Source organism: Eschrichtius robustus, chromosome 7, assembly GCF_028021215.1.
Source record: "Eschrichtius robustus isolate mEscRob2 chromosome 7, mEscRob2.pri, whole genome shotgun sequence".
Lineage (NCBI taxonomy): Eukaryota > Metazoa > Chordata > Mammalia > Artiodactyla > Eschrichtiidae > Eschrichtius > Eschrichtius robustus.
Genome location: NC_090830.1, coordinates 139,653,686 through 139,724,299, shown reverse-complemented (window position 1 = coordinate 139,724,299; position 70,614 = coordinate 139,653,686). Strand labels below are relative to the sequence as shown.

The window sequence follows — 70,614 nt, the reverse complement described above, 5'->3', positions numbered from 1 at the left end:
ATTATAGAGGCCAAGCCTTAACCAGATGCGGTTCACCTAAAGTGGTGACGCTCATCATTCTTGTAGGGTCCGCACTTTATTAAGAGGCCCGGTGGAAAGATTATATTCGGAGCCACTATGTCTTGGGTGCTGTGGATGACCTGGTTGTAGTAGAAACAGTGGGATATCTGAATTCTAGTTTTCCACATCAAACCACCAAAAAACTGTTAGAACTAATAAATGAATTCAGTAAAGCTGAAATCAATACACAGGGTACAAAATACAAAGGGTACAAAATCAATACACAAAAATCAGTTGTCTTTCTATACACTAATAATGTGCCATCAGAAAGAGAAATTAAAAAACAATCCCATTTACAATTGCATCCAAAAAAAAACCTAGGAATATATTTAACTGAGAAGGTGAAAGCACACCTGAAAACTGTAAGACACTGATGACAGAAACTGAACAAACACAAATAAATGGAAAGATATCCAGTGCTCATGTTTGCAAAGAATATTCTTAAAATGTCCATTCTACCCAAAGCAATGTTCAAATGCAAAGCAAGCCTAGTCAAAACTCGAACGGCGTTTTTCACAGAAACAGAACAAACATTCCTAACATTTGTGTGGAAACACAAAGGCCCCTGAATAGCCAAACGGATTCTGAGAAAGGAAAACAGGCTGGAGGCATCTCGCTCCCTGACTTCACACTACGTTACGAAGCTACAGTCACCAAAAAAGTGTGTAATTGGCACAAAAACACACTCACACGCCAGAGGAACAGAGCAGAGAGCCCAGAAATAAACCTACAGGTGTGTGATCAGCTGATTCACAACAAAAGAGCCAAGAACATACACCAGGGAAAGGACACTCCCCTCAATAAACGGTGCTGGGAAAACTGGACACCACATACCAAACAACACTGCACTCTGTCTACAACATACACAAAAACTGGCTAAAAGGCCAGTTGTCCACATCAAGCCCTTCCTCTCCTGGGTCCTCTAAAGACAGACACCCGCGGCGGTGAGCCACGCACAGGAACTTCTCCCCACTTTTCCTCACCTTCTCCCTCAGCGGCGTCACCTCCCGGCAGGTCCTGAGCAGACCAGGCTTCCATTACTGTGGCCTCGACGCCTGTCCTCCCGGAGCTGGGGCCGTCAGCATGGCCTCGGCCCCGCGTGTTCCAGAAGCCAAGGCTCCAGTGGGTGCTGAGGAGACCCAGCTCTTCTCAGCTGCCCGGGCAGAGCCAGATCCGCAGTCAGAGCGGGCGCTCCCGCGGAGAGTCAGGGAGGCAGGCTGCCGTCCCCGCCAGCCAATGGGCATGTGCCGACCAAGCCTCCCTCACAGTTCAGCGGAGGCCCCGCCCCCTGAGACCGGTTCTGCTGAATCCATTAAACTGCAGAAATTCAAACTGAAATACAGCCAGATATCCCATGACTTCTCCAAAATAGTTAAAGAACAATTAACTGGAAACCATATGAAATGAAATGACTGCAGACACAAACTTTAAAACTTACACCAAATTCATTCAAATTTATTCACAGACATTCAAAATGCAAAACTATTAAAATTACAGAGAAATATAGAAGAAAATCTACAAGACCTTGGATTTGGTCTGTACATCATGAACTTTGAGATTTAACACACAACACAAAAACCCAATCCACAACAGAAAATAAATAATATTGTGGACTTTATAAAATTAAAGATTTCTGCTCTGAAAGACCTTATTCAGAAAGTCAAAAGACAAGCCACAAACTGGGAGAAAAATATTTGCAAACCTCATATCCAATAAAGGATTTGGACTCAAAATAGACAAAGACCTCTGAAACAACCCTATAAAAAAGTGGGTAAGGATCTGAACACACACACAGCCAAAAAAGATATACAGATAGTAAAAATCAAACAAAAATATACTCAACGTTATATACCACTAGGGAATTACAAATTAAAATCATGAGATATCGCACCACACCTATTAGGAACGTTAAACTCCAAAAATATGACAATACCAATTGCTAGAGGGTGAGGAACAACAGGAACTCTCCCTCCTTGCTTTTGGGATGCCTGTACAGTCACTTTGTAAGACAGTTTGGCAGATTTCCTTTCCAAAGCTAAACAAGTCTCACCTTGGGATCCAAAATCATGCTTTGAAAATCTATGTCCAAATGCAAACAGGGATGCAATTATGCACAGCAGCACTATTCATAATATCTAAAAACGTGAAGAAATCAGGATATCCTTCAATAGATGAATGCATAAGCAAATTGGGGTACATCTATGTTAAGGTGACTAGAATATGCCACCCCAAAATATGTCTCTCTGACATAAGGATTATTTCAGTCTCCTTAAAAAAAAAAAAAAGGAATCTCGGAAAACTGAGTAGAGAATGCCCTTTCATGAAGGACGTTTACAATAGAGAAAACTCCATTTGTAAGGGTGTGTCCCTCTTTCCACCAAAAATAGAAGGATAATTAGATCTCAAGTAACTTTTATCAATGTAGAAGTCCTGACTTAAATCTGCAAACCACCACACCCTTGTTTACTGCGCTTTGCACGACAACCTGACATAAATGGCTTCCCCCTCCCCAACATCTTTCTTCTGTTTTTAGCTGAAGACGTTATTTAAGGTGATGGCTTTGGTCATTTCAGGGAGTGACTCAGTTTTCCTTGGTATCCCCGCTGTATACAGGAGGTATACAAGCTATTAAACTTCTGTTTTTCTCCTGGTAATCTGTCTTTTATTACAGCGTCGGTGGCGGGGGGGGGGGGGGGGTCTCAACCAAGGACCTAGAAGTGCAGAGTGAAAATTGTTTTTCCTTCCATACACATGCAATGGAATGCTACTCAGCACTAGAAAGGAATGAAGCATCAACCCATGGAAAGACATGGATAAATCTTCAGTATATATTCTTAAGTGAAAGAATCCAGTCTGAGGAGGCTGCACACAGTATGACCCCATTTATGACATTCTGTGAAAGACAAAACTTCATAAATGATAAGTAGATCATGGGGTGGGGGGTTTGAAGGGATACTTTCGGATGGATAACTCACTATGTGTTTGTCTACGACCATAGATATGTATAACCCAAGGGGTCAATCCAAATCTATTCAAATTTAGTTATTTAGGGTGTAGGAGTATTGCAGGATGGAATACTCAATGTGACAGAGTCTAACTGTATTAGAAATGCATGGAAAAAACTTACTAGAGGGGATGGGGTAAAAGGTGCTGTCCTAAGTTACCTTTGAAAATGAACAGAATCTGTAGACCACAGGCAAAATGGACCATACATAAACGGTGGGCTTTATTTTATAGAGTTCTTTCTAGGGCATTGCTAACAATTCTGAAACCTCTGCACATGTAATCTGGAAAGGAGCAATGCATACGTAAATGGCAGATGCTGGGCACCAGGCTCCTCATCGTGGGAGTGGAAGTTACAGATAAGCAAGCAGAGAGCCTCTGCCCTCATAATCCTGGATCTGAGCTTCCTGGGAGGATGGTGTGGGCAGTTGACTGGCCGGGAGAAACTCACAGATCTTCAAGCTGGGAAGACCCTGCAGACATAGGATCCTCACACCCCATCTTTTCACGCACACCTGCAGCACACACTCAGCCCTCCATAATCAGCCAGTTGCACCTTTTTAGACATTCTCCACCCCCAGGCAGGTAAAGTAGCATGAGGGTCTTGCAATACTACCCCTAAGCTGTCCCAGAATCCAGGCCCTGGGCTGTGGAGCCAGGATGGGGGTGCCTGGGCCTCTGACCAGCAGGTGAGAGGAAGGAGGAAGACCAGTCCTGGGGACAGAGGTTCCCTGAAGTCTGTGAGCCCCGGTGCCTGATGGGATTCATTCCCAGTGGGGACATGGGCGGGGCCTGCAGTGCTCCTGTTTTCCACCTGGGCCCCTTTGATGAAGCCACAGCAACAGTGGGCCCTGAAGTCTCCCAGAGGTGTTTCAAACTCTGAAACTGATTTTACACAGGAACAAGAGAATGTAGCTGAGCCCCTGATGGCCACTCCTTCTGGCTCTGAGTTCCTTTTATCAGGACCGCAGTCACCTGCACATAGTCTGCTGTAACCCACCTGCCCCCACCCAGCCTTTCCTCTTCCTCCCTGCAATGATTCCAGTGACATTTCCAGCCTGGACCCCTCTCCCAGGCCAGACGCCTCTGTCCAGCCACTGCACCGCCATCTCACCTTGGGGGCTAACAGGGCCCTCAGGGGACCGGGATCCTGCAGCTCCCCACACCCAGGAGCAGCCCCACCTTCCCAGGTTGCTAAGCCCAGACACCGGGTGTAACCAAGCAGGACCCTACGGGGCCTTCCCAGGACAGAGCCCTCCCCCTTATCCTCTGCTGTAGCTCCTCTCTGAAGTACCTGTATAACAGTATCTGATGCACACTTCCGGAGTTACTTTACAGATGCTAAAACCACCACCAAATGGAAGGCATTAATTACCTGATGATCGTGAGCCCCCAGACCTGCTGACACCTAAGGATTGATACTGTTCACCACCCTGTCACCTCACCATCAACCCGTCAGAGAATTGTGCACCAGCTGATCGCATACCCTGAGACCCCCTCCTCTGTCACCAGGCCTTTACAATTGCTTTGCTGAAACCCTTCAGGGAGTTTGGGGTTTTAGAGCACAGGCTACCTGTCCTCCTTGTATTGGTGCTTTTACAATTAATGCTGCACTTTCCTTCACCACGACCCGGGGTCAGTAGATTGGCTTTACTGCACTCGGGCATGCAGACCCAAGTTTGGTTCAATAATACTGGGGCCTCTGAGTCACCCAATTGCTAGAGGGTGCAGCAGTGCCCCCTTGTGCCCCAGTGACTGTCAGCTCCTCCTCCAGAGCCTATGGCCAGTCCCCACACTAATTCCCCTCTACACCCACAGCCCTGGCCCAAGCCCAATCTTGTGCCTCGTTCCTCCATCAGCCCCTGACAAACCTCCCCACCCCCATGGTACATCTCACATCCCAACCCAATGTGGGTCTTTCTGAAGCATAAGTGAGACTGACTCTCTCCCACCTATAATCCCCAAATCTTTCCCCACTTTCACTAGGGTACCTGCCGGGAGGGACATCTGCCAAGGCCCTAACAGTCCCCGGCATCCCCACTAGGCTGCTGGCTCCTGGGTTCCCTGACACTGAACACCTCAGCAGGCCAGGTGACACAACACAAAACCCCAAAACTGCTCACTTCAGGACGGGGCTGGCACTGCTGTTCCTTGATCAAAGAGAGCAGAGACGGGGTCCCCAGCTGGGACACAAACTCTGCACCAGTGGCCTCTCCCTGGGCCATCACATCACCTCGTGTGACTTGAGGGAAGGAAGGACCGAGGCACATGTTAGTTCCTAAGCAGGATGGTGTCGGCTCAGTTGTGTCACCCAAAATTCACATGCTGAATCCCTAACCCCCAGGACCCCAGGATGTGGCTGTATTTGGAGATGGAGTTTTTAAAGAGGTGATCGAGGTAAAATGAGGTCACTAGGGTAGGTCTTAATCCAATAAGACTGATGTCCTACAAGAAGAGATCAAGACACAGAAGACCATGTGAGGACATGGGGAGAAGATAGCTGTCTACATGCCAAGGAGAGAAGCCTCAGGAGAAACGAGCCTGTAGACACCTTGATCTCAGACAGGATCCAGGACTGGGAGATTGGTCTGTTGTTTAAGCTGCCCGGTCTGTGGTATTTGTTATGGCAGCCCCGAGCAGACTCACACACAGGGTAAATCAGATTTCAGACTGGACAGAGCCCACTCTCCATTTCCCTGTATGTGAGTTATAGGAGCCTCAGGAACTGAGCATGGGGTCCCTGAGGATAGGCACAAGATAAAAGATTATAGGCATAACATGACTGCATTCTTCTCTATTTTATTTTATTTATTTATTTTTGGCTGCACTGGGTTTTCGTTGCTGTGCACAGGCTTTCTCTAGTTGTGGTGAGCGGGGGCTACTCTTCGTTGCAGCGCATGGGCTTCTCACTGCAGTGGCTTCTCTTGTTGCAGAGCATGGGCTCTAGGCGCGCGGGGTTCAGTAATTGTGGCTCGTGGGCTCTAGAGTGCAGGCTCAGTAGTTGTGACGCATGGGCTTACTTGTTTCGCAGCATGTGGGATCTTCATGGACCAGGGCTCGAACCCGTGTCCCCTGCATTCGCAGGCGGATTCTTAACCACTGTGCCACCAGGGAAACCCGACTGCATTCTTCTTAAACAAGCCTGACCTACACTCACACGAGATGGTTTTCTCTTCTATGCACACTAACATAGGCACCTTCAGTCTGAACTGCAGACCTTTGGCTTCACCACCTCCACTCACAGCATTAGCGTCATCTGCTGTGAACCACCTCCTATACGATTTCCAGAACCAGAAAGCATCGAAGAGCTCATGCTCACGTGTAATCACGTTTCACAGGACCAGAGACTGTGCACTAGCGTCCGGGCAACTCTTGCTGTCCTCCCTTGATGGCAAGAAGCTCTTCCACTTACTAAAATAGCAACTGTGCTGTTGGTGGTAAACTCAAGGCTCTGGCTTTGGGCATGAGGTCCTCACATCAGAGACTGGCCCTGATTGCCCGTGTGCCTCAAAAGGCACACAGATTTCATTTGTGACCCTGGGAGGTGGGAGCCCTGGAGTCACACCTGGCCTCTGGCCACATTAATCACCCATCCTTGAAGAATAAAATTGCTCATTTTCCAGTCTTTTCTCTCTCCTTTACAAAGAGCAGAGACCGAACGCTGGGTGGTAAGGAAACTCTAGCTTAGTGAAGCAGTAGGAGCTTCAAGGGTTATTCCATGCCACACAATCCACAGCTGGCAAGCTTTCTGGAGGACACAGGGGTTGAGCCCTAAGCTCACATGGCTCACTGAGACCATGCGGCCCCAGTGAGAAACTGCCCGTTGGGAGACCCAGTGGCCCCCATATCCTTGAGTCTTAACGAGTATAAGTGTCAAAAGTTTATTACAACTGGAAGGCCAAAGAATTGCAGGGTAACAGTCTGCTGTTTGCATGCTGTGGCCAGGGCCACACTCAGTGTTTGGAGGGTTATTACTTCTCTTGGAAGGCTACGAGGCTGTGAAGGAAGAGACACTTCTCTCAATCACATGGATGTACAGAATTGAACCACCCAGGGGGCTGTCTATGCTGCCCAGGTAGCTATTCAATTGCACAGTCGCATGGTCAGCTCAGTGACTGGCAACAAGGGCTTGACAGGGCCCAGGCTGGCCTGAGCTAGAGGACTGCAAACGCCTGCCTGGATGGTTGAAGGGCAAGGGCTGTCCTGGCTAAGACCTAACTGTCTACTGCTGGCCACTTGAATGGGACAAAGGATCCATTCAGTCCCAGGAGGGCCCAACCAGCCTTCAAGTATGCAGCACGTGGGGGCTGGCAGGTCGCTACCCCCAGTCCTATATAAATCCACACATGTCTTCTGAGTGCTCTGTGTGTCAGGGCTGTGCTGGAACCTGGGGCTGCCCAGACAGAGTGGCCAGACAGAGGGTGGGAGGACAGAGGGACACCCTGTGGGACTTCTGGGGCCCTCCACAACACTTGACTGAGTAGAGTTAGATTTGAAACAATCAGTGATCAGAGTAGACATTTCATTCTTATAACAGAGCCCAGTACTGGGGTACAGAAAATCAACGGTTCAGCTTAACTTCCTAACTCATGTGTGACCCTGGGCCACTCCTACTCTTCCTGGAGGCCTCACAAAGATGGAGAGTGAGGAGGGGGAAGAGGACCAGTTATGCTTAAACCTAACTCTAACCCTAATCCTCTGATTCTAACACCCTAACCTATAACCCTAATCCCCTGATATATAACCCTAAACTGTAACAACCTTAGCCCCAGACCCCTAGACTGTGGACCCTGACCCCCTAAGCTCTAAATCTTAACCCTCCAAACCTGACTCTCTAATCCTGACCCATAACTCTAAACTCTGACCCTGACCCCAGCCCTATACCCTAGCCCAACACTGACCCTGATCCCCAACACTGACACTGACCCTGGATTTTGAGCCAGAGCCCAACCCTAACCCTAGGGGTTAGGGTCCTTAGCCCTGACCCTAACCCCTAACCCCAGGCAGTCTGTACAAGACGGGTTCTGGCTTCAAGGGTCATTTCAACCTTTGGTCTGTCCATATCTTGTATATGTCAGTTCATTCCCAAAGAAGTAGCCCCAGTAGCAAGGAGATCATGGTCCATTCTGCCATAGTTTGGGTCAGTAGTCCCTGACTTGAACCATGATCTTGGGCGGGAATGGCCATGGTCTCAAGTCTCTAATTCCTATCCCTGTCCCTGACCTTGATGCTGATCCTAACAATGAACAGTGACTCTGAATCTGGCCTCTGACATTGACTCTTGACCCTTTCCCTGACCCTGGTCCCCAGTCAGACTCTTGCTTGGACCCTGAATCCTAATTCTTACTCTGTGACTTTTCATAACCTTATCCATATCATGAGAGCTATGGATTTTTAGACAGCACATTCACATTGATGTGACAGTTCCAGCTTTGAAAACTTCAGAAGGGTGCATGTGGTAGCGGTGACAGCCTTTGTAAGGGCTTAAGGTGGGTTTCAGCCTATTTATCTTGAGGAAGGAGGCTGGTGGCTTGAGCAGAGTGAGCGAGGGGGAGCCCAGCCAGGTTGTCCTTTGACAAGATTATATGAAATAATCTCCTACCATGACGAGAATAAGAACTGTTCCGGCACAGGAAGCCCTCCTTACGTGTTAGTTCTTGTTTGCTATTACTATTCCCAGACTACAGATGAGGAAAACTGACGGCAGCTCTTAGAGCAAGGCTTTGCACAGATAGTGCTCAAAACTGCTCCTCACACTTCGTTGTTACTGTCGTGATTGGATCCCGGTCAACAGGTGAGGAAGACGAGGGGTGGGATGTCTCGGAACAGGATTTGTGCACAGTGAACACTCAGATGCCCAGACTTAGGCTGGTAACTGTCACCTGCACCGCCTGCAACCAGGTCCACCGGCCTCCCCCAAAACGTGAATTCTGCCTCATCCACCGCCGGCAGGGAGCCTGGCTGAACCTCCCCTCCACATGCAGCCCTGAGGTCCACCACGGTCCTTCCAGACCCACAGAGGAACGCGGCAGTTCTGCACCCCCAGCCCGCCCTACAAACCCGACATCGTCCACCCTTCGGCCCCGCCTCCCTTGAGAATGTGTCACGCGAGGCAGGACCAGCCTCGGGATCACGCTGGGAAGAATCAGGATCTCGCTGCACCCCTGCGCTCTCCTCCGCGTCCAGCCGAGAAGAGCGGCCAAGATGAGTCAGGTGGGGCCAACTCACGGCCTCGGTCCAGAACGCCCACGCGGAGGTTTCCGGTAAACCGGAAACCTCGCCTAAGCGTGCAGAGACGGAAATCAAACTCGTCTCCCCACCGCCAGGCTCGGGCTCACTCGCCGCAACGCGGGTGACGTCACGTGGGGCGGGCTCGCGGGAGGCCTCAACACTCTCGCAGGTCACCGGCTCCTCAACCGGCCAATCACAAGCCTGGAAGACCAGGCGCGGCCCTCGCCTGCTCCGCGCTGAATCTGCGCCGGGAGGCCTCAAGCATGCGCACTGGCGCTTGCCCAACTGTCTACTCCGCGGCCCGCTCCCGAAGGGATCCGGCGCGGGGCGCACTGCGCAGGCGTGCTGAGGCCGCCCCGCCCCCGGCACGGATTCCGTCCAATCCAAGCGGAGGCGCCAGACTGAGAGGAAATGGCGGGGCGCTCGGGGTCTGCGAACGCGGAGCAGGCGGGAGCCGTGGGCCGGGCTGACGAGGCCGGAGGTAGAGCCGACCCCGGCGACGGCCTCTCACGAGGCCTACGGCGGGAGCCGGGCGGTAGACGGCTGGGCGGGCAGGGAGCGCACGCGGGCTCTGCTTCGAGTCAGGGCGGACGTGGGGAAAAACGGCTTTCGTCCCTTGCGGAAGGGTCTCGGCGGCTCTGCCGGCAGCCGCGAGGACTCACCCACAGGCCCGCGTCCTACATTCACTCACCCCCCGCTGGCCTCGTTTGCCCCATCTGCTCCGCTTAAGTAGCTAAAAGTAGGCAGAGGACGTCCTTTCGACTTGATAGCACATTCAGATGATAGAAAGACTGATGGGCAAAGGCTTTGCAGTAGCCCATCTGACACAAATTTTAACATTTAAATTATTTTCCCCCCTTTTTGGTCATCCTCCTAGAGGATCACACAAAACATATAGATGCATGGACTGGATAGTAGCCTAGATGGTGGTACGAAAACGTGAGGAGGGAACAGCTAAATCCCATGCACGGTTCTTTACTGATGGGGGTTCACGTTTTTTTCCCACTTTTGACATAAATATTGCTTCAGTGTCATTTAACATACCTTTTGCATATTTAACCAAGCATATCTGATGGATACGTTCCTAGAAGTGGAATTTTGTCTTCAAAATGGTGATGTAGCCAGACTGTCCTCCAAAAGGTTGCATCACTTTCCACAGTCTGTCAGTGTTAGTGCCTGTTTCCCTACATCATCACAAACACTGGGCCTTATCAGACTTACTGATCTTTACCAACCTGCTAGATGCAACATGTTATTTTCATCTCTTTAATTATGACTGAAGTAGTACGTCTTTTCAAATATTATTAGCCATCTGTGTAGTTTTTGGTTAATTGTTCTCTCCATTTCTCCATTCTTAGGTAGAAATGATTATTTACCTTCTCTATATTGTTTGATTGGTTGGTTGCTTTATTTTTTTAAAACTTTTTATTATGGATAGATTTAAGCATATACAAAAAAATATACAAGCACATGAAAAGATACTCAAGATGGCTAATTATTAGAGAAATGCAAATCAAAACTACAATGAGGCATCACCTCACACTGGTCAAAATGGCCACCATCAAAATGTCTACAAATAATAAATGCTGGAGAGGGTGTGGAGAAAAGGGGACCCTCCTACACGGTTGGTGGGAATATAAACTGGTGCAGCCACTGTGGAGAACAGTATGGAGGTTCCTCAAAAAGAAAACTAAAAATAGAGTTACCATATTATCCAGCAGTCCCATTCCTGGGCATATATCTGGCAAAGATGAAAGCTCTAATTCAAAAAGATACGTGCACCCCAGTGTTATAGCAACACTGTTTACAGTAGCCAAGACGTGGAAGCAACTTAAATGTCTATTGACAGATGAATGGATAAAGAAGATGTGGTACATATATACAAAGGATTATTACTAAAGACAAAAAGTAATGAAATAATGCCATTTGTAGCAACATGGATGGCCCTAGAGATTATCATACTAAGTGAAGTAAGTCAGAGAAATATATGATATCACTTATATGTGGAATCTAAAACTGGTACAAATGAACTTATTTACAAAACAGAAATAGACTCACAGACACAGAAAAGAAATTTATGGTTGCCAAAGGGGAAAGGGGTGGGGGAGAGATAAGTTAGGATTGGGATTAACAGATACACACTACTAAAGAGAAACAAGGACCTACTCTATAGCACAGGGAACTATATTCAATATCTTGTAATCTATAATGGAAAAGAATCTGAAAAGTATATATATAATATAACCAAATCACTTTGCTGTACACCTGAAACTAAAACACCATTGTAAATCAACTATACTTCAATTAAAAAACATTTTTTTAAATATTTATTTATTTGGCTGTGCTGGGTCTTAGTTACAGCACGCGGGATCTTCATTGCAGCATGTGGGATCTTTAGTTGTGGCATATGGGATCAAGTTCCCTGACCAGGGATCAAACCCGGGTTCCCTGCATTTGGACTGCAGAGTCTTAACCACTGGACCACCAAGGAGGTCCTAAAAAAGTTTTTTTAAGTCAAGAACAAAGTATAATTACCCCATGAACTCATCTTTCAGTTTTAACAGTTATCAGCTCTTGGCCAATCTTGTTTCCTCGTTATCCTCACCCACTCACTACCACCTACTCCACTGTTTCATTTCGAAGTATCCCAGGCATCATAACATCTCATCCATAGATATTGTTTGGCCAAAAATTTCGTTCGGGTTTTTCCATAAGATGGTATGGGAAAACCCAAACAAACTTTTTGGCCAACCCAATATTTGCATATATCTCTCTAAAAAATAAGCACTCTTTGCAGAAAAGTAACCACAATAGCATTGTCACATCTGAATAATGGCTAAAATAATGCCTTTGTTTCATCAACTATCTAGTCAGTTTTCAAATTTCCTTGATTGTGTCATCACTGTTTTAAAAAGTGCTTTCAATTGAATCGAAATCCAAATATGGTCCATTTATTGAGCTTGGTTGATATGTTTCTTTAATCTCTTTTTGTCTGTAAGGATCTTCCTTTCTCCCTTTTCCCCCAAAATGTATTTAAATTAAAGAAACTGGGTTGTTTTTCCTGTGACGTTTCCCAGTGTGGATGTTACTAATTGCATGCCCATGTGTCACTTAAAATGTTCCTCTCTCCCTGTATTTCCTCTGAACTGGTTATTTAGATTGAGAGGCTTAACAAGTATTAGTGTCATTTTTTTACAAGAATCCTACATTGAATTTTTACATCACATATCTCATAATGTCCAGTTATTTTTATTGTGATGTTAATGCCATTAATAATAATTGCCGAGATCTACTAATTCATCAAGGAGTTAAAAATAAGTGCCTATATTGATTATAAGCAAGTTAATATGAAATATTTTGCTTGGAGCCTGCAGAATAACAATTGTATATAGGAAACCTATTTATATTTATATATATTTAAATGAGACATCTTATTAGATTTTCTCACTATTCCTTGTAAGGTTTTTTTAGGTAATCTCTAGAAATTTCTAGTTCATTATGCCACCTACTAGTTACAGTGATTTCTGACTCCTTGTTTCCAGTTTTTAATACCACTTCTTTTTTTTCCTTTCATTATTACATCCTGAGCTTTGGCCAGGACTTGAACAGTATCAGCAGTAAGAGTGTACCCCTTTCCTTGCCCTGAGTTTTATTAAGGGGAAATCTGTGGTGTCATTTCACCCTTTAGGAAAATCTGCCCATGAAGGGCCGGTTCATCCCTTGTACAGTGTCTCCCTCAGGGCAAGGAGCAGATGCACCACTCTGGCTGGAGATCTGCCCTCAGCGCACCTCAGTCCCAGCCCAGTGTTATCAGATCCTTCCTCTGGCTTCTTACTCCTACATAATTCTTTTTTTTTTTTTAATCTTTATTGGATCCTACATAATTCTTAAATGTTTGGTTTTCTCTCCACAGGGCAGGCCAAGTCCTCACAGAAAATTGAAGACTTGATGGAAATGGTGAACAAGTTGCAGAAAGGTCACATGTCTCCTCTGTAACTGAGGCTCAGCCTGAGATTTGGGGTCAGGCAGAAGTGGTATCAATTCCAAGGCCCAAAATTCACCACCTTGGAAAATTAACTCATTTGTTCTCTCTTACTTTTAAAACAATTTTTTGAAGTAAAAATATGAACCCATGATTCAGAATTCAAGTATAAGGGGATAAAGTACAAACGTTTTCCCAAAACTCAGCTGCAGTCCCCTTGCTGGCCATCGCATTTGGTTCCCATGCACTCTGCTGGATCCAGGGTTTCACCCTTCCCTCCGCCTCACCTCTGCTCCTCTCGCTTGCTCACCAGGCACCTTCCACCCATGTTTCCACCTTAGGGCAGGCCTTTGCACTGACTGTCTCCCACCCCCACCCAGGGAACAGCAAGGTCTGCCCCCCTCACTTCATTTGGGGCCCTCAAGGGGTCTTGCCATATCTGAAGAAGCACGTCCCACTCCACTTCTTAATCTATTGCCCCTCCTGTGTTTCTCTTGACTGCACTTAACCACAACCTGACTCAGGTTCTTTATCTGTTCCTGTCTCCCCTCCCTAGAATGTGAGCCCTTGGAGGGCATCCACCTCCCTTCACCTGCCCTGTCATCTTCACTCAACCTCCTTGTTTCCCTGCAGCCGGAAGCCTAGAGCCCAGGATTGACGTCCTGATTAACCGGATTAATGAGGTTCAGCAAGGTGAGCCCAGGACATTGGCTTGTCTGCCAGGTGTGGTTACATGAATTGCAGGGCTCAGTGCAAAATGAAAATACAGGGCCCCTCGTTCAAAATTACTGTGTTTTGAACCAGCAGAGCATTAAACCTAGCATGGGTTGGTCGGGCCCATCTAAATTCAAGTGCTATACTCACATGTTTATTAACCTGTCCTGCTGTCAACTGAGCCCAACAAGAAGGGCTTGGGCTCTGGAAGCCTTGTTTCCTGCTCTGTAAAATCTGGGCCCCTCTACATTTGCTTAAAGACAAATGTGAAATGTTTGCAAGGACAGACACTTACACAATGTCCTGCGGTTTGGCACAGCAAAAAAGAAAGCCAGTGAGGAGCTAGGAGAGGCCCGGACTGTCTGGGAGACCCTGCAGAAGGAACTGGACTCATGTAAGCTTGTGGGGGATGACCCAGAGGTCCCCACAATGTCATGCATCCTTGAACCCAATATTCCAATCAGCATCCTTGCCGTGGCCAAGGGCTCCTGCCCCCTCTCCAACCTCAGGTCCTACCAATCTCCCCCCTCCAACTCTGGGTGGGAGTGTTCCTGGAACACCCTTCAAGCATACTCTTACCTTAGGGGCTTTGCTAGGAGGTTCCCCCAGATAATACAGGTTCCTATTGCCTCACATCATCATTCAGTTCTCAGCTCAAATGTCCCCTTCTCAGAGAGGCCTTCCCCAGTTACCCCACCCAAAGACAGCACTCTGCCCACACCTAGTCACGTGCCCCTTACTGCTCGATGTGTTTCTTCACAGCCCTTACCCAACTTCATGCAATGTGTTTATTTTTCCTCTTCCCTCCACGTAAATGCCCTGCCATTCCACAGGGTCCTCACAGCCACCCTTTATCAACTTGAGGGCCCTTTGATGCTTACAGGGAGTATGGGCACAAGAGGGGAAGGGGCTCACCTCGAGGGGTCTACATTTGGGGTTGGGGGTAGGGCTGTACCAAACCACCCATGTGACCGTGGGCAAGCCCAGTCCCTGAAGGTTCAGTGTTGTGGACTCTGATGCCTGAACATGTTACTGCTTTTTCCAGTGAGTGGAGAGAAAGTACGCCTGAAAGAGATCTTGAGCAAAAAGCAAGGTAATTGCAGCTACTCTATCTCCAGATTTTTGCCTTTGCCACCCTGAAGAAGCCCACTGTCTCTGTAGCAGTAGAAGCCTTTTGAAACCTGAATCACGTTGCATCCCTCCTGTGGCTGCCACCAAACATGCAGTAAATGATAAAGTTCCATCAGCTCCAGGAGACCCCATATGATCTGGCACTTTTACCTCTGCCCAAACCTCATGCCTTGATGGGCTCTCACGGGGCCCTCACTTCCTCTCCCTGCAGAGACCCTGAGGATCCTCCGGCTCCACTGCCAGGAGAAGGAAAGTGAGACACAGAGGTAAGAGCTTCCACCTGGCCCCTGCTCAGTGCTGTCCCTTCATTCTGGTAGAGAGAGAAATCAGAGGAAATCGGTCTTAAACCCACAGCTCTCATCTCCCTAAAACGGGGAGGCCAAATGACTGTCTTCCCACCTTGACTCCAACAGTAGGCAGTAGTGTTAGGAGTACTCATTCACTGGGATAAGCATTCATTTGCTAGAATGTCAATTAAATTCCTTTGGCTGGTTTTTATTCTATACCTTCATACTTTCTGCAGGCTGTCTTGGCTGTCTACTCATCTGTCCCTTCATTTAGGCGTCAAGCCAACCATCTGTGCACCAGTCTCTCTCCATTCATCCATTATCCTTCCATCCACCCAACCACTTGTGCATCCATCTCTCTACCTCCTGAATCCTTATTTTGCTCATTTTGTGACCAGAGGCCCCAAGCCCCTAGCATACCAACTTTGAAACTGTTTGAGAAATTCACATGAGACTAATATGTGTGTGTGCCTGTACTTGTGACCATGCCCACATTGATCTCCCCAATCTTCACAATGACATTGCCAGAGGGCATGAGCTCATGCCCCCCTCCCACAAAGTTACAGAGAAGGACCTCAATCTAGAAGGTTAGAACAGACCTCAAGAGAAGGACGCAGAAGCCCCACCCCAGGCTCCTCCTAGGGAGACATTCAGAAAACATGACGGCTGCCTTGCCTCTTGCCAGGAAGCATACCATGCTGCAGGAGTGCAAGGAGAGAATTTCTGCCCTGAACTCCCAGATTGAGCAGGAAAAGAACAAACAGAGGCAGTTGAGGTAAAGCCCATTGCCCAAGGCCTGGGGGGCTGGATGCATTGTAAGTGGGGGGAATACTAAGAATGGGGGTTAGAAGAGGAGCTGGCTGAGCTGAAGCTTGGAGGGTCAAGGAGGCAGAGGTGCTCCCAGCAGAGTGAAGAGCACGGGCGAGCTCCCCCATGTCTCTGCATGAAGACCCCAGCCTGAGCCAGGTTGAGGAGGGGTGTCTCTCAGCCCACGGCCCCTCATCCTGTGTGCTTGGTCCCCAGGTTGGATTTTGAGGAGCAACTAGAGGATCTGATGGGCCAGCATAAGGACCTGTGGGAATTCCACGTGAGTCACTCAGAGCCACTCCTTCCACCTTCCACATCTTCTCTGGCAGCACCAGCCCAAAACTCAGGGTCATCCTCCAGGCCTCCTTCCTCTCAATTGCCGCACCCAGTTCCTGAGCAAGCCCTGGCAGCCGTATGTTAGAATCATGCTCAGTCCAGTTCCTCATCACCCTCACTGCCACCCGGTATTGTCCTCTTCACTGGCCCTGCCCACCCATCCCTGATGCCCTCCCAGGGGCCTTAAGTGGTCAGGAGGAACCCTGATGAACCAAGGAGGGGTTATCCATCAAGGAGACTCATGGGTGTGTTTGGGGCCATCACAGACACAGGGCAGATAGTGGGGAACCAAGCAGGCCAGTGTTTGCCACCTGGGGATCCCAAACAAGAAAACAGAATGAATGTCAGGACAGAAGGGCTCAGTGCGGTCACAGAGCGGGAAGAGGAGGAGCTGCAGTGCTGGGCTGGTAACTGACTCTCCAGAGAACAGCCTTGATTGGTGGTGTTTGCAGGATGCCCTGTAGCGAATACCCCAGGGCTGATTTCAAACCTTGCAGAATTCCTGAACACTAACCCTCATGAGCCTCTCCAGCGTAGCACCACAGGTATCTAGGGTGAAACAGCTCCAGGTGGACAGAATGGCCAATGGAAAGGCCCTGAGGCTGGACCATGCCTGGCATGCATGGAGGGCCAGAGTAGCAGGAAGTAAGGCATGCAGAGTAAAGACCAGATCCAGATCGGCTTCTCTGAGGCACATGGGAGGAAGCCAGGAGATGTGGACAGGCCACCTTTCTACCCCTCAGAAGCCAGAGCAGCTGGCCCTGGAGATTGGCGCCCTGGACAGCAGCAAGGGGCAGCTGCTCAAGGAAGGTGAGGCCTGGAGAATGGGGATGCCCTGCCCTGCCCTGCCCTGCCCTGCCCTGCCCTGCCATCTGTCCCTTCCTGCTGCAGAAAAGCTGGTGGAGGCAAAGCTGGAGGATGTGAAGCATCGCCTGTGCTCCCAGTTTGGAGCCAAGGGCTGCTCGGCAATCACTGAGGGGCTCTTCCTGCGCAGCGAGGAAGCAGCAGCTGTGGTGTAAGAGAGGGATGGGGAGGGGGCGACGGGGAGGGGGAGGAGCTGCCAGCACTGATGCCCACCCTCAGGCATCTGTTTGAGGAGGAGAACGAGAAGGCCCAGGAGTTCCTGGAGGCTGCTGCCCAGCGCCAGGAGCAGCTGCAGCAGAAGTGCCAGCAGCTGCAGCAGAAGAGGCAGAGGTGGGCACGGAGCCCTTCCCTTTCCCCCGGTCCCCAAGGGGAAGGTGGCTAAGGGAGTCTCTGCTCCCTCCTAGACTCTGTCACTTGGTCTCTTTACAATCCTACCCGTCTCCCTCCCCACCCTCCTACCCTACCCCCCTACCCCTTTTTGTCTAGGCTGAAGGAGGAGCTGGAAAAGCTTGGAGTGCAGGTCCCTGCTCAAGGCCAGAGCAAGCAAGAGGAAGGGGCTGGCCCAGGAGAAGCTGTGAGTCCTGGAATCCACTTCAGGGAGCAGAGACAGCTTATGAAAGGAGCTCTGGGTGGGAAGGCAAGGAGGGGGTCCGCAGAGTGCTCAGAAGATGGTCTTCAGGGAAGGGCATTCCCAAAGGGACACAGCCAAGGCGAAGGTGCAGAAGCTGGCAGCGGTGGGGTGAGGAAGGGCAGGACCCAGGGAGGGTGTGGGCATGGGGATGTGAGGAGACCCCCACGTCACACTCTGACCTCCCACAGGCCAATCCCAAGCCCCTTGGAGTCAGTGAGGAGAAAGACCCAGAGCCGCCCACTAAGCAGAGCCTGATGCCCTCCTAGGCAAGGAGGACCCACCCTGCACTAGAGCTTATGCCCTGCACTGGAGCTTATGGGCTTTAGGAAATAAAGGCACTATATCAACACAACTGCCTCAGCTGAGTCTGTGCTAGGTGGGGGGTTGTCCATCCCAAGACCCCTGGCACCTGAGACTGAGTGAAGCCTTGGCCACACTCTGCCTCTTGGCTTCAGCCAGAGTCCCACAGCAGGCACTCAATAAATGCATCCCTAACCTCGCAGTCTCTGGTCTGCTCATCTTTAGGACTTGACATGTTCTGGGTCCCCAGGCAGAGGGATGCAAGACTGAGACCCTCTCACAATAGGCCCAGGGGTTCTGCAAACCCACCCTGTGATTGTTTCTTCCATTCCTTATTCAGACCTAGACCACAGAGTCTCACAAATCCCAACAAGGACCAAGGGTCCTCAGCCAGTCAGTTCCATGCCCACAGTCCCCACTGATTAGCTGAGAAAAAGACATGTAATTGGAGCCTAAATGTAATTTGTGCCTGCATAGGCACAAAATCTGTACCTGAGACACTTGTCACAAGAACATGTTAGAAATCCTCTGTGTCCTGGAAGTCAATCACCTAGGATGGTTGGTGCTTAGGGCATGTTTCAAATCCACTGGAGTGCATCACCCAAGCCAGGGCAATGACGGGAGTCAAAGTCTGTGTTCTTGGGTCAAAAGACAGTGAATTCAGTACGTACAAAGAGATTCCTTCTCTTGAAAGGCTCCCCCATCCAGGTAGGACAGTGACACTGTTGGGTAGACAAAGCTCAACAATCCTGATTTCTGAATATATATATATATATATCTATATATATCTATCTCCATTTCTGTAACTGGTCATGGAATCACAGCTGGTATTTATAACTATCTTCACCTTCTTCCACCACCCATTCTGTTTCCCCTTTGCCTTCATCAAGCAACTCAGCTGTCTGTGCCTTTTTACCCGGTGGAGTCACCAAAACCTTTATTCCTGAAGGATCTGGGCCATCAGTACTCTTGCTGGATTGGATTGTTATAGTTTTTCATTGGCATTAATCACAGGGCATGGTAATACTAAAAGAAGCCCTAAGGTATCTCCTGTATCACAGACATGGTTTCCTTACCTCCACAGTAACTTCTTTGCCTGTTGATTCACAGGCATGAGAAGCCCAAAGTGGCTGAGCAGCAGTCTTAACTACCAGTTCAGTGGAATCATTATTGTATCTCCTAGTGGAAGCATTCCTCCCTCTGGGACTAAGACCTCTAGGCCAGTGGAATATACAGTTGTGGGAACAGGAAGCAAAAATTTTCCAGCTGATCACTAGGGACAACAGTGAGTGTTACCACTCCCATTTCCACCCCATGAGTTTTGGACCTTAGAGTGCTGGCCGTGGGAGACAGCACCATATATTAGACACTGATTCAGAACATATACAACCTTCTGGAGAACCCTGTCCCAGCCCTGCAAGGTATTGCCACCTAGCTGGCATTGTAACTGAGTCTTCAAAACACCATTCCACCGTTCTATCAAGCCAGCTGCTTCAGGATGGGGGGAGCATGGTAAGACCAGTGAATTCCATCACAACTTGGGCCCACTGCATAACTTTTTTTTGTTGTTAAGGGAACTCTTCAATCAGAAGTAATGCTGTGTATGAGACCATGATAGTGAATAGGAATTCTTAACCCTGCAGATGGCAGTTTTGGCCGAAGCATTGTGTACAGGGAAGGCAAATCCACATCCAGATTTATCACTACCCTCATCCCTTCTGGGGTTGCAGGCATTACTGATATTAACCAAGGCACATAGTTCACTTCTCAGAATACACAATGTTAGACTCTTCAAAAAGGCCTTCAATAGCACTTTTATCTTCCTGATAGGTTCTTGATAGCCGATTCAACTGAGAGACATAATGGTCTCCTCAGACAATTTTTCAAATTCCACTCCAGCAAGTGGACACCTTATATGGGTCTCTGTCTTGTCCCAGGCCTTAATCTCGTAATTCAAGGCCCCTTGTGAAACCATACCCTATAATTTACAAGGTCATTGTAGTAGAAACAAAATGATAATCCAAGAACACCAGGGAAACCACAGATACGGAAACGACTTGCTGATGCACACGCACACTGAGGGACTAGGGTGACTGATAGTGAACGTTAGATGTCACAGGCCAAAAATCCAACCCCTGTTACACACCAAACACCCTGAATTTGCACATATGACACATGAAGAGCAGAGCAGTAGTGCCTGGGCAGAGAACTCAATACTTCCATTGAACCTTACACTTACTTTCCACCAATCATTTCTGAACTCCCTGCCCCTCTTTCTCCCTCTTTCCAAGATAAATACACCACTTTGCCTCCTGTCTCCTTGCTTGGCCACCCTGCAATAAAGCCTTTTTTTTTTTTTCTGCAAAAGACTTGTCTCAATAGTTTGTCTTTTCTATTGTGTAGCAGGAAACGAGACCACACGCTTGGTTACAGATTTGCTGACATCTCCATGTACTCCAGGACCGTTCTCACAGGCAGTGGGGACTACAGAAAAGATAAATAGAAAACTCCACTTAGTAAATGAAATTCACATTTGGAGATAATAATAAAATCAAAACCATATCCCATAAGGATAAAACCAGAAAACCTCTACCTGTTACTGATACATGCTGGAGGAAAATCAACATGAAATGACAAAAGCCAGTCAAGTGAGCTGTACACCACTCTGTTGAATGTTGGTCTCCTTACTGTTAGTCTGGGTGTTTTCATTGGTTTGCAAACCAGAGTCCCAGACCTTCCAAGGAAGCCATGGTTTAAACCAACATGGTGAATGCAGGCCCACATGCCATCACTTTTGACTAATACAAGTTTTACAACCCAAAGACTCTGCAGGCTTGCCTGTCACCATCCAAACCAACAGCTGAGGCAAGGGACCTAGCAATTGGCCAAATTAGAGGGCCTGTCTAGAGGGTAATGCCAAAGCGCCACAGCCACAGATATTTTAATTGTCAAACAACCAGACACCCTGTTAACAACATACATCCAAATCAGGCCATATAATTTAAACCTATTTGCAACAGAACCCAACTCATAACCCATCTGGGAAAAACCTTGGAGAGTTAAAAACTCAGATTTGGCCATCTTTAATGGAGCCTTTAACTGTGCCAGTTGAGTGCTGGCACTTTGGTTCATGATGACAGTATCACAGGTGCCAACATCACCTTGGCTAGCTGTGCACCCACAGCCTCCTAACTTAAAAGATATTTGCAAGTCAAGCTCCCAGGCCCAACGTTGCCTTCAAATTAGACAAGTTGTTCAGCATCTTTATAATGCCAAAGAGTCAGAAAAATAAGACTCATACCACTCCAAGTGGGTGCCCACTTGAAAAGGATACCCCAGTCTCACATTCTAGATAATATCGCTCCATCCACGAGCTCAATGTTGGAGATGACATCGCCCCCTGAGGTGGAGACAACTCTGTCCTGGACACTAAAACCTCTGCTCCAGGGATGCCCAAGACTTGCCCCACCCAAGGTGCTGGCAAACTAGGTTCAGGACATTCATTGCTTTTCTTCCTTTGACATTAGGGATTCTATTGTGTTTCTTGAGCTCCCTGTCTGCTTATCCCATGATCCAAGTATACTCTTGCTCTCTGCAAAAACATACATCCCTACACTTCTATGCCTAAAGGGAAATCTGGTAGAGATTATTACTGTCTGTACCGTTCTACAGATTAATGGAGACTGTTGCCTTTCCCAGGAGACAACTGCCACATATCAGTCAGTTCCTCAACCTGCTGGGGAAAGGACAACACACTCCCCAGTGCCTCTCCTACTCCCTGCCCCAGCTTTCCACCACGAATTCCCACCTGGAGTCTCCCACCATGAGCACCACGACCACCGCTTTCTACTAGTTAACACACAAATACAACGAATCTTTACACTGACTTCACTAACAATCCATACTCTCCAACAACATAGTGGCCAGACCTGCCACACTGACCTGAGAAATTGACCCTATGCTGTTTAGGGCAATGTATGTCCTACACTCTAGAAGTCTCCTCATTTATTCAGGCCGCTCAAATACCCCAAATAATTGAGCTCAGTATTGACTCAATTTTGTGGCCCTAGCTAGGTGAGTTTACCCTCTTAAACAGCCAATTAAGTCCACACTCCCAAGCACCTGCTGAGTTGTACCCTCACACTCTGCACTACTGTACACACCTGCCCAAATTGCCCTAGGGCCAGGTAGCAGAACAGTCAGGGACAGCCTCAATGCCCCAAAGTCCACTGAAAATATTCACATTAGCCAATCCTAAGCCTGCTTGCAATGCCTATCCCCTTCCTTCTTGCTGAATCCACAGTACAGGCACTGGATCCACAGTTCCCCCTCTCCTCTGTCTACCTCTGAGTGGCCCTGCACGGTGTGCCATTTCTTCCCAGGAAATTGTAACTAAACTGTAAAACTCTTTCTGGATTCTCTCTCTTGTTCTGCAACCTCATGCAAGACAATAGGATTAAAACAGGGCCAGAGTGATAACGGCCAATTGTTAAGCCACACACACACACACACACACACACACACACACACACACACAAAGTGTCAGCTTCCCATGCCTAGTGGGTCAGTTGAGACGTACATGACCCAGCTCCTTACGGAGTACCCAACACGATGGATGTCAGCTTGTTCACGGTGGTCACCAGCTCAGTAGCATACACCTTGTTGGCTTTTCCTCCTCTCCTCTGTCATTTCCCCCACTACCTCATTCCTGCTTTTTGCAATCACTTCCCAAATAAACTGCTTACACAAGCTCATGTCTCACCTGTGTTTTGGAGTACAAAACGAAGACAACAGGAAAACCAAGCAAAGCAACCCAGCCCCTACTCTGATCAAGTCAAAGACAAATATAGGGACTCCATCCAAAAATAAATTGATACCCACCTTAACACTCCCACCAACAATTAAGGAGTGGACAGGTCCCCAAGCTAGCAATCCCAACACAATCACCCAGCAGAATCAATTATCACCATCAGGAGAGTCAGTAGTACTTCTGTTGTGTTCTTCAGAACATCTGATTTGTCCATTGACAGCTACCACTTAATGCTGGGAACATCTGCTTGATGGAACCTGAGTCAGATACAGGATTTTAGCTGCAAGGGATTCTGGTTTCCATTGCTGTGTAAGAAATTACTGCAAACGTAACAGTTTAATTAAAAGAAATGCACTCCCTCACATCTGGAAAACAAAAGTTCAAGATCAGTGTCACAGGGCTGAAACCAAAGTGTCAGCAGGGCCAATCTCCAGAGATTCTAGGGGATAATCTATTCCTTCCAGCCTCTGCTGGCTGCTGGCATTCTTGTGGCCACATCACTCTATAATCTATCCCTTGGTGGTTTCAGGAATTTCTTCTCTGAGTGTCAAATCTTCTTCTCTCATTTGTAAGAACACTTGTGATTGCATTTAGAGTGCACCTGGACAACCCAAGATAATCTCATCAAAAAATCTTTAATCTGTACAGCTCTTTCCATATAAGGTAACACACACAGATACCAGAGATTGAGATCTGATATCCCTGGGGGCCATTATGCAGCCTTCCATATCTGGGAAAGAGCTTTTACCTTTCAAGCTTATTTAATGAGCAAAGGCCTGCTGCCACAGTGTTGGACTGGTTGCATGTTAAGTGAGCCATTATACATTATCTACTATACTCCCCCAACAGCAAAATTAGGCATCTGAGAAACCTCATCCACAGACCCAGAAGAAAAAAAAAGGTATGGCAAGCCAGGAAGGGGCTCAGCCCTGACTTGGAAGAAACAAGAAGTTTACCAACTCTTGGGACAAACACAAGGTAAGCTGAGAAGGAGGCTAAAACTGAGGGAAAGGAGGTGAAAGGTGGTGGGGGGAGAAGATATCAGAGAAATAAAAGAAGGAAAATAGGAGGAAGAAGATTCCAAAGTTTTCCAATGTGACAAGAGCTCCTGGGAAACCAAGGGCTGAGTGTTTGGGAGAAGTGGTTGAGGTGGAGGCAAGGGATCAGGACTGGGAAGAGAGATAGCTACCTGTAAGATGTGAGCATCTGCTTCAGTTCAAGGTGGAGGAAGGAAATGTGGTCCAGAGGAAATGTGGGTGTGGCTTTCATCTAATGGAATGGATCACAATTTGACATATCGTGAATCCCAAAACTTTTTTTTAAAGATTTCAATCAATTTGAAATAAAAAGTTTAAAAACAGTTCAAATGAAAAGAGCCCTCTGGGAATTCCCTGGCTGTCCAGTAGTTAGAACTTGGCACTGTAACTGCCAGGGGCCGGGGTTCGATCCCTGGTCGGGGAACTAAGATCCCACAAGCTGTGCGGCATGGCCAAAAAAAAAAAAAGGGAAAAAAAATTTTTTTAATTAAAAAAATATATTTTTCTAAGAAGAGGAAAAAACAAAGAAAAGAGCCCTCTGGGCAGGAAGTAGGACTGAACCAACTAGTTAGTTACAAAATCAGGCTTTGTCTCATGGAAAAGGGAAGACGACTTCACTCAGTACAGAGCCTTGGAAATCATCCCCTGTAACACTGTACCCTAATCAAGGAACTGATGGTGTGTCCTGCTGGACTTAGCCAGTGATGGCTAAGTGCCTCCCCATCCCACTGCCCCTTGAGTGGACTTGCTGTTGGTATCCCATCTCTGTGTTACCTTTGCCTGTTCAGTGTTTGCAGGGCAGGTGACTGGTGACTTCATGTCACACATCTTCAGATTAACCATGAACATGGAACTGTGCCCAAAGAGCCTATGTGTACCTAGACCTGACACAGATGACAAGATCCTAGATTTTTGAGCCAACGGCTTTATAAAATGAGATTTGGGGGAGACTTAGTATAGTATGAGTATTTTTTGTATGTGGAATCTATGTGAACTCTGTGGCCATACAGTGGACAGTGTCATACTATATTTTCCAAAGATGGTCGCATTAACATGTCCCATCCTGCACACTCTTCTGCAATGTGCCCTTGCAACATTTCCATCAAAGACGGAGAGTCTATTTCTCCACTCCTCAGAACTTTCATGGGCCTTGCAACTTCTCTGAATATGAAAAGGCAGAAGTGGCACTGTGCTGGTACCAGGAGTAGCACTGCCAAATGTCCCTTTGGAGGCAAAATCATCCCCATTAGAGGACGACTGGTCTACAGTCTTAAATTTTTTTTTCAATACATTATTTAATATTTCTATCTGGAAAACTTCATTCACATTACCTAAGCTGATAGTTTTCTTTTCATTAGAAATTCTCTGATGTACATAAAGTTGTTTTATTGAAAACTCTGATACAGTAAAGATATTTATAAGGCTTTACTTTATTCTCAGTGTTCAATGAGCTGTCTCTGCCTGATAAAGGCATTCCTACATTTCTTGCATTCTTTGTCTCTTCATATGACTTGATTTTTCCATCAATTGACTGGGGATGAAAGATGACACCACAAGGAATTGTGTTGAATTTTCTACACAATTTGTGTGAATTTTTTACACAAGGACTGGTAACTTCTCACAGAAGTCTGTCTCAAATTCATAAAATGAACTGGCCACAATGGACTGGTAGTGTTGTAAATGGATTACACATGGGAGGGCCCAACAGTGAATATTTATTTCTCACTCAGGTAAAGCACAAATGGACATTTTTTTTTTTGGTAGAGTTGGGAAAATTTCTGCTCTCCATAATCATAATCAATTTTTTCTGTCTTAAGTCATGGTTGCCATCTCCACCCAGTGGCTCCCAAGGCAAACCGGGGTGGGGGTGTGGGGAGCAGATTTGCGCTTCAGAACCACAGGGCATAAAATGTCAGCAGGAATGCATGGAAGGTTTTTTTTTTTTTTTCTTGTGGCCTGGCCTGGAATTAATGTTTATTGCTTGTGTTCAAATTCTCCTGGCCACAGCTCAGTTATATGGTCCCACCCACAGTAAAGGAAGGCTGAGAAATGCAGGCTAACTGTGTGCCCCAAAGAAAAAGAAAGTGAGTTTGGGTGTACATACAGCCAGTCTCTGCCATACATGATTTCTCCTCTGTGTGAGTCCTCTGATGTTTGCTGAGGTGTGATTTCTGGCAAAAGGTTTTTCCACATTCATTACATTCATAGGGCTTCTCTCCTGTGTGAGTTCTTTGATGTACAGTGAGGGCTGACTTCTGGAAGAAAGTTTTCCTACATTCTTTACATCCATAGGGCTTCTCTCCTGTGTGTGTTCTCTGATGTCTACTGAGGGTTGACTTTTCACAAAAGGTTTTCTGACATTCGTCACATTTATAAGGTTTCTCACCTGTGTGAGTTCTCTGGTGTACAGTGAGTTTTGACTTCTGGTAGAAAGTTTTACCACATTCTTTACATTCATAGGGTTTCTCACCTGTGTGAAGTCTCAGATGTACAGTGAGTTTTGGCTTCACACAGAAGGATTTCCCACATTCATTACATTTATAAGGTTTGTCTCTTGTGTGAGTTCTCTGATGTACAGTGAGGGCTGGCCGGTGGCCAAAGGATTTCCCACATTGTTTACATGCATAAGGTCTCTCTCCTGTGTGAGTTCTCTGATGTGCAGTGAGTACTGACTTCTTATGGAAGGTTTTACCACAATCATTGCATTCATGAGGTGTCTCCCTATTGTGAATCCTTTGATGAACAGTGAGGGCTGACTTCTGGCAGAAGGATTTCCCACATTCATTACATTCATAGGGCTTTCCCCCAGTGTGGATTCTCTGATGAATAGTACGGTCTGATTTATGGCAGAAGGATTTCTCACATTCATCACGTGCATAGGGTTTCTCTCCTGTGTGTATTTTCTGATGTTTAGTGAGATTAGACTTTTTATAGAAAGTTTTACCGCATACATCACATTCAAACGTTTTCTCTCCTAACTGAATTCTCTGAAGCTGAGGGGGATGTAATTTCTGGCAGAAATTATTCCCACTTTGATTACATTTATGCTGTTGCTCCTGGAGATCAGCTCTGTGAAGATTCAACTGTGTTGGTTTCTTACAAAAGGTATTCCCCCATTTGTTACATCTATAGTGATTCTCCCCTATGTGAGTTCTCTCTTGGGCAATGAGAGCTGACTGATCACAGGCCTTCCAATATTTCTTATATTTGTAAGCCATCTCACCCATACGAACCCTCCTATGTGTAAAGAATATTGCTTCCTTGATGAAGTCTCTCCCTTGTCCGTTACGTTCAAAAGGTTGCTGCAGAGTTTGATTCTTCTTCTGATGACTAGGGTACTCAGCATATCTGAGGGATTTCCGAGTTCTATTACTGTCCTCCGGTTTCTCTCCAGCATGCATCTCATCAGGCTCACTAGGGAGAAACGTGTTCTTACACATATTCAACATTTCTGACTTCATTTCTGAATAGTTACCATCATTTATCATCAGTTTTGAAATATGAATTGGGCTCAGATTAAATGTTTTTCCTAAGTCAGTTGTCCCCTTAGTTGATGTTTCGTTGCTGGTGATTACAACTTGCCACAAACGTCTACCATGATTTTCCTGGCTGGTCTCAATCAGGTCATCCACAATCTGGACATCTAAAAGGAGATAAAAATAATTACAGGTCATACCTTTGAATCACATATAAGTATTTCCTATGGAATGGTTTGTAAAGGTAAAGAAGTTTCTTTTCATCCTAGCGGGATATGATTCTTTAAAGAATCAGTGACGGGGGACTTCCCTGGTGGTACAATGGTTAAGAATCAGCCTGCCAATGCAGGGTATACGGATTCAAGCCCTGGTCCTGGAAGATCCCACATGCCACAGAGCAACTAAGATCCCACGTGTTGTGCACCCCAACTACTGAGCCTGTGTTCTAGAGCCTGTGAGCTGCAACTACTGAGCCTGCGTGCCACAGCTATGAAGCCCACATGCCTAGAGCCCGTGCTCTATAACAAAGAGAAGCCACCACAGTGAGAAGCCCACGCACCGCAACGAAGAGTAGCCCCCGCTCACCACAACTAGAGAAAGCCCGCGCTCAGCAACAAAGACCCAACGCAGCCAAAAATAAATAAATAAATATTTTTAAAAATCAATAATGGGTACTGATTTTATAAGTATGTGATTTTTCTCCCTAATGAATTAATGTAAGAAACTTCATTGATAGATTTTCTAATGTCAAATCATTGGGTTTTTTGTTTTTGTTTGGTTTTGCTTAAGTTTTTTTCTTTTCTTTTAAATTCTTTTCAATGAGGAAGTATTAGGTCAAAATACTTACTTACTGTCTAAATGTAGATTTCAGCTGACAGCTTTTCATCTACCATTGGTTTTCCATTCATTATCTCTACCTTTCTTCTTATAATTGTGGGTAACTTGGGCTAGCCCTTTTCTGATCGCTCAGCTTTGAAGATGGCATGATTTTCCTGGATAAGCTACTTACAGGATATGGGAGAGGGCCACTTGTGTCACCTAAATAAGAATACTGCTTAAAGACAAGAACTTTACACCTATGTTTGTTTAGTTTTTACTTCTCCCTGGGGAACAGCTATAGGCACCTATGGGTTTTTCAAAGGCTTAATCTTTTTTTCCATGCTGGACAAGGGAGCTTTCTGCAAATTCCTAACTTAACACTATACCCTTGGCTTCTCAGAACCCTTACAAGTTCACGAAACTCTAATTCACCACTTTGTGCAACTCCTCCCTGCTGGTCTGAAGGATTTAGGTTCTGCAACCCAGCCTGTGCCCACCATCTTCGAAAAGCTTTTTCTGGGTGCTTCTGAGACCAACAGCCTAGGCATTTTCACCTCACTTCATGGTGCAAGTGACTCTACTTGATAATTCACTGCTTCTGCAGATATTAACTTTACTGTACTTTACAGTTTCAGCTGTCCCTTAGTTATATTGAAACTGGAGTCCCACGTACACTTCTCATTCTTTTTTTATTTTTTTAAAACAATGATCTTCACAAGAGAAAGTTAAAAATGTTAATTTCAAACTCCACTCCCAAAGTACGAAATTCTTGGTTTCACTGGCCTTAGACCCACAGTCTCTAGTTTCTCCTCCCATGTCACAGGCCACCACTTTCCACGGTGAACAGTTTTCTGGGTCCTTCTCAGCCTCATGGTTTCTGATGTCATGATTTATGAGACCTGTACCTGGACCACTTCTCTCATGGTCTTAATAGGTCCGTAGGCCACCTCCTCTACTCCTACCAGTCTTGAGTTAATGATTTCCTAATTTGCATCTCCAGCAGTGATGTCCATCTTCTACTCCAGATTTTACATGCACACATATGTTCCATGTCAAAATGGAATGCAGTCATCTCAAACGTAAGCTCTACCAACATAAACACTTAATCTCCCCTAAATGTGCCTTCTTAACACCCTTCTGGAAACACTATACTCTTATTTTCCTCTCTCTCATCCTTGTTTAACACTTTTGTGGCTCTGATTTCACTACTAAACATGTATATTTGTTTCATTTTTCTCTTTCAACAAAATATAAGCTCTATATAAAAAGGACATTTCGAGACTTCCCTGGTGGCACAGTGGTTAGGAATCCGCCTGCCAATGCAGGGGACACGGGTTCGATCCCTGGTCCAGGAAGATCCCACATGCCGCGGAGCAACTAAGCCCATGTGCTACAGCTACTGAGCCTGCACTCTAGAGCCCGTGAGCCACAACTACTGAAGCCTGCGTGCCTAGAGCCTGTGCTCTGCAACAAGAGAAGCCATCGCAATGAGAAGCCCATGCACCACAACGAAGAGTAGGCCCTGCTCACCACAGCTAGAGAAAGCCCGCATGCAGCAACAAAGACCCAATGCAGCCAGAAATAAAAATTAATTAATTAATTAATTTTAAAAAAGACATTTCTTTGATTACTGCTGTAATCCACACATTTACAAAATTTACCAGTGTGTAAAACTTCCCAATTAACATGTTAAAAGAATAAATGAATGTATGACTAAATGCCCAAAAGAAAACAGTCTCTGAGAATGAACAAAAAGAGGCCTACTGGGGGCTTCCCTGGTGGCGCAGTGGTTGAGAATCTGCCTGCCAATGCAGGGGACATGGGTTCGAGCCCTGGTCTGGGAAGATCCCACATGCCGCGGAGCAACTAGGCCCGTGAGCCACAATTACTGAGCCTGAGTGTCTGGAGCCTGTGCTCCGCAACAAGAGAGGCTGCGATAATGAGAGGCCCGCGCACCGCGATGAAGAGTGGCCCCCGCTCGCCGCAACTAGAGAAAGACCTCGCACAGAAACGAAGACCCAACACAGCCATAAATAAATAAATAAATAAATAAATAAAAATTTAAAAAAAAAAAAAGAGGCCTACTGGGACTTCCCTGGTGGTCCAGTGGTTAAGAATCCTTCTTGCAATGCAGGGGCATTGCAATGCAGTTGCTGTGGGGCAACTAAGCCTGTGCGCCTCACCTAGAGAGAAGCCCGTGCACTACAACAAATCGAAGATCCCACGTGCTGCAACTAAGATCCAACGCAGCCAATAAATAAATAAATAAATATTTTTAAAAAAACAAAAAAGACGGCCTACTGAGAATCTAGGGACAGTGACTAACCAAGAAAAAATTCCAAGAGGAGGCAGGTGGGCACCAGTTTTTGGTAAGTCTAAGAAAATATTCAGCAATTAACAAAAAGGGGGAGGTTTACATGTGAGAGCCATATTTGGAGACTGAATAATGCATGAGTCTGATACATGCAGACTAAAGTCTGTCCCAAGGTATGAACTTGGAGAAAACCACTGGTGAAAAATAGCTCAGCATGGCCAACATCTGCTGTGCTCTCCTCTTCCCAGCCTCCCTGCTCATATGCACTGACTGACCTGGGAAACCCTGGTCTGGGGTTTCTTTTACAGTCCATGGTGCTGCTCCTTGCTCCAACTTGATGATCACCTCAGGTTTGGTAATGCAATGCCCTGTTGATGAGAAATAATGTAGGACTTCTGCCAAACTGTTTAAGTTTCATGGGCTCTTGAAAAATGCCAACAGCACAGCTTCAAGAGTCGTGCAATGAAGGGCCAGTCTGAACCTCTGACTGGAGGGGTGAACACACGTTCTTCCTGGCCCGGAATCTTAAACCTAAGTAGCATTTCATTTCACAAACAACTGTACATTTACCAATGAAGAAAAAAGTGCTTGCACTTGGCAGTTACTAGGGGAGTTTTGCTCACCCAGTGACACCAGGCTACTGTAGGTCTCCAGCATGACATCTCTGTATAGGGTCCTCTGAGCATCATCCAGGTCCTGCCACTCCTCCCAGGTGAAGTTCACAGCCACATCCTCAAATGACACCAACCCCTGTAATGGTACATTTTTCCTCAATTCAAGGCATCAGCCTGGGTCAAAAGAACAGGAAGTCTAGGAATTCATTCTTATGTGTGTGTTTTATCTTACACAGGATATACCATACCACGCTTTGTACTCTATATTGTGGGATAAGGAGAAATCATAGTAGAAATACCCTACATCTGTGTTAATTTAGTAGTTCTTCAAAGTACTATCATAGTTTCCCTTATAAATCTGGAATGGTCCTCATTGCCAAGGATACAAGGAGCATATGAGCTGGTATGGAGACATAAGTACAAACACTTACCTGGAATAATGTGTTAGATGAACCAGGTTACACACATGTTTAAGGTAGCCTGGGGTATCAAGGGAGAAAAAGAACAGTTGTACTCTGTACTGTCAGGTTGCACTTCACTGAATAGCTAAACATGTCGGCTGTTCAGTGTGAACCACATGTTCTCACGAATATGAGGCAAGAGCAGAGGTCAAGCTGAGAGGGCATAAAGAACAGATGCCACTTTAATGGAAGTACAAGCAGCACCACATCCAGGTGGGTGCTCCTGGGCTGAGATAAGAGATAAAGATAGTAAAGGTATTCAAGGAACTGATTATAAAGTTACCCTGCATTTAAATATATGACCTAACTCCATCAATAAAAAACCTTACGTGCTCACCATTTTTTAAAAAAAGTATGTACACATGCATCCTAGAATTTTCTTCTTATTACCTAAGGAATTGCTTATGTCTACCCGAGAGTGAACATGACCCACTTCCTAAACAACAGGGAGTGAATAATGAGGGGCTGATAATGAGAGGTAAGCTACATAGCCAGATGTGCCCTTTAACACTCATTGTCCAGTAGGAGAATGGAGAAGGGCTTAAGGGAGAATCAGAGGAGAATAAACAGAGGGAGAAATGACCAGCTATACTGAGGTAACAGAGGAAGATGAATACAGAACAGAGGACTAATTCCAAAACAGAAAAAAAAAGAAAAAGAAAAAGAATTTGGTACTCATTTGCTCTGAGAAGGTGAAGGGAAAGTTTTACTACCAGGCTGTCTGCACTACAAGCTGGTAGATACTAGCACTATAAACTGATATTGGGGTAAGGACAAAGAATAGGATTTGCAAAACAGACACAGATCTTGGACATAGCATGTTTGAAGTTTGAAATTTCTGTGGTCAAATATGTGAAGATGTGCAACTGGCAAATGGATATATGCTCTTGAGCTCAGGAGAGAGATACAAGATGAAGAAAAGGATTTAGGAAACAGCAATATTTTAGTGGTAGCTGAAGCCATCGGAGTGAATAAAATTGCTCAAAGACAACCTAAGAGATTGAAAGGAGAAAATGAACAAGTATGGCGTTTTAGGAAACACTGATATTTACTGACAGAGAAAGAAAAACAGACCGTGACAATGGAGAAGAAATTTTTAATTATTCTAGGAATAGAGAAAGCCTCAATATTAAGAAATCTATTAATACAGTCCATCGTATTTGGAGTTCGGTGGAGAAAATTCTAGATCATCCACACAGATGCTAAGTAGACATCTATAAAAATACCTTCTCATTTGTAATAAAAAAAACTTAAAAGAGGATTCACGGGATTTTTCCTTAACATGATAAATGTGTATGTCTTAGCCACAAGTGAAAGCCAGCATCACACTTATGGGGAAACATGCAGAGCAAGGATGCTTCATCACCATAGTTATTAACACTGTACTAGTAGTGTCAGTCAACACAATTAAAGAGAGAAAACAGCAGTGAAAATGATGATGGTTTCCATATAATTCATACTGAAGAGACTCACATGACATCCAAGTACATCCAAGTACTCCACATAGGAAGATTTAATAAATTAGTAGCTTATATAACTAATATAAGGCTTTTATATAAACTTTCATATACATGAGGATACTCACACAACCACAATAACAAGACGACAAAACACCTAGCAATACATTTAACAAAATAATGTACAGAATTTATGAGGGGGTGGGGGGGAACCCTGAAGGATACAAAAAAGAACTAAACAAATGAAAAGACATACCATGTTCACCGATGGGAATGAGTAGTACACATCATGGCAAGCTGATTTAAAAGTTCATGTGGAAAATTAAGAATAAACATGCGGTAGGTTATATTTCTGTCCAGCTAAATTCAGTGCCATAGACTGGGTGGCTTAAACAACAGAAAACTCTTTTCTTACAATTCTACAGGCAGGGAAGTCTAAGATCAAGGTGCCAGCCAATTCATTTCCTGGTAAGGGCTCCATTCCTAGCTTGCAGATGGCTGCGTTTCTGCTGAGTCCATATATGGCAGGGAGGGAGGGAGAAGGAAGGAAGAGATCTCTCTCTTCCTTTTCTTATAGGGCCACTAATTCTATTGGAGTAATGGCCCCACCCTACGACCTCATTTAAACTTGATTAAATGCATTGGGAGTTAAGGCTACAGCATATATATTTGGGGGGAATATAATTCAGTTCATAGCACTCCTTGCAGTGCCTTTCTCTGTAAAAGGATGTATATATCCCCTTGCGCTGGAACTCACATAAACAGATTTGTAATTCTCCACCTGTCTTGCTTTGACCAATGACATGTGAATGGAAGCATCACTCCTAAACAGAATCTATTTAAGAGTCACACAATGATCACCGTATTTCCCCTTTACCATGTTCATCCTCAGCAATATTACAGAAAGAAATACTCCTCTGTCCGGGATGCTGCATGATGCTGAAAGGAACAAAACTAAAGCTGACCCATGAAGGACAGGTAATAGCACTGAGAAAGAAACCTTTCTTCCTGACCGAACTGGTAACTGAACTGGCACCAAACCAAACAAAAAAACACCACCAACAATGGCAACAAGTAGTGCAGAGAAACTGTGAGGATGGTGTTATAATGGACCATGGTGTTACTTAAGATAACTGGTAGTTATATACTTACTGTTACTTAAGCCACATGAGTCATACTTCTTAAATCAAATAATGTTTACCTGATGGACTTAAAATCTTAGAAAAAGAGGCAGGAAATCAAAATGTTAATATAGGAAAATGATGAGCTAAGGGGAGGAAAAAAAAAAAAAAGATTCCAAGGAGGGATGAAAGAAAATAAGCAGAAGCTAGAAATTTGGGGTCTTGTAGAGTAGGAAAACTCTCAAAACATTTCTTTTGCTTTTATTGTGTTAAGGCAGAAAAAGTTACCTCTTTCAGTTCTTACAGAAAAAAATACAATGAGAAACACTTTAGGAATCAAAAGTAATTATACTCAAGTGCATGGCAAGTAACAAATGAAGAATATAACTATGATAGTCACTGTTAAAACTTAAGAATGGCTTGAGCTGGCCCACAATAAATCCCTTCTGTTGCCCAAAATGGCACAGACTAAGGATGAAATACTTAAGAAAAAACAAAAACTTACAGTCTAAAAAATATATAGATACATGAATACCAAAAAGAAAAAAAAAAAAAACATAGAAAGGTATGTCTCACAAAGCTCAAGCTAGCTGAAATAAAGATATAAATCCAACTACATTTTTTAGGGTTGTACTGTCAAAAACCAACCAAACTGAACTAAAAAGTACTGACAGTTTAAGATTTAAAGAGGCTGCTTGAGACTATCGACAAGAAGCATATCAAAAAAAGAAGCCCAGCCACTGAGGAAGGCATATTTATTATTTTATTAGTTTTTAATTTTATACCTAATCTTACATTATTCCATTTTTATTGAAGTATAATTGACAAATAAAATTATATATATTTAAAGTGTATAACCTGCTGATTTGATAAATGTATGCATTATGACCTGATTACTACAATCAAGTTACTTAACACACCCATCACCTCACAGTTACCCTCTTTGTGTGTATGTATGAGAACACTTAAGATCAATTCTCGTGGCAAATTGCAACTAAACAATAAAGTATTATAAACTATTGTCTCATAGTCACCATACTGTACATTAGTTCCTCATAATTTATTCATCTTATAATTAGAAGTTTGTACCCTTTCACCAACCTTTACCATTTCCCCCATACCGACAACCACCATTCTACTGTTTTCATGAACTCAACTTTTTTTATTTTTCCTTCCACAGTTAAGTGATACCATAAAGTAGCCTTTCACTGTTCGGCTTATTTCACTTAGCATAATGCCCTCAGGTTCATCTATGTTGTTGCAAATGGCAGAATATCTTTCTTTTTAATGGATAAATAACATTCCCCTAGATATATATACCACATTTGCTTTATCCATTCATCTGATTACCGATACTTAGGTTATTTCTGTGTCTTGGCTGTTGTAATACTGCAAGGAACACGGGTGTTAAGATATTTCTTTGAGACACTGATTTCATTTCCGTCAGAAATATTCCCAGAAGCAGATTTCCTGGATCACAGAGTAGTTCTATTTTTAAGGTTTCTTATTGTTTCTTTCTTCCTATCTATCTATCTATCATCTATTTGGCTGTGCCGGGTCTTAGTTGCAGCACACGGGATCTTTGTTGCCGTGTGCGGGATCTTTACTGTGGCATGCGGGATCTTTAGTTGTGGCATGTGGGATCTAGTTCCCTGACCAGGGATTGAACCTGGGCCCGCTGCATTGAGAGCACGGAGTCCGAGCCATTGGACCACTAGGGAAGTCCCTATTTGAGAAAATCTCATATTGTCTTCTAAAATGGCTGTATAAATTAATTCCCACCCTAGCATAAAAGGTTTCCTTTTAACTACATCCTCAGCAACACTTGTGATCTCTTGTCTTTTTGATACTAGCATTAAACAGGGGTGAGGTGATATCGCATTGTGGTTTTGATTTGCATTTTCCCAATGATTAGTGACATTGAGCACCTTTTCGTGTACATGTTGGCTATCTGTATGTTTTCATTGGAAAAATGTTTATTCAGGTCCTTTGCCCATTTTTGACTTGGTTTTTTATTTTTTCCTATGAGTTGTAATAAATTCCTTATATTTTGGATATTAACCTCTTATCATATATGACTTTCAAATTTTTCTCATCCCACGGGTTCCCTTCTCGTTTGGTCAAGTGCTTTCTTTGCTTTTTAGTATGATGTAGTCCTACTTGTTTATTTTTGCTTTTGTTTCTTGTGCATCTGGTGCCATATCCAAAAAAATATTGCCAAGTCTAATGTAGAAGCTTTTTTCTGTTAGGAGTTTTATGGTTTTAGGTCTTACATATAAGCCCTGAAGTGTCTTGCCTGATACAAATATCTTTGTTTAACCTGATAGCTTTGGGTCACACAGATATCCTATGCTAAAAATGTGATTAATGGTGGGAGGCCTTGTTATCAGCACATTTTATGAGCCCAGTCTATGGAGGGACTAGAGATTAAGGTCAGCCACACAGACGGTTAACCATGTCCACATGACAGAGCCCCAATACAAGCTGGATATCAAGGCTCAAGTAAGCTTCCCTACTTCTCAACATTCCATGCACACCGTCAAACCTTGTTGCTGGGAGAAAAAGGCACTGTCCACGTGGCTCCACTGGCAGGTTTTTGGAACCTTGCACATGAAGACTCCTGGACCCTGCTTCATGTGCCTGATCCCTTAACTGATTTTAATCTGCATCCTTTCACTGTACAAAACCATAAACATGAGTGCAACAGCTTTTTTAAAAAATTTATTTATTTACTCATTTATTTAATCTTTGGCTGCATTGGGTCTTCGCTGCTGCATGGGAGTTTTCTCTAGTTGCTGAGAGCGGGGGCTACTCTTTGTCGCAGTAGGCAGGCTTCTCATTGCAGTGGCTTCTCTTGTTGCGGAGCACAGGCTTCCGTAGTTGTAGCTCGTGGGCTCTAGAGCGCAGGCTCAGTAGTTGTGGCGCATGGGCTTAGTTGCTCGGCGGTATGTGGGATCTTCCCGGGCCAGGGCTCGAAGCTGCGTCCCCTGCATTGGCAGGTGGACTCTTAACCACTGCACCACCAGGGAAGCCCACAACAGCTTTTCTAAGTTCTGTTGAGTCCTGCTAGTGAATTACTGAATCTGAGGGTGATCATGAGGACTCCCAAAATTGCAGCTGGTAAAGGGCATGAGGGCACTCTGGGGACCACCAAAGTTTGTACAAGCAAGAAACATCAGGTAACTAACTATAACAAGGACCACTGTAATCAAATTGCCTAAAATCCGAAGAAAAATGATATCAGATAGAAATCTGGGTATATATAAAGGAATAAAGAACACTCGAAATGGTAAATATATTAATAAATATATAATATATATCGTAATATGTAATATATATTGTATAATATAATATGAAATAATATAATATATATTGTTTTTATGTTCAAACTCCTTTAAAAGGTAATTGACCATATGAAGCAAAATAAGAATGCATGTGGGGGACTTCCCTAGTGGCGCAGTACTTAAAAATCTGCCTGCCAATCAGGGGACACAGGTTCGATCCCTGGTCCAGGAAGATCCCACATGCCATGGAACAACTAAGCCCGTGCACCACAACTACTGAGCCTGCGCTCTAGAGCCCGCAAGCCACAATTACTGAGCCCGTGGGCCACAACTACTAAAGCCCGCATGCCCTAGGGCCTGCGTGCTGCAACTACTGAGCCCGTGTGCGGCAACTACTGAAGCCCGTGCGCCTAGAGCCCAGGCTCTGCAACAGGAGAAGCCACTGTAATGAGAAGACTGTGCACTGCAATGAAGAGTAGACACCGCTCACTGCAACTAGAGAAAGCCGGTGCACAGCAACGAAGTCCTAACGCAGCCAAAACAAAAGAATGCATGTGGGAGTAAAAGGTATGCCAACGGTATCACAGAAGCTGGGAGGAGAAAACTTTTGAAGTATACTGTTTTAAGGTTCTTATATAAATGGTATCTTATTTTAAAGTAGACTATGATAAATTAAAGATGAATAGCACAAACCTTAAAGTAACTGCTAAAAAGAAGTGTAATAAGCCAAAAAACAAGCTCATAGGTCACACAAAAATAGGTAATAGCCACATCTGACCTGTATGCCATAATTTACTGACCCTTATCTTGGATGAATTATTCCCATGGAAGAAAGAACTGAGTTGGGATAGTAGTAAGATTGGGAGACTTAAGAGAGCTGAACAATAGTCCAGTGGAGAGAAAATGACCCTATGATAAAGACAGGCCAGATAAACTAGTGAAGATAGATTTAAAAATATAAACATCATAAATGTAGCATGGCTTGTATGTTAATGGCAAAGTAGCTTGACCAGACTAACAATGTGCAGGAAACTATTATAAAAGCTGGACAGGGGCTTCCCTGGTGGCACAGTGGTTGGGAGTCTGCCTGCCAATGCACGGGACCCGGGTTCGAGCCCTGGTCTGGGAGGATCCCACATGCCACGGAGCAACTAGGCCCGTGAGCCACAGTTGCTGAGCCTGCGCATCTGGAGCCTGTGCTCCGAAACAGGAGAGGCCGCGATAGTGAGAGGCCCGCGCACCGCGGTGAGGGGTGGCCCCCGCTTGCCGCGGCTGGAGGGGGCCCTCGCATGGAGGCGATGACCCAACACAGCCATACATAAATAAATAAGTAAATAAATAAATAAAGACTTTCTATTTCACTGTCTTAAAAAAAAAAAAAAAAGCTGGACAAAATTTATAACACAATCACCTAAAGGCACTGGAGAACAACTAAAAGTAGGCAGAAACTAGATTTGAATAATCCATTGAAGGACAAACTACTTTGCAAGTTTATGGCATTTTACCAGAGGGCAATCTTCAATCTGCAAATAGATCAAGAAACTGAAAGCTGAAGCTTTACTGGCTTAGGTGTCAGAGGGCATAGTTTAGGGCTGCCAACAAAACTGGAAAACTCAGTGGGGGTGGGGGGGGTAGCTCTGGGAGAGAAGCAGCAAAAGAACATAATGTACCAAATTTCCACACAAAACCAACCACAGTTGTTGGCTGACTGCTAAACTACACATATGTGGAAGACCTCAGAGGGCTCAACAAGAAAGCAGCCTCTCAAAGCTGAAGGAAATGAATGAAGAGTCAGCTGCCGGTCACTATAAGAAATGAAGTTTAGAATTTGAATCCAGCCAAGTTAACTGCCTTGTAGAACAAAATCACTCTTTAGAGAAATATAACAGGATCCCAAATCTCTTGTAACATATGATTTACAATGTTTAGTACATAATTCAGAATCTCAACATATGTAAAGTAACAGGAAAATGTGACACATACTCAAGAAGAAAAACAAAAAATGACAAAAAATAATCACTAGAAACTAATCCCAAGGTATCCCAGATGCTGCACGTAGCAGAAACATTGTTAACCCATCCATAAATACGTTCAAGTACTTAAAGGAATATAAAAAATAATGTATTGGGGGGGGGGCAATATCAGTACAGAAAAACAAACTAGAAAAACAATTAAATGGAAATTGCAGAGCTACAAACTACAGTAACAAAAATGAAAAACTTTCTGATGAGCTGAACATTGGATTGGAAACAGCAAAAGAAAGCCAATGAACTTCAAGATAGATCAATAGATATTTTATCTTTTTAAGAGAGAAAAAAAATGAAGAAAAATGAAAAGAGGCTAAGAAGCAATTTAGAAAACAGTCTAACATATATGTAATTGTAGCACCAGACAGAAAGGAGAGAGAAAGAATGGAACATAATATGTATTTTTAGAAACAGTGGCTAAAACCTTCCCAAATTTTGTGAAAGACATGAATTTACAGATTAAAGCAGCTCAATGACCCACGATCAGCTTAGATTCAAAGAAAACTACTCTAGGGACTTCCCTTGTGGCACAGTGCTTAAGAATCTGCCTGCCAATGCAGGGGACACGGGTTCAAGCCCTGGTCCAGGAAGATCCCACATGCCGCAGAGCAGCTAAGCCCGTGCGCCACAACTACTGAGCCCATGTGCCACAACTACTGAAGTCCACGTGCCTAGAGCCCATGCTCCATAACAAGAGAAGCCGCTGCAATGAGATGCCCACGCACAACGAAGAGCAGCCCCCACTTGCCGCAACTAGAGAAAGCCCATGCGCAGCAACAAAGACCCAACGCAGCTAAAAATAAATAAATTTATAAAAAAAGAAAACTACTCTAGGCACACCAGTCACACTGCCAGTATCCAAAGGTAAAGAGAAGATCTCGAAAGCAGCCAAAGGAAAAGATCACATTCAGGTACATCTGCACATGAATGATAGATGACTTCTCATCAGAAACCGTGGGAAACATCTTTAATATGCTGAACAGAAACATCCTTCAAGCCGTAATTCTATCCAGTGAAACTATGCTAAAAATAAAGATGAAATAAAGACATTTTCAGATAAAGAAAAACTAAGCTAATTCATCATCAGAAGATAGCACTAAAAATGCTACAGGACATTCTCCAGGATGAAAGAAAAAGATACCAGATGTTAACCTGAATCCATAGGAAAGAATCAGGATCATTGGAAATGGTAAATGTGTGGGTAAATATAAAGGATTATATATATATAGATTTCTTCTCTTAATTCCTTTAAGATAGATATGATTGTTTAAAGAAAAATTATAATAACATACAGGAGACTCATAATGTATGTAGACTCAATATGTACATACACATGTATAAAAACAAAAGTACAAATGATAGGGGTTGCAAATGGAATACTACTACTCAAAGGTCTCTACATTTTATGTGAAGTAATGCACTGCTCCTCTAGTATATTCTGATAAAGACTCATATTGTAAGCCTTATAGTAACCAATAAAAAAGCAGTGGAATGAAGTAGTGTATTAATTTGATAGGGCTGCCATAACAAAGTACCAAAATGGTAGAGCCACTCTAGAAGACAGTTTGGTACTGTCTTCAAAATTAAACACACACTTTTAACACATGATCCAGCAACTGCGCTTCTGGTATTTATCCAAAGGAACTGAAAACATATGTCCACATAAAACCAGTACACGGATGTTTGTAATAGCTTTACTCATCAATTGCCAAACTTGGAAGCAACCAAAATGTCCTTCAGTAGACGAGTGGATAAACTGCGGTACATCCAGGAAATGTAATATTATTCAGTGCTAAAAATAAATGAGCTATCAAGCCATGAAAAGACACAGAGGAAACTTAAAAGCATGTTAACAAGTGAAAGCAGCCAATCTAAAAAACCTACATAACATGATTCTAACTATATGACATTCTATAATAGGCAAAACTATGCAGATAGTAAAAATACCAGTGGTTGCCAAGGGCTATGGATTACAGAAGGATGAACAGAAAGAGCACAGAGGATTCTTAGGGCAATAAAACCACTCTGTATGACTATAATGGTGAATACATATCATTACACATTTGTCCAAACCCATGAAAAGTACAGTACCAAGAGTGAATTATAATGTAAACCAAGGACTTTGGGTAATAAGGATATGTCTGTGTAGCTTCGTGAATGGTAACAAATGAATGCCCGATCCTGACAATGGGGAGGCAGCGTGCGCGGGCAGAGAGTACACTGGAAATCACTGCACCTGCTGCTCAATTTTGCTGGGAACCTAACACTGCTATAAAAAATAAAGGTCTATTTAAAAAATGTGCAAAGAGGATATACAAATGGCCCATACACACATAAAAACATGCTCAACATCGCCAGTCATTAGAGAAAAGCAAATCAAAAGCACAATGAGATATCATCTTATGCCCGTTAGGGTGGCTATTATTTTAAAAACAGAACAAAACAGGAAAGAACAAGTGTTGGCAAGAATATGAAGAACCTGGAAACCTTGTGCACTGCTGGTGGGAATGTAAAATAGTGCAGCCACCATGGAAGACAACATGGTGATTCCTGAAAAAATTAAATACATAATTACAATGTGATCCTACAACTTTACTTCTGGGTGTATAAGAAACAAAGTTAAAGTGGGAACTAGAAAAGATAATGTCTACACACACGGTCATAACAGCATTATCCTTTACAGCCTAAAAGGTTAAAGTAACCCATGAAACCATTGATGGATTAATGGATAAATAAAACGTGGACATACATATAATGGTAATATTATTGAGACTTTATAAGGAAGTGAATTTTGACCTGCTACAATATGGATAAACCTTGAGGACACTACACTAGGTGAAATAAGTCAGTCATTTAAGGACAGATACTGCATGATTCCACTTATATGAGGTTCTTAGAGTCGTCAACTTCATAGAGACAGAGATTACAGTGGTTGCTGCCAGGGGCTGGGAGAGGGGAGAAGAGGGACTTAGGGTTTAATGAGTAAAGTTTTTTTGGTTTTTTTTTTTGTTTTTGGCTGCGTTGGGTCTTCAGTGCTGCGTGCGGGCTTTCTCTAGTTGCGGTGAGTGGTGGCTACTCTCTGTTGCAGTGCACGGGCTTCTCACTGCAGTGGCTTCTCCTGTTGCAGAGCACACGAGAAGGTGCTCAGGCTTCAGTAGTTGCAGCATGCGGGCTTCAGTAGTTATGGCGCATGGGCTTAGTTGCTCCGTGGCATGTGGGATCTTCCTGGACCAGGGATTGAACCTGTGTCTCCTGCATTGGCAGGCAGATTCTTAACCACTGTGCCACCAGGGAAGTCCCGAGTAAAGTTTTATCTGGGGAGGATGAATCTGGATATTCTTAGTGGTGATGATTACACAACAGTGTGAATAAACTAAATGTACTACGAGTACTGAATTGTACTCTTAAAAATGGTGAAATTGCCAATATTAGCTTATGTGTATTTTATCACAATAAAAAAAAATTAACCAACAATTAGGAGAGTTCTGCTCCATAGTCATAGTTATGAATAATGCACACATTCACTTCTCCCTACTCATTTTTAAGTGATTAACTGAAATAGCAGAAGAATTAAATAGTCTTTAACAGGGTTTGGAAAAAGGTCGTTTTTGAACTAGCAATACACAATTATATCATAATAAAAGCGATAGAATCACTGACAAATTTATATAAATGAAAGTTAAAAATTACAAAAATCTGTAACCCTTGTTTTTAGACTTTGTGTAACTTTGTCCTGACCCTTGTTCAAATATGTCTGAATAACTCCTGAATTCTTTCTCCCACTGGACTCCTAAGGCTGTCACCACACATGCTGGCCAGCAGCACAGCTCGAGGGGAATCTAACCAGATCACGGCAAACACATCCTTCAGGTTTTGCCAAGGATGACAATTCCAACGTATAAAAGAAAGTTACTGCGTTTGTTAGTGAGCAACAATGCAGACATCAGATGAAATTAAAGGAACAAATAGAAGTAGCAGGACTTTACCTTAGATGAGATTAAAGCTGAGAGAGAGGGAGGGGTCCAGGAGAAATCTCATTTCGGTGGTTTGAGTCACTGGCTGGATGAAAGTAGTATCATATGTAACGGAAGAAAGAAGAATGTGGTTTTCATTTTGGATTTGTTGAGCTTGAGGTACCTTCTGCATAGCTACAAGAAAGCATTCAACAAGGAGCTGAACCTATGGTCTAAAGGTCGGGAAGAGGTCCAAGCTGGAGAGAAACAGGACTGTCAAATCACAGAGGGCCAAACAGGTCAAGGAGAACTGCAGAGTGTGAAGAACGGGGCCCAGGTTTGAACACTTGGATGAGCAACGTTCAGGAGCAAAAGAAAAAGACAGAAGAATTCGGGAATAAACCATCAGAGAGGGCACAATAGAAGCTAATGGACAAGAATTTCCATGAGATCATGGACAGTAGCTTCAATATGGCAGAAGGTTCAAGTAAGGCAAAGACTACAACATATTCATTGAACCTAACTATAATTTAGGTTATTGGTGAGCGTGAGAAGAAATGAATTAAGACCATGTTGAGTAGGTTAAGCTGCAAGAGAGCAGTGGAAACATTTGCCAGAAAATATAACCTTGAACAGTCTGCTATACAACCTGCATACATAGACTAGCTGAGAGAAATGAGTTATTTAAAAGACCTGCAGTCAGTTCAATCCTCCAGACATTCCACATTTTATCCATGCATCAAGTAGGGCCTTCCAAAAGCTGTCTGGGACCACACTATTTTAGCAACTCCAGAAAAACCGTATTAAGCAAGTTCTGCTTCAGCACTAGGTAAGTGTCACCACTGCAGAATGCATGAAGTGTTTATTTCCAGACTGGCAGTGAAACACTGTCCACTCCATCATCTATGTGACCAATTAAGACACTGTTCAGACTTCTGTGCGTGCAAGTTCTCATGTCTCAAGGGAATGTAGCATGCTTTCTTCTAAGGGTCCATTCTGATCAGGGAACAGCTGTATCTGTGTTTTTGCCATTGCACTCACCTTGGACAACTCTAAGGTCATATTACCTGACTATATCCACATGCCACCTTTATCTTGTTTATGTGTATTGCCCTGAAGCTGAATCTTACTTATTTTTACTTTTCCATTTTACTTTAAGGACCCTCATAAAGCTCATACAGTAAAATATAAAACAAGTTGAGGAAAAAAAAACAACTCACCAGAGATGTATTCATTTCCTGCTGTTCTTAGAAACACACAGAGGACTCTGGAAAGAGAGCTGGGAGAGAAGGTGAATGGAGGGGCATCAATTTAAATTTTTAAAAATGCTTACTTAAATAATGGTTGTTGCTTTATTTACACAATGGCTGCTTCTCCGTATTTATTTCCCTGTGACGTTCCCTACAACTGATGTGGGCTCTGCCATTCGACTTGCTTTGGTTAAAAGGACATAGGATACAGCAGAAACTAACACAACATTGTAAAGCAATTATACTCCGAAAAAGATATTAAAAAAAAAAAAAGGACATATGATGCAAACACAGATGAAAAGCACTTTTCCACTACAGCTTGCCTTCTGGGGCTAGCCTGTTAGGGACACGTGGTTTAGCCAACAGCCAGCACAAACCACCAAAAAAGTAAATGAAGTCATCTGAAATCACACAACTTCAGTCAGGGCACCAGATGACTACAGCTTCATTTGCGAACCAGACAACACTAACACAGGAACTGACCAACTAAACCTAGCCCCAAAATGCTGAACCACAGACCTAGAGATTGTCATACTGAGTGAAGTAAGTCAAAGACAAATATCATATGATACTGCTTATATGTAGAATCTAAAAAAATGATACAAATGAACCTATTTACAATACAGAAATAGAGTCATAGATGTAGAAAACAAACTTACAGTTATCAAGGGGAAAAGGAGTGGGGGAGGAATAAATTGGGAGACTGGGATTGACATATACATACTACTATATATAAAAGAGACAGCTAATAAGAACCTACTGAAAGCACAGGGAACTCTACTCAATACTCTGTAATGACCTATACAGGAATAGAATCTAAAAAAGAGTGGATATATGTATATGTATAAACTGATTCACTTTGCTGTACAGCAGAAACTAACACAACATTGTAAATCAACTATGTGCCAATAAAATTTTAAAAAGTAAAAACAAAACAAAAATTTAAAAAAAACCCAAGATGCTAAACTTTGAGCAAATCTTTTTTTAATATATTTATTTATTTATTTATTTTTGGCCACATTGGGTCTTTGTTGCTGTGCGCGGGCTTTCTCTAGTTGCGGTGAGCGGGGGCTACGCTTCGTTGCAGTGCGCAGGCTTCTCATTGTGGTGGCTTCTCTTTGTTGCAGAGCACAAGCTCTAGGCGCACGGGCTTCAGTAGTTGTGACACGTGGGCTCAGTAGTTGTGGCACACGGGCTTAGCTGCTCCACGGCATGTGGGATCTTCCCGGACCAGGGCTCGAATCTGTGTCCCCTGCATTGGCAGGCAGATTCTCAACCACTGCGCCACCAGGGAAGCCCCCAATGTGTTTTTGTTGTTGTTGTTGTTTTTTAAGTCAGTAAATTTGGGTTGGTTCATTACTGAGCAAATGCTAAATGATATGTCTAAGTCCCCAAACTCAATGTTTTTAACAAAATTACCTGGGGAAAAAAGTCTTACATTACATGCTGAAATACAATCAATAGAACTTCACAACCACATGTAGAACTTCTGAAAGGAAAACAAATGTCACCTGGATGGACCTCAGTAAGGTTGTTGCAACTAAGAGACCGCGTGAATTTTAGAAAGCAATTGTGTGCAGACCAGAAAACTATGTTTTAACTTTTTTACATCATAACACGAGTCTGTTAATTTTATGGAGGCATACGCTGTGTTTTATTTACATTTTTTAAAACTCAGTTTGGAGCCAATTAGAGTGAAGTGTGATTCACTCTAATTTTCCTAGTTTAAACAGTGGGAAATAGGCTTCTGTTATTGTGCTGTGGAATTTATGATTATCAAGAACAGATTTCTGATGTTAAGTGGGAAACACTTGTATTATTAGTCCCCGGAGCTCACTTAGTCCACAGAAAGAATTAGGGAAAATAAGATAGGCATGTTTAAGTCAAGGTCTTCTAAAAATTATTTAAGTTGACTGCATTTCTCAAAAATGGTGTCAAAAGTAAACGTGTTTGACTTCATGGTGGCAGAGTGGATAATATTATCCAAAAGTCAAGATGCCTGATGTATACAAAAAATCACGTGAGCCTGGCACATCACTCATGTCCTCAAATCCTTTTTCCTCTCCACACCCCGCTCACTCCCCAGTCTTTCTCGTAAGACAGACATACCCTGACAAACCCTTCCTGAACTAACAGAAAGAACTGCTAGGAAGAGCGAGCATCAGCATACCTCCAGATACCAAACTTGACGGTATAATAGGCTTGAGAGAGTTGAGATAACAGAAACAGTGGGGGTAGAATGAAGGAATGGGAATATTTAGGGAGCACCATAGACAGATTCTCTCAGCTGTGACAGGTTATCCCTCCACCCCAGACCACACCCTCGGGACCTCTCCAATAAGTAACATTTCTTTTGGCCTCTGCCTACCCCTCTCAGCCTAGCTCAGGTCTCCTTCTGAAAGTTGACTGAGACCTTCCATTATCACCCAGTCTTTGACAACTTCGGGAGGAAGCAGTGTCACCCATATCTCGTTCAGTCTGGGCAGAAGCATCAATAATTGCTTGGCCATGCAAAGCTAGAATCTTCTCCTTTCTGTGGCTCTTCTGCCTCTTCTCTGAAGCGCTAATAAGCGGGTTCAGGTTTCAGGGGTTGTCTTTCGTTCATACGGCGCCTCCCCTTCATGCTACCTTGTTCCAAACTACCTTGTTCCAAAGAAAAGGGGTCAGTCATTCAGAGCCCAGTGATCCCCCCTGGCACTCACGGTCTCTAGAAACTAGCTCTTGTGTAAACTGTAAACGAAACCTGGAGTGCTCAGCAGGCTACACAGCGCAGGAGGGGACCTGACACTTCACCTGCTGAAAAGACGCCGAGAGACCCCACTAACAACTACCACAAAGTAAGACTCCTCATGCATTTCACACTGATTTCTCCGGGAATCGGGGGCAACTCGCTAGTCCTTAAGGCGCTCGCGTCACAGGCGAGCAAACCCAATGTCACAGAGGTTAATGACATCGCCCAGAAGGCTTGCTTCGGCGGCACAGCTGGACAGTGCACGCAGCCCGCAGCCCTCCCACGCTCGCTCGCGTGGTCTGCAGACCCGCCCCGGCCTCACAGTCACCTTGGACTCCACCCCCAGGTCGCGAAGCCTCCGGAGGCGGGCGCCCGGCTGTCCGCAGTGCACCGTCTTCTGACCAAGCAACACTCGAAGCACGGCCCGAGCCGGCCCTTTCCAGCCCCGGACCAGCGGGTCCTGAGGCCACAATCGCCTCCCGGCCCCTGCCCAGGCCGCGGCTCGCACCTGCGCCTCAGGCCGCGCCGCTCACACCCGCCAACCTTTACTCTCCCACCGAGTGGCGCAGCACCCCCGCCCCGCCCTGCGTCCCCGCGCCGCGGCCGCCTTCCACCCTTGCACCCACCTTCGGGTACCCAGAATCCTAGCCAGCGCGCGGGCGCAGCTGCCGTAGCGCAGTGGGGTCCGGAAGTTCCGGGTGGGCGGGGCCGCACACGCGCAGGAGAAACCCGGAAGACTCCCTCCAAGTGGCTCCTGCGGGAACGCGTCCTTGCGTGGCGAGAGTGCGTGTCCCACACGCGTCTCCGTCCGTAGGCGCCGTCGGGGGACGTTTTGTGTATCGAGGGGTAATGGGTCTTGCTGCCCTGAGCCCCGGATGTGATGGATGAGACCGTGTCTCGACCCACGTGCAACCACGTGGAATTCTGGTTTGTTATTAAGTCCTAGTTTAAGAAGCTGAAAGAGATGTTGTGGGACGAATGGGGAAATTCTTATGAGGGCCGAGAATCCGATGATACTATAAGTTAGCTTTAATGTTTTTATTTCCTATAATGGCATTGCGGTTATGGAACCCACGTCCTTTTTTTTTTTTTTAACAGTTGCATACTACAGCATGAATCGTGAAATATCACAATGTCTGTCCTTATTAAAGTACTTAAACCATAATTGCGACTGTTGTGACTTTGTTAAATTAAGAGTTTAAATGTATATCCTCAGTGTGCGCAATGGTGAACCACCGTCAACAAAGACCACAAGGAAACGTGACATAGAAAATTTTATTACACGTAGGTCTATGCGTGCCTGTAAGTGCCACAAGAGGAGTTCAAGGCAGGCAGTGTGGTTAGGAAAGGGACAGGGCATGCTGCTTGGGAGGGCTCTGGGACATTGCAATGGTCGCAATGTGACAGAGTGATAAGAGTCCTGTAACTCTTTGTTCTGGCAATGCTGGCCCTTTGAGTTTATCTTGTTCTTTGTCCTCGGAGCACCAAATTTCCCCCTCTCTTTATTTATAGGGCTAATCCTTTGGCCCTGTTGGACACCCTGCTCATGTCTACCTATCTGCCTAGCTCCTTCTCAGGCGTTCAGGAACCCTTTTTGTTAGGAGAAGAGGCAGGGGCGTCATAGGGGCCCTGGGTTCCTGATGCCTGCTCTCTGTCAGAGTATTACTAGAGAGGGAGTGGGGGCTCCATGGAATGTGATGGAGGCTTGTTCAAGTGTTGTCTGGGTGTTGACTGGCCGGTATTCTTGTCACCTTACCATCTGGAGGTTCATTTGTTGTATTCTAGAAGAGACAAACTTAACAAGGAGGTTAAAAATGCATGGCCCAAAGATCAGTAGAAGTAGGAAGGCTGCTATAGGACCTAGAAAAGGAGTTAGCCAAGAGAACCAGGACCAGATATTAGTCTTGAAATCCCACCAGTCGAATCCCTTTGAGGCTCCCTTCATATAAAACCCTTTAGCTCTTTTCGATAATATTCCAAAGTTTAGTTTGAATTTTGCCCAATTGGTTGACAAAAAAACCCAGCAATCCTCCTTTAACATTGCACAGGTCCCACCTTGTTTAGCCGTTGATAAGTATAAAGCTCTCCTATTCTGTAAAACCACGCCTGCTAGAGAATTTATTTGTTCTTGTAGAGTGTTAATTTGAGCTGCTGAGTAGGCAATCTGTTGTGTGAGTTCAAGAAAGAGCTGTCAGGCAGTGAAAACAAAGTTTAAAAGTCCAGCTGAGCCTGTCTCTATCCCAGTGGTCATCTCTAGGACTGATATTACAGTGAGGGCTGCCTGCTTTTGTTTACGTGATCGAGAGCATAAGGGAAGTGGGATGCTGTCATTTATAAGTGTAAGATTAGGAGTAATGTATGCAAGGGTACAGGTCCCCGTCCAGTTGGCTGGAAGGCATAAATAGGCATTGGATCCTCAAAGGAAATAGGTGCGATTTGTACGGGCTAGGCAGATGTCTAAAGTGATGTTGAAGTAGGGTTTTCCTAAATGGGTGCGGGAATGTTCTATGCCCTCACAGGTAGTAGCTAAAGTCATTCCAGCTAAAGGAGAGAGGCAAGCAACCTTTGAGGGATGAGAGGAAAAGTTATAAGCCCAGTTGAAAGAAGGAATAGTAAGGTTCCACCCTATGTCATAATCCTCAGGTGTCTTGAGTTTTTTGCAGTCTTCTTGCTTAATATTTGAGGGTTGGAACCAAAAATTGTGGTTCTGATAGGGACAACTTGGGGATGGGGTGGGACTTTAGCTAGGGTAGGCTTCGTGGTGGCTGTTAAGGCCATATTTACTGGTGTAAATGATAAAGTAGCTTTTTAAGTTTTGTTAAAAGGTCGCAGCCTAACAGAGGTGTAGGACAGGCCAGGAGGACTAGGAAAGAGTGTGTGAATAAAGTATTTTCAAGAGAACAGGGTAAGTGAGGTGTAAAATGGCCATAAGAGGGTTGTCCGTCTATCCCTGTTAGGAGGATCGAGGAACGGCGAGTGGGACCAGAGAAGGAGGTCAGAGCTGAATAAGTAGCCCCAGTGTCAATCAGACGCTGATAGTAGCCCCTGCCACATCCAGGGTTACCCAGGGCTCCTCTGGTCTTGCGGGGAACATAGGGGCCTGGAGGTTGAGCCCCAGGCACCTTCAGTCATCCGCACCCAGGAGCCCCAGATCTAGAGCGCCATCCGCTTCGTGCTCCTGGTAGTCACTTGCCACCGACAGGGGAAATTGGCCTTGACTTTGGCCCGAGGGGCCGGGACCCGAAATACCCTGGATGTTGGGTGGTCATGGTGTTGGCCTACCCGCTTGAGGTCGGCAGGGACAACTCCTTTTCCAACGGCCCTTTTGGTGACAGTGAGGGCATGGGGTATGGGGTGGTAGGGTGCAGCATTTCCTGACAGCGTGCCACTGCTGACTGCACTGGCAGCAGGTCAGCGGTGGTCTTTGAGGAGGAGAGGGGATTCCTGTAGGTCCCTGTTGTGGGGGACTGAGCAATGGCAACAGCCATGTATTGAGCGTGTTGCTTTAATTTTTCCTCCTCTCTTAGTTCTCGCCTATTCCTGGAAATTTCCTCCCTGTCGCTGAAGATCTTAAAGGCCGTGTCAAGCAGGACAGAGAGTGGAGTTTGTGGGCCCTGTTCTAGTTTTTGTAATTTCTGTCTGATGTCAGGGGATGCTTGGCTTATAAAATGAACTGCAAGTATGGCCTGACTTTCAATGATCCAAAGAGGATCATTCTCAGGCTTTAAGGTCTTGTCATTTGCTCTGCTAGGTTTTGGATTTGCTTGGGACCCGACACCACTTCCTTCTTTCTAATCTGTGAATATGTTACCTAACATGGTAGATGGGACTTTGAATATGTGATAGGGTAAGGATCCTGAGAAGGGGAGAGATTCCAGGGTTACCTGGGTGAGCCCGATGTTATCACAGGACCTTATAAGTGAGAAGCAGGAGGGTCAGTGAGAGCTGGAAGATGCTGTACTGCTGGCTGTGAAAACTTACTCACTTTACTAAGGAACATGGGGCTTATATGCTGCGCAGTGTTCCAAAGCTCTGCATCTCACCCGTTCAGCCCTCACACTCTATGCTGTGGAGAGGGGCTGCTGACATGCCCATTTTACTGACGGGGAAGTCAAAGCAGGAAGTCTGGGCATACAGTGGGTTTCCTGGTGTGTGCCCTCTCGGTGGGAACAGGGTTCTTGTCCCAAATTATTCTTCTGTTTCATAACATTGAGGTGTAGTTCACTGAGCTGATTAATGATTTCCTCGTTTCTGCCTCATTCTGCAGTAGGGTCCCCATATCCTGATAAGTTCCCCTTCCAGGCACAGAGACTTAAGAGATAATAAGAGATCTCTGTGCTGACTTTTCAAACATATTTTGATCTTAAAATATAGCGCAGGATAATGCTATTAGTGAGCACAAAGGAATAACTTCACATCCTAGGGAAAGATGTCAGGGGATACATTTAGGATATGGCTAACAAGTCCTCCGGAGGTATATTATTTTTATTTTTTCCAAACAGCAAAATAGTGTCTGTACTCCTTCCTGTGAATCCTTTACAAGAGATGCTGACTGGTGGCTGGGTAGGTCTACTTTTGCAGAAGAGCTTAGTGTAACCTACACTGATATGTTCTCACTCATCATGGTTTCTAGGAACTCCAACACAAGCTAAGTCATAGTTTGCTTTAATTACTTTAATTAGTTTGACACAATCTTTTATGGACTTTGTTTCAAATTCTATCTGAAGAATGTGCTTGGCCTGGAAAGCAGCCTCTCTGGCCCAGTTGGTTCCCTGTGGAGCCCTGGCTAGCCTTGCTGAGGGGGCGCAGGGGAGCAGGAGGCCTCCAGGCCAGCATCAAGGGACCCGCGGTCTTCAGAGAACGTGTGCCTCACACTTGTGAGCGGGGAATGACACAGAGTTTGTAATGGGGGGGGACCTTGGCAAACCCAATTGCGATGGGGCTGAGGTCGATATCCTTGGGGTCTACCAGCGACTTCAAGTTAAAGTGCTGCAGGATGGAGGCCAAAAACAGGAACAGTTCCATGCGAGCCAGGCCTTCTCCAACACACGCCCGCTTTCCTGGAGGTGACAACAGCACTAAGACACCGCCCAGGGCGGGACAGCAGGGGCAGAGCTGGGTGGGCGGAGGCTGTGCGTCAATGGCCACCCTAAGCAGAATTGACCCCTGTCTGCCTGTTGAAAGGGAGCCCAGAGTGGATTTCAGTGTAAGAGTATCAGCGACAGGTGGGCTCAGGGACCAGCCTTCACACAGCCTCAACCACCAGGACTCAGCTGCGTAAACCTGTGTCAGGTTGGGAGAATGGGCTCTGCCCAGTGCTCAGCCTGATGTCCTACAGGAAAGAAGAGTGGCCCCAAGTGCAAGCCAAAGCTCTCGTGTTGGTGTTAAAGTTATCGAGTTGGTTACAGATCTTCCATCATACCCACACCAAGGGCAGGCCCTGGAAAGGCAGCCAAGGGCTGGAAAGGTTAGATGGTCCTATGATGAGTCCAGGTAACCAAACGTTAAAATTTACTTAGTAACCCTTGTTTAAAATTATGGAGAGTCAGGCAATATAGTTTTGAAAGATTTTCACTAAGTTCTATTAAATGAAGAGTTTTAGCGCTGAATGAAGTGAAGTATCTAAGGAAAAAAGAACTCATCTCAACTCATTCCCAGGACTTCTGGTGAAAAGATGTCATTTAACCTCTTTGAACAGGGAAGAACACATTTGGGTCATGTTGGGGACGGAAATCAGGGGCACGATGCTGATCACACGTGGAACAGAGAGCAGGAATTAGGGACAATCCCCAGGGAAGGTGCTACACCTGACCTCTTCTTACCTGCAGAAAATGGCTTGAAATGGTCACTGTACTTGAACTTTCCATTTTCATTCAGAAAGTGCTCTGGCTTAAACTTCTCTGGTTCAGGGAATTCTTGGCTGTCATACAAGAGGGAGTCCAGTGTCGGAATTATGACTGTGCCCTGGAAGGAACAGAGGCTGCCTTGGTCAGTCAAGTTAACACAACACAGGCTTTCACCTGGGAGCCAGCAGTTGAATTTTACGTTAGACAAGATGGTATGTTCCCAACCGGGGAAGTTGTTCACCTGAGGGCAGACAGAGAGCAGGTGGGGGTCACGACCAAATGGCAATGAGAGCTCTCATCTTTTCAGGGAAGTAGCTCCTCCGAGCTACTCATCCAGGGCTGGATGTTACTGCTGTTGTCTGTTTCTGCTGCTGGAACACACCTCAACCCCAGGCACCGTCTGAGGAGCCCCTTTCCCAGATCGCCTCCATTTCTGTGGTCACCAGGTCCCCACAAGGCCTGCTGGGGGGGCAGCACTCTGCAGGGTAGGGATGCTGGCCCAGCCCCCAGTGTTCAGCCGCATCTGCCAAGAGGAGGTGTCCTTGGTCCCCGTCCTGTTCCCTGGCAGGCGGCTGATCTGCAGGGTGGTGCTCAGGGGTGCACTGCAGGCTCACATCTGACCTTGGGGATGACGTATCCTCTGAACACTGTGTCCCGGGTTGCTTTGTGGGACAGGTTGGAGGGAATGATGTCGATGAATCGCTGAATCTCATGCACCACGGCGTCCAGGTAGGGCATATCCAGCCTGTCCTTGACGGCAGGGATTCGGCTTGGCCCAATCACCCTGTCAATTTCTTCATGAAGTTTCTCTGCCAAGATATGCATGGAATAAATGCATGACTCCAGGCTGGCTCAACATTCATGCTCCCATCCATATACCCAGTAGATGCTTATGGACCTTTGGATTATTGGATAATTCATCCGCACGCGTCAGTAAGAACTAGGCTCAGTGAGGTTAGGAACAGTCTACAGCATTTATGTAGTTATTTATTTATGGCCTCCATTACCTTAGCTGGTCATGGCTAGTCCCGTTCTGGTCTTCATGCCAGGAGTAGAGAATAAGAAAGGGTCTTGGGGATCTCTAGTTGGAGGGAAACTGTGTTAATGGTTACCCCAGGCTGGTGTGCTGCAGGCTTGTAGGGAGTACGGAGGCGAATGGAGAATGGAAACTGACATGCGCGGTGTGCTCCTGAGCAGCCTTTGGCAGTTGCTTGGCCTCTCTGGGTTTGAGGTTGCCTGTGGGCCTTGTAATCTGTTGAGTGAACTGCAAAGCTCCTGCAGTATGGTAACCGAGTAACAATTTTAAACTCTCGTAACAAGATGGATGGTATGCTGATATTTACTAGATGGTAAATATAAGAAGTCATGCACAGGGAGCTCACATAGCAGTCCAGGGATAATGCGGAGTTTGGGGTGGGGGGGAAGGCAGGGAGGCAAGAAGGGGCCTGGGCTGGCTCTGCAACCTGCTTTCTTTCCAAGAGCTCTGAGCCAGTACTGAAAAATGTTAACACATGTTAAATTTGGCAATGGATGTGTGGGTGTCAGTCATATTTACTTTCTGTCTTTTTCTCTATATTGGAAATTCCTCATAATCCATAATTAAAACAGTGTTGGAGTCTGTGGCTCCCCTAGTACAGAGTGGTCAGAAGCTCCCTCAGAACTGCCACAGACCCGTGGAGCCTTCGCCCCCTGGACTTTTCGGCTCCTTCGCCTCACCTTTCTGTCAGGTAGAAAAGCCAAGGCTTTGGAGTCGGACCAGGTCTGATCCTGGACAGGTCACATATACACATTCCTAGGGGAAATAACTTCATGCCCTCTCCGTCAGCCCTCAAGAATACAGTGTATTAAAGGGCTAATCCCCATACCCGGCACACAGCAGGAGCCAAATGATCATCATTAGCAGCAGCCAGCATGGCTCAGGTGGTGAGGAGCTCCTTGCCGTGGGGACCCCACCCCCACCCCAGCCCTGTGCCCAGCCCGGTGAAGGGCGGGGGGCTCCAGGCCTGAGCACTGCTGGGGAGGGCACCCTGGCCCCAGGCGATGGCTCCTTTACCTCCTCTTTCCTTGGAGGTTGGTGCTGATTGGCCTGTAGACATATGGTGTTGCTCACATCGCCTCCACTGGCCCATGTGGGTGATTCTAGTGCCTCATGCTCTGTGCATGCGGCCCCCAAAGCCACGTCTGATCCACCCTGGGTCCCACCCGGCCCAGTGCTGGGGAGGAGCCCTGGGAGGGAAGGCCGGGTCCAGGGCAGCAGGCAGACTTGCAGTGCTTTTCCTGGGGTTCCTCCTCTGATCCCCACTCTTCCAATCAGGTGAGACATGCCAGGAGGCCTTGCCCCTGCCCCTTCCTCCCTCTCAGCTCTGCCTGGAAGGCTGGGTCTGACTCAGGGGCGATGTGCACATTTTTTCTCCGTCATAAATAGATCATGGCCTGGAGTGGATGCAGACAGCATGGTGTTTCTCCACTGGGCTTTCTTCCTGCAATCTGGGGTTTGTCAGTGGGTGTGGGCGGGCTGAGTGCCGGGGCCTGTCATGTACAAGAACACTTCCCCTAAAGCATTCGTCCAGCGATCCCAGTGTCACTGCTGCAAGGGTTAACAAGCAGTGCCAGTCCCCGTTTTGCAGACGGGAAGCTGAAGCCTAAATGCTCCAGGCTGACCGTGCAGGTGCGACGGCCACATGGTCCGGTGTCCTTGCCTGTTACTTGTCCTACCTTCGACCTCCGGGTGTTTCATGAGAATCAGGAGCCCGTATCTCAGGGTGGTGTTGGTGGTCTCTGTCCCCGCAAAGAGCAGGTCGGCCACGGTCACAGCAATGTTGTCCAAGGTGTACACAGGGTCTGTACTGTGTTTTTCCTGCGATGTGAGAGATAGGGCCTCAATACAGGGAGGTTTTCAGGTGGATGAGAAAGAGACCCTGTGTCCCTCAGCAGAAGAGCACCTGGCAGCCCTGCCAGCTCCACAGGGGGGCCATCCTGCACAGACACCATCGTCTCCATTGCAAGGCTAGGGAACAGAGGCTCCCAGAAAACCGATCATGGGCAGGACTGTGCCCTCAGCTGGCTGTGGGATCGGTGCTCCTTCTATGGCACCGAGGGCCCTCCTGGGGGGTGGGTCTCTCCCTGGCCCTGTGCCACGACCTCCAGCAGCTCAGGGCTGAGCTGTGGGGCTTCTGCAGGGCTGCCCTCGGCCTCATTCAGCCCCACAGCCGCTGCCTTAGGTCCCAGGAGGGAAGTCACAGGGAAGCTGGGCATAGCGTGGGAGGTGGGAGGGGTGGGAGGAGGCCCAACTAATGGAGGAGACTCTCAGACACCCAGGGCAGTCTTCCAGGAAACCAGGTGTGGAGCTCATGTGTGGTTCTAGAGCCACATGTGATGCCAAGGAAAGAAGAGAAGCTTGACTGATGTGGGTGGGCGACCCAGAGGGGTGCCAGAGAGGTGGTGCTGGGAAGGCCTGGGCCCCCTTGAGTTCGTGCACGATTTGGGGGTTATGTGCTGACGAGGAACACTGAGGGCCTCTCCCCAGGTGAGATGTGGTCATTAGGCAGTTGATCAGAAGTGGTTAAGAGGCTGGGCTGGAGGAAGCCAACGTGAGGGTCCCACTCACCCGGTCCCACAGCCCCCTGATGGCTTCCCCAAGAAAGGCCATCCTGTTGGCCGGCACAGTGGACAGTACAGTGGAGTGTAGGGTGGCCAGGCAGGCTGGCTGTGTGTCGACGTGTGGTGGTCACGCTCAAGCCAGTGTATCTGTGTAAAACTAAGAGCATCAGAATGTACACAGTGTGGGCAGTGTGGACACCGCAGTGCAGGTCATAATATAAATCTGAAAAATGCACCCTGCCCCCACAAACCCATCTCATAATGGCCAAGCGTTCGGCTCCGCCTGGTCTGGAAGCTGCGAGCTGTGAGGGTACCTTCTCCATTTCCATCAGCATGGTGTCGGTGAAGTCTCGGGGGCAGCTGGGCTCCAGCGACTTCTGGTGGTCCTTCACTCCTTCTAGAGCATACTCTTTTATTTCAGACACATTTTTGATTAGTTTTCTATGGCTTCCAGGCAGGTAACGTATGTAGCCTGGGAAATTATTATAAAGCTAGAGAGAGAGTGAGGGAGGGAGAGAATTTTCTTACTATATATATTTTTTTTTCTGGGTGCAATAGCATTTGGCGTACTAGGCTGACAACCTTCTCCAAACCTGAATTTATGGCTGTCACTATTGTATTATTTAGAATATTTTGGCTGAAAGTATCTTTCTGGGCACCACTCTACGAGGTCGTGTGAGTTCTCTGGTGGGAATGTGAGCACATAGGCAGAGGTACCGTGTGTCTGGTGAGGACTGATTTTAAAGAGTGAAGTGGTAAGTGTCCTGAGGTTAGCAAGGGGGAATGGCAGGCCCCATGGAAGCGTCCAGAAGGAGCGTTCAGGTTCTCTAGTCTTGTGTGCCTGTCTGTCCACACACACAGTGCCCCTTCTTATCCTTTTCCTGCTGCAAACCCTCGATTGGAGCCGGGTGCAGAACAGGCAGGAGGGAGGAGAGCGCTTCACCTGGATCCAGGGGCTACTGAGCAGGTAGAAGTTCTCGTTGAACAAACTCAGCATCCTCAGAGCCGTCTTGTCATTGTAGTCGGCGCGCTTGTGGAAGAGGATGTCGGAGATGACGTTGTAGGGCGCGAAGCCGATGACAAAGGTGGGGTCGAAGGGCTGGCCTGGAAAACAGGGGAGACATCAGGGTCCTTCGCTCGTGGGTGTGGCAGGAGGGCCGTTTCCAGTGCTTGCGAAGAGACACCCTAGGACTGTGAGAATTCTCGGGAGGTGGTGACTGTGTGAACTACTCGGGTTTTCTTTACTTGTCAGTTATTCAGGACACACCAGCTCCACCCTCGATGACCACGCCTGCTCCCTGGGTTAGAGAGGAAACCAGCTTGTGAAGTGGTGTCTGTGGGCTAACATGGGGAGCTGCCTCAGTCGTCAGGGGCCATGGGGCCCAGGCCAGGCTGTACGCACCATGGGTCTTCCGGAGCGCCCCCAGCAGGAGCTGGGCCTCGCTCTGGATCCGCTGCTCATTGCCCTGTTTCCCCATCCCGAAGTCACGGAGGGTGGTCAGGGAGAACCGCCGGGTGTCCTGCCAGGTCGGTCCATTATTGAAAATAATCCCTAAGGAAGAGGGAACAGCAGGCTGTCACTGCAAACTCTCCTCTCAGGAGAAAGGGGCAGGAGTGACGGGCGCCCCGTGCACTGCTCTGCGTGGGAGGGGCTGAGGGGCCGCCCTGGCCAGCGCGGTGACAGATGCTTGGGTTTGGAGAGAAGCCGCTGGGGTCGGCTGGCTTCCTCCGTTGCCCCTGTAAGCTCTGCAACCACCAGCCTCCTTGCTTTCCCCATTCTGCCTTGTGTCCTCCCCACAGGAGGGAAACCACACCTGACCACTGGGAAAAACCTCTGCCTCTTTCGTGTTTACTGACTAATTTCCTTGAAGCCATTCTGTTTCCAATGATTTTTTACCCTCACACTATAGACACCTCAGCTCGCACTCCGTGGCTTCACAGCAAGTCCTTACTAAAATCTGAGGTCACAGGGCCCCCAGACCACGGAGACCTCCAGATCCAGGAAGATCTTGATCTGGTTCCCTCCTGCATGTGGAGGCCTGAGGAAAGCCATGGCCCCGGACATTCCAGAAGGAAGTCTGGCCGGACCTGAGAGGTATAACGGAGGAGGGCTTCATTCTACCCCAAAAGGCCACCTGGACGGCCTGCAGGGGAAGCACAAGGCAGGGGTGGGAGGAGAGGGATGTGACCCAAGGAGGCTGCCACGGAGTCAAGCCCGGGGATGGACAGCATGACCACTGATGGGTGTGTGGGCACCGAGGAGACCCATTTACAGGTGCCGTTCACCAGGTTAAAAGCACAGGTGACACTGAGTTCAGGGTCCTGTGTTCAGGGGTCCTGGTGCCGATTCCTGTGGGACATTGCGTAACGGGCCAAGTGGCTGCTGGGTACGTGGCACAGCAGCCCAAGAGGGAACCGAGGGGAGGGGTGCTCCAAGCTCGCGGGTGACTATGCCATGAGCCCGGCCAGGCCTCGGGCAGCTCCAGCCTTCCAAGTCACTGACCCAGGGCGGACAAGCAAGGGGTGGCAGGGACCAGGGAGTGTGTGCTGAGGAGGCCAGAGGACAGAGCAGAGGCTGTGCCCCTAGCCCTGACGACCAGAGAAGCCAGAGGGAAGGCAGGAGGAGAGATGCTGGGGGACCACCCTGAACGGCATGTGAGAGGAGCAGAGGTGGTTGAGGAGGGAGGGGCAGAGAAGCAGGTAATTTTAAAATGTTCTGGCAAGAACTGTGTAGGAAGAAAAGATGGAAGATACAGAAAATGTGAGAAGAGACAGAGAGAGAGAGAGATACAGAGACAGAAAGACAGAGACAGAGATGGAGAGCGAAAGAGACAGAGTCAGAAGGAGATAGACAGAGACAGAGACGGAGAGACACAGAGATGGAGAGAGGAAGAGAGAGAACCCAGAGGCACGCCATCGTTTGGGATCCAAACAGGCTGAAATGGAGGCAACAAATCTCCTCTCCCAGAGTTTTGTGAAGATTGACTGAAAGGATGGGTGCGGCCCCCTCGGCACCTTAATACGCAGCCGCTGCTCCACACTATGGTAATCACCAACGTTCACATCATTATTCCTGGGGACCAAATGCAGCCCTGGTCCAGAGCCTGGCTGAGGTCCAGGGTCAGCCCTGGGCCGTGTGGGACATATAAAAACAGCACTTTGGAGCCCTCAGGCAGGAGGCAGGCAAGCCCCTTGTGTCCCACCTGCAGGATGTGGATGCTGGCCCCTGCCTGACTGCTCTCAGGGGCCCATGACTTGGACCAGGGCTGGCAGATAAAGGGTCCCCAGAGTCAGGATGGAGCTCCTTGACCCCAGAACTCCTGCTCTCCTGGGGCTCTCCTCCAGTAAGTCTCCTCTTGTGTTAATGACAAAGATTAGGGTGGTTAATTTTCCTTTGAGCCGCCCCCAAGAACAAACCCACCCACAATATCTAAGAGGGACAATCAAATGCCATTGGTTGTGGCAGGATATAACCTCGGAAATGTAGACTGGAAAAATAAGGCAAGAAGGTCGTATACAACTGTAAGCACATCAATCTGAAAATTCTACATAAAATGAATAAAAGTTTTCTAGAGGCTCATCACCAAAGTTGACTCAGGAAGAGCTAGAGGCTTCCAAGTTTTGCTGGGTTGGTGGGACACTGTTTCCTTCTCATCTGCTTTGGATCTCAAACACCAGTGAGCAAATGATAAAGGACAAGCAGGTGAAGTTGGAGGACAGCAGGTGGGGCAGGGAGATTTCAGAGCTGAGAGGTGGGGGAGGGGCGCCCCCGCCCAGGCTCCAGGACCTCCCCGGAGACGCGGAAGATGGACTCTGAAGTCAGGAGTCTGGAAAACACTCAGATAAAGACCGGTTAGACCCCACCCCACCCCCGCCCCGCCCAGGCCTCCTACGCCTGCAGGAGGGGAACTCGGGGCTCTGGAGACACCGGAGGAGGGAAGGGCAGAGGAAAGAGGTGAGGCTGGGGAGATGGGGTCACCGGGAAGTCTCAACACCCCCTTCCTGGTCTAAGAACAGCCCCAGGTGGGACATCGGGAGGCCCCCTTGATGGAGAAGCAGGGTGCCCATCGTAGGTGAGGGGCCCTCGGTGGATGGAGCCCCAACACCCACGAGTAGTTGAAGCTGTGAGTGGAAAGAGCTCCCAGGGGAGACTGAGGGCCCAGGGAGGCGGGAAGGTCTGCGGGGGGAGGCCCGGCCCGGCCGTCAGAAGCAGCTCCCTCTGTCCTATTTCTCTATGAACACATCTGTCCTGCTGGTCGGAGGGTGGGTGCTCCTTGTCTTGTCCTCTCTGGGTCCATCAAGAGGCGCGGAGCAATGACTGAGTGAGTGAATGCACCAACCTTCACCTGAGTTGTCTGCAGATCACTTCACCTTTCTGCCTTTAGCATGTTGTTACTGTTATTTCAGTAGCTCCCCCCAACATCTTCCCCTGACCCACACGCACCCCTCCCCGAGTAGGACGCACCTTTGTCCTGGTGCACCTGGAACGCGGGGGTTTCTCCTCTGCCAGAAAACTCATTCCTGTAGTCGAGCAGGACCTCCTTCACGGCCTTGTAGCCGTGCAGGACCACGAAGCGCCGTGAGCCCAGGTACAGGGTGAACACCGGGCCGAAACGCTCTGCCAGCTGCGGAGACCACCAGGCCGGGGAGTGAGCCACCGCGGACTTGGAGAGGATGTCTCGCTTTAAAGTGCCCCCCAAGGTCGCTGTTGTTACCAGGAGAACCCAGAGTGATCTGGGGAAGACCTCCCCAGAGGCTTCTTCTGCCGGGAGCGCATCCAGTGCACCTGCGTGTGCCTAGCTGCCCTCCCTCCGGGGAACAAGTAACTGGGAGGGCCGATTCCTCTTGTTCCCCCTGAGGCCCCTTTGCCCATATCCGCCCCACCACCACCCCGTCTGCTGTCCCCAGTCAAGGTCCCGGACCCCAGGACGCTGCCAGAGGCCCTGGAGCCATACCGTTCAGAGGCCCACGAGCACGTCTTCCTCTGCCGGAAACTCGTCAACGCCTTTCAGAGCGGCTCTGTGCCCTGTGGCGTTCTTTTACTAACTCATTTAATAGATTCATTAACGCATTTCGTTTTTAGATTTGTTAGCTCATTCACTGTTCACAACAATCGTAGTGAGAGGTGGGGGGGGAGGGGGGGTGGTCAAACACTTCACTTTTCCCCCTGTTCTTTGGCGTCTAAGGAGATCTGCAGGTTCACACACAGCTAGTGTGTGTCTGGTCTCAATGCGTGTCCCTCCTTGCATCCCAGGGGCAAACAGCAGCAGCCCCGACCACACTGCCCTGGCCAAGCCACCCAACGACAGCATGACAGTCAACGCTTTGCTCAAGCAAGGGCCTTCGGGGCCAGCCATGGCCAAGGCCCACTGAGCTCCATGCCCAAGCTGTAACACTAGCTAAATATTTTGAATATCACTCTTGGGTGCTACTGGTAATTCAGCTAACTCATAACAAGCTGGTATTGAATTACAATTTGTCTGAGAGTGAATTGAATGCACACATATTACATCTAATTCCTGAATGCTCCTCCCTCAAATCAACAATATTTCTCTTACCCTGGTGAAGGATTTGGGAATATTCTTAATTTCCAACTGGAAAATGTTCCCAACGAAGGGCAGTGGGAAAGGGCCAGGGGGCAGTTGCCTGTTGCTGTAGATGTGTGTCCAGATGGAGATGAGCAGCAAGGTGGCCGTCCACATCAGCAGGGCGACCATGATGCCCAGGGCGGCCATGGTGCCTTCCGGGGATCTGCCGCCTCGTGTGGACACTCCTGGGGAGAGGCAAAGCTTTTATAATGCATCCTTGAGAAGGAGGGTGACCAGCCAACCAATGCCACCTTCCTTTTCCTCTGGCCCAAGATATTAGTTTATTATTAGCTGCTGTTGGCCATCATTTCAAAGCCTGATCCCTTCAGTGTTTGCCGCTTAGAACTCCATCCAGGCACCCACCTGGCCACGCCTGGGCTCTGCCAACACTGGCTACTGACACCTGCACCAATGTCAGTAAACTCGGCATCCAGGGGAGCTCCACCCACCCACACGTCAGAACATGGGGTGATGGCCTGTCCTCCCTTTGACACTGGTTGGACAAGAAGGAGTACGGTCCTGTTTACATGGGTTTGTTTGGGGTAGGATTTACGTAAGGCAACATCAATTATGTGCCAACAGTCTCCATGGCAGAGTGCCTGATCTCCTGGTGCAGGCCTCACCTCTGAGCAGGAGGTTTGTCTGAGCAGCCCCAGTGGCGCTGAATCACCAGCAGCCAAATTCATAGGCCAGAGAAGGAAAATTCAGCATCTGACATTTATTCCACTTTGTCAAATCAACTGGCAAATTCAGTAGAAGAAAAAAAAAAGAAAGAAAAAGAAAAGAGTTGACCAATTTTGAAAAACTTAACTACGTTTTTAATGTAGAAAATTAGGGGATAATCACTGTTTAGAATCATTTCTTCAAATTAAAAAAAAATACGTTAGGATTTTTATTGTGTTTGTTTAAATCAATGAACTATTTTGGTAGACTTTATGTTTTAAAATGTCTTATCTTTGTGCACAAAAATCACCTTCTGTATATTTATTTATGTAAAACCGAGGCTACATTCCACATACTGAATTCTAACCCACTTTCCCTCCCAGTTTACTAGCAATGTGGTTTTTCTGCGTCTAGCCCTGCAGCCACGTTACTGGTGTTGGACTTGTTAACTTATTGTGCCACGTAGGGGCGTTGGCCTTGGCAGGAGTCTCGGGCCTGTTTTGTGCCCGTGAGCTGCTGGGCTGCAGGCCCTGCCATCTTGCATGGGCTCTGGTCTTTCCTCCCAGGGGCTGGTGTGGGGCGGCAGGGCCCATTCCCCAGGATGGAGACTGAGCCACCTTGACCCCCCTCTGCCCTCTTCTTCCACCCTGCCAGGCCTGCCAGACAGACATCCGGGTCCACGTGGCATTTTTCTTCTCAGTTTGTCCCTCTTGCTGGTGCTGAGGGTTGGGCAGGGTCAGCCTTCCCTGGGGCTCCAATTCAAGCCCTGACTGGTGGGCGTGAGGACAGCAGACGTTTGAGGCAGAGAAGGCCCTTTGGCCCCCGTTGGCCGAGAATAACTACATCTGGCAGCTTATCTGAGCGTGTGCGTCCTGCAAAGGGGCCCAAGGGCAGGCGCAGGTGAACCTAGACCTCACAGGGGTGCAGCCTGGGTGGTCTGGGGCCAGGCCCTACTCTTCTAGGTCCTCTGTGGAAATGCCATTGGAGGGCCAAACAACAACAAATTCTAAATGCAGGTACAGATGTCTTTTGAAAGTAAGAACATTGTTGAGTACTTCTTTTCAGAAGCAAGACCTTTTTGCTTGTCTTGGATCTTATTCAGTTGCCTGCACCTTCTCGGACAATGTTGACTAATTGGGATGACAGAGGTGGCCTTGCCTTGTGCCTGGCGGGAATGGGTACTTCTCCATCAAGTCTATTGTTGTTTGGTTGTAGCAAAGAGACAATCACATTAGGACAATTTTCTTCTTTCTCTATTTAACAAGGAGTATTTAGCAGGGATGAGTGCTGAGATAATGAAATATCTTTTTAATTGAGACAATCCTAGGACTTTTCTCCCTAAACCTGCTGGTATGATGCTGGATGAAAACATTGCTTCATATAAAAGCAGTCTTATAGTTCCGCTTCACAGCCAAGATTTTCATGGAACGATACTCTTTTTACATGCTCATGGGTTCAACTTCTTAATAGTGTTTTTAGTAGTTGTGCATCTATAGCCATAGACAAAATTGGGCTTCAGTTTCTTATGTTTTATTATATCTGCTATAAGAATTGTGCTAACTCTAGAAACAATTAAAATTCCATCTTTTTCTATTGTCTGGGATACTTTAAATTGTTAGGGAATTATCTGGACTTTGAAATTTTGATAGAATTTACTAGTAAAACAATATGGAAAGGCCTTATTGAAGTTAAACAAATGTTTATTGTTTTACAATAAGTAAGATTACAAATATCATCTCAATTAGGAAAGTAAGGCATGCTCCTTGTAACGAATCAAACAATGCAGAACTGGATAAAGCAAGATGTGAGAGTACAGACTCTCCCTACAGCGGTAGTTCCCCTATTTTCAGTCCCATTAAGAAAGAAAAACTAAAAAAAAACAAACAAAAAAAAAAAAAAGAAAGAAAGAAAAACTGCTGCCAACTCTTTCTTATTATTATTTCTCATTTTTCTTTTATACCTACTGAAAGATATCTTTTGCACTTACTTTGATTCTGTGTATCAGACTTGTGCCTACATTTAAAAGGCAAATGTAAACAAGTATCTTGGTTAAAGTGTACTTAAAATAACTTCCTGTGCCCTGGCATGGCCTGGGGGGAGCCACACCTTCAATACTGGCAGAATCAGTGGCAGCAACTTGAAATAAAGTCCTGGAAGAATAGCAGATATCTTTTAAAAAGCTGCCCTGCAATGCTTTTAATGGCATAGAAGGAATATTGTGTAGGGAAACCATGGACTTTGACAACTCAGAGGAAACATGTTTTAGAGAAGTTGCATCCAAATGGTTTATTCCGGGTACAAGTCCCTGTTGGGTATAGAATTTGCAAGTATTTTCTCCCATCCTGTGGGTTGTCTTTTTACTTCCTTGCTGATGTCCTCTGAGCACAAAAGGTTTAAATCTTGATGAAGTCAAATTGATCTATTTTTTCTTTTGTCACTTGTGCTTTGGTTTGTATCTAAGAAATCATTGCCTAATCTAAGTTCACGAAGATTTATTCTGAGGTTTTCTTCTAAGTGTACCACCCATTTTGAGCTGTTTTGTATATGGTATGAGATAGGGTCCAACTTAGTCCTTTTCCATATGGGCAGCCTTTGTCCCAACACCATTTGTTGAAAAGAGCAAACTTAAGGAATGGGGAAATCCCCAAGAGTGCCAACTGTCTTGGTACTTTTGTCGAAAATCAATTGACCACAGATGTGAGGGTTTATTTCCAGACTCTCAATTCTATTCCATTATTCTGTATGTCTATCCTTCTGCCAGTTCCACAGTGTCTTGATAACTGTAGCTTTGTATTAAGCTTTTAAGTTAGGAAGTGAGTCCTTTAAGTTAGTTCTTCTTTTTAAAGATTTTTTAAAAAGGTATTCTGAATTTCTTGCATTTCCATATGAATTTTAGGATTAGCTTGTCAATTTCTACAGAACAGATAAGTGGGATTTTGATAGGGATTGAAATAAATCTGTATATCACTTTGGGAGAAGAGCTGTCTGTATTAGTTTGCTGGGGCTGCCATAACAAAGTACCGTAGACTGGGTGGCATAAGCAATAGAAATTTATTCTCACGGTTCTGGAAGATATGTCCAAGATCAGGTGTCGGCAGGTTTGCTTTCTTCTGAGGGCTCTCTCCTTGGCCTGCAGGCAGCCGCCCTCTTGCTACCTCTTCACATGGCCTCTCCTCTGTGCGCAGCACCCCCCCCCCGCCCCCTGTCTCTGTGTGTCCTAATCTCCTCTTCTTATAAGGACACAGGCCAGATTGCATTAGGACCCACCCTAATGCCTAATTTCAACTTACTCACCCCTTTAAAAACCCTGTCTCCAAATACAGTCACATTCTGAGGTGCTGGGGGTTAGCAGTTCAACATATGGATTTGGCGGAGGGGAGGGACACACAATTCAGCCCATAACGCCACATTAACAACGGTACAATATTAAGTCTTCTGATCCACAGAGGGGGAAAGTCTTTCCATTTATTTAGATTTAATTTACTTCAGTGAGGTTTTATAGTTTTCAGTGTTCAAGTTTTATACTTCTTTTGTTAATTTCTTCCTACTTTGTTTTTTGATGCTATTGTAAATGGAGCTTTTCCTTAATTTCACTTTTGTATAGTTCATTGGTAGTGTCTAGAAATACAACTGAATTTTGTATATTGACTTTGCATTCTGCAACCTTGCTGAACTCATAGAGTTCTAATAGTTTTTATACATTCCTTAGGATTTTCTATATACAGGATCACATTATCTACGAATAGACACAGTTTTACTTCTTTGTTTCCAATTTGAACATCTTTCATTTCTTTTTCTTGTCTGATTGCTCTGGCACCTCCAGGACTATGTTGAATAGAAGTGGTGAGAGTGGGCATTCTTGTCTTGTTCCTGGTCTTAGGGAGAAAGCAATCTTTCACCATTGACTATAATGTTACCTGTGAGTTTTTAGTAGATGCCTTTTATCCGCTTCAGGAAGTTCCCACATATTCTTAGCTTTGTAGTGTTTTTATGATGAAAAGGTGTTGAATTTTGTCAAAAGCTATTTCTGCATCCATTGAGATGATCATGCAGCTTTTGCCTTTCACTGTGTAAGTATTGTGCATTACATTGATTTTTATATGTTAAATCAACCTAGCATTGCTGAGATAAATCCTACTTGGTCATGCCGTATAATTTTTTTCTATGTGTTGCTGGATTTGGTTAGCTAGTATTTTGCTGAGAATTTTTGAGTGTGTAGTCATAAGAGATGTTGTATTTTTTTCTTATGATATCTGTATCTGGTTCTGGTAACTGGGTAATACAGCTCTCTTAAAATGAGCTGGGAAGTGTGTGTGAACAATTGGTATTAATTTTCCTTTAAACATTTAGTAGAATTCACCATGAAGTCATGTGAGCCTAGAATCTTCCTTGCTGGAAGTTTTTTGATTACTTATTCAATCTCTTAACATTATAGGTACATTCAGATTTTCTATTTCTTCTTAAGTCTGTTTTGGCAGTTGGTCTAGAAATTTGTTGGTTTTCTAGGAATTTGTCCATTTCTTCTAGGTTATCTATTTTGTTGGCACACAGGTGCTTATAGTATCCCGTAGAATCATTTTTTTATTTCTGTAAGGTCATTCGTGATGCTCTCACTTTCATTCCTGATTTTAAGGATTTGAATCATCCCTCTTTTTTTCATGATCATTCTAGCCATATATGTTAAAATAATATTTTCAAAGTATCAATTTTGATTTAAATTTTTCCTCTATTGTTTTTGTATTCCTATTTAATTGCTTTCTACTCTAGAATTTATTACATCTTCTCTTCTGCTTGCTTTGGGTTTAACTTGCTCTTCTGCTTCTACTTAGTTAAGATGGAAAGTTAAGTTATTGATTTGAGATCTTTCTTCTTACTTAATGTAGGTGTTTACAGGTATAAATGGTATATGCATTACAGGTATAAGTTTTCCCCTAAGCAGTGCTTTAGCTGCATCTCCTATGTTTTCATATGTTGTGTTTTCAGTCTCATTCACCAAAAAATATTTTCTAATTTGCTTAGTGATTTCTTCTTTCACCCACTTGTTATTTAGAAGTATACTGTCTACTTCTCACATATTTTTTACTTTTCAAAATTTCCTTGTTATTGATATTTAATTTTATTCTCTTGTGGTCAGTGAATATACCTTGTGTGAATTCAATGTCTTTACATTTACTGAGACCCTAAGTTGCAGCCTAATCCACAGTCTATCCTGGAGAATGTTCCATGTGTCCTTGAGAAGAATGTATATGTCACTGCTGATGGGTGAAGTGTGTTATATATCAGCGGTCCCCAACCTTTTCGGCACCAGGGAACAGTTTTGTGGAAGACAATTTTTCCGCAGACCGGGGAGGGGGGATGGTTTCAGGATGGTTCAAGCGCATTACATTTATTGTGCACTTTATTTCTATGATTATTACATTGTAATATATAATGAAATAATTATACAACTCACCGTAATGCAGAATCAGTGGGAACCCTGAGCTTGTTTTCACTTGCCACTCACTGATAGGGTTTTGATGTCGGTCTGCAAGCAGTTGATTTATTATGGTCTCTGTGCAGTCAAACCTCTCTGCTAATGATTATCTGTATTTGCAGCTGCTCCCCAGCGCTAGCCTCACCGGCTCAACTCCACCTCAGATCATCAGGCATTAGAGTCTCACAAGGAGCGTGCAACCTAGATCCCTTGCATGTGCAGTTCACAGCAGGGTTGGCGCTCCTATGAGATTCTAATGCCACCACTGATCTGACAGGAGGCGGAGCTTGGGCGGTAATGGGAGTGATGGGGAGCAGCTGTAAATACAGCCACTTGCCCACCACTCACCTCCTGCTGTGCAGCCCCGTTCCTAACAGGCCACGGACCAGTAGTGGTCCATGGCCCGGAGGTTGGGAACCCTTGCTCTAGATGACTATTAAATCTAGTTGGGTTTTATTGTTGGTCAAGTCTTTTATTTCCTTGCTGATATTTTGCCTAGTTGTTCTCTATATACATTAATGAAAGGGGAGGATTGATGTCTCTAGCTAGTATTGATGAATTGTCTATTTCTCCTTTCAATTCTCTGAGTTTTTGATTAATCTAAATTTTGGGGCTCTGTTGTTAGGTACCTATATATTCATAATTGCTGTATCTTCCTGATGGATTGATTCTTTTATCATAACAAAATATCCTTGTTGTCTCCAGCAATAATTTTTGTCATAGGATCTATTTTGTCGGATGTTACTATAGAACTTCAGCTCTTTTTGGTTACTGTTTTCATAACACATTTTCCTATCCTTTACTTTCAACCTTTTGCTGTCTTTGAATCTAAAATGTGTGTCTTATAGAGCGTGTGAAAAATATCATTAAAAAACATCCATTCTGCCAATCTCTGCCCTTGATTTGAGTGTATAGTCTGTTTATATTTAATAAAGTTACTGATAAGGTAAGATTTACATCTACCATTTTTCTATTCGTTTTATGTGTGTCTGATGTCTTCTTTGGTCCTCTAACCTCTATTTATGTATGTGTGTGTGTGTGTGTGTGTGTGTGTGTGTGTGTGTATGAAATAGCTATTTTCAAGTATGCTATTTTAATTCCATTCTTTGTCTAAGCTATATATTCATATACATTACATTACTTTATAATATAATTAATGTATTATAATAGAGACTATAAATTATATATATTATTATATTATAATTATGAGTTATTTTCTTATTGGTTGCCCTGGAGACTACAATGACCATCTTAACTTAAAATGATCTAATTTTATTAATACCAACTTAATTTCAATATTATTCAAAATTTGCCCCAATTTGACCTTGTTCTCTCTCCCGCTTTTGTGTAATTTTTGTCATACAAGTGACATCTTTATACATAGTAAGTCTATTGACACTTTTATAATTATTGATTTATGTGTTTTAAATTAGATAGAAGAAAAGGGTTACAAATGAAAATTCATTTATGCCATATGTAGTTACTTTTACTGTCACTTTCCATTTTGTCATGTGGATTTAAATTACTGTCTAGTATCTTTTCATTTTAGCCTGTAGTACTCCCTTTAAGATTTCTTGTAAGACAGGCCTGCTATTGATGAATTCTCTCAATTTGGGTTTATCTGAGAATGTTTGAATCTCTCCTTCTTTTTTGAAGGATTGTTTTTCTGGATATAGAATTCTTGACTGACAGTACAGTTGACCCATGAACAACATGGGTGAGCAACATGTGTGGGTCCACTAAC

General features: G+C 45.6%; 3 protein-coding genes across 7 annotated transcripts; 1 reads left to right on the top strand and 2 right to left on the bottom strand.

Annotated features, from left to right (window-relative positions):
• The first annotated feature begins 9,688 nt into the window (after nt 1–9,688).
• On the top strand, nt 9,689–18,418 carry SYCE1 (synaptonemal complex central element protein 1). Its single transcript, XM_068549120.1, has 13 exons — nt 9,689–9,775; nt 13,208–13,270; nt 13,910–13,969; nt 14,310–14,384; nt 15,036–15,083; nt 15,333–15,387; nt 16,094–16,183; nt 16,432–16,495; nt 17,295–17,361; nt 17,443–17,566; nt 17,635–17,745; nt 17,902–17,989; nt 18,235–18,418. The coding sequence occupies exons 1-13, from the start codon at nt 9,706–9,708 to the stop codon at nt 18,310–18,312; spliced, it is 993 nt and encodes a 330-aa protein (XP_068405221.1). The 5' UTR covers nt 9,689–9,705; the 3' UTR covers nt 18,313–18,418.
• A 7,203-nt stretch (nt 18,419–25,621) lies between these two features.
• Nucleotides 25,622–48,398, bottom strand: LOC137767572 (zinc finger protein 717-like). 4 transcript variants are annotated; one of them, XM_068548821.1, is made up of 6 exons: nt 48,327–48,379; nt 44,940–44,998; nt 31,848–31,896; nt 31,426–31,552; nt 31,078–31,170; nt 25,622–27,836 (listed from the first exon to the last, which is right to left on the bottom strand). In XM_068548821.1, the coding sequence occupies exons 4-6, from the start codon at nt 31,457–31,459 to the stop codon at nt 26,206–26,208; spliced, it is 1,758 nt and encodes a 585-aa protein (XP_068404922.1). In that variant the 5' UTR covers nt 31,460–31,552; nt 31,848–31,896; nt 44,940–44,998; nt 48,327–48,379; the 3' UTR covers nt 25,622–26,205. The 4 variants fall into 4 exon arrangements, with proteins under 4 accessions (XP_068404922.1, XP_068404920.1, XP_068404923.1 ...); XM_068548819.1 differs by lacking the exon at nt 31,848–31,896 and having other exon boundaries at nt 48,327–48,398; XM_068548822.1 differs by lacking the exons at nt 31,848–31,896; nt 48,327–48,379 and adding an exon at nt 43,753–43,825 and having other exon boundaries at nt 44,940–45,000.
• Nucleotides 48,399–52,169: 3,771 nt separating this feature from the next.
• CYP2E1 (cytochrome P450 family 2 subfamily E member 1) lies at nt 52,170–62,897 on the bottom strand. 2 transcript variants are annotated; one of them, XM_068548818.1, is made up of 9 exons: nt 62,705–62,897; nt 61,612–61,771; nt 58,549–58,698; nt 58,090–58,250; nt 57,461–57,637; nt 56,262–56,403; nt 54,168–54,355; nt 53,523–53,664; nt 52,170–52,760 (listed from the first exon to the last, which is right to left on the bottom strand). In XM_068548818.1, exons 1-9 carry the CDS (start codon nt 62,879–62,881, stop codon nt 52,570–52,572), a joined length of 1,488 nt encoding a protein of 495 aa, XP_068404919.1. In that variant the 5' UTR covers nt 62,882–62,897; the 3' UTR covers nt 52,170–52,569. The 2 variants fall into 2 exon arrangements, 1 of the variants encoding a protein (XP_068404919.1); XR_011074546.1 differs by having other exon boundaries at nt 52,680–52,760; nt 53,788–54,355.
• Between the last annotated feature and the right edge of the window lie 7,717 nt (nt 62,898–70,614).

Excerpts from the sequence above, each read along its gene's own strand:
- LOC137767572 (XM_068548819.1), bottom strand. Across the intron at positions 31,171-31,425 it reads CAGTAGCCTGGTGTCACTGG|GGCATTGCATTACCAAACCT; the intron begins GTGAGCAAAACT and ends TCTCATCAACAG. Across the intron at positions 27,837-31,077 it reads CCCAGACCAGGGTTTCCCAG|ATGTCCAGATTGTGGATGAC; the intron begins GTCAGTCAGTGC and ends ATCTCCTTTTAG.
- SYCE1 (XM_068549120.1), top strand. The coding sequence starts at position 9,706 with ATGGCGGGGCGCTCGGGGTCTGCGAACGCGGAGCAGGCGGGAGCCGTG. Across the intron at positions 16,496-17,294 it reads AGGACCTGTGGGAATTCCAC|AAGCCAGAGCAGCTGGCCCT; the intron begins GTGAGTCACTCA and ends TCTACCCCTCAG. Across the intron at positions 17,362-17,442 it reads GGGGCAGCTGCTCAAGGAAG|AAAAGCTGGTGGAGGCAAAG; the intron begins GTGAGGCCTGGA and ends TTCCTGCTGCAG.
- CYP2E1 (XM_068548818.1), bottom strand. The coding sequence starts at position 62,881 with ATGGCCGCCCTGGGCATCATGGTCGCCCTGCTGATGTGGACGGCCACC. Across the intron at positions 58,699-61,611 it reads CCAGGTGCACCAGGACAAAG|GGATTATTTTCAATAATGGA; the intron begins GTGCGTCCTACT and ends CCTCTTCCTTAG. Across the intron at positions 57,638-58,089 it reads TCAGTAGCCCCTGGATCCAG|CTTTATAATAATTTCCCAGG; the intron begins GTGAAGCGCTCT and ends CTCTCTCTCTAG.